Below are 72,089 nucleotides of genomic sequence, written 5' to 3'. Positions count from 1 at the left end.
GGTGGGGAGACAATACTTGTAGATGGTATAGGTGCTGCTGAAAAGTTGAAGCTTGCAAATCCCGATGCTGCGGAGTATTTAGCCAAGACATGGTTTCCGGCCTCATATTATGTATCTTCATTATTTTAATCTATGGTTTTTCTTTTTATAATTAACATTTGTTAAGTTTATTATTTAAATTCAGTTATTCATTTAGGAAAAAGATCGTTGTTCAAAAGCTTTAGGGCCTATTATATAGATAAACACACACCAAAAGAAATTTATCAAGTCAAGTTAATTATATATATATATATATATATATATATATATATATATATATATATATATATATATATATATATATATATATACATATATATATATATATATATATATATGTATATATATATATATATATATATATATATATGTATATATATATATATATATATATATATATATATATATATATATATATATATATATATATATATATATATATATATATATATATAAATGAGTGTATAGCTATACCTGAAATTTCACTGATAAAAATAGCTTTATGAGCATTTCTTATTCTTTACTAGTATTTATGAGGGAAAAAATTCTTACCTGAGGTTTGAATATTTTTGTAGTTGTAGTAATAGTAAAAGTAGTAGTAGTAGTAGTAGTAGTAGTAGTAGTAGTAGTAGTAGTAGTAGTAGTAGTAGTAGTAGTAGTAGTAGTAGTAGTAGTAGTAGTAGTAGTAGTAGTAGTAGTAGTAGTAGTAGTAGTAGTAGAGTTCTGTAGAGCATATAAGTATTAGTGCCTAATATGTTTTTTCATTTCATTTCCACACATGCTCTTAACCAGTTTTTTGATTTGACTCAAGACATTGTCATATATTGTTGGATTCATTACAATTATTATTAATTACAATGATTAGATTTAATATGATGATTAGAATTAGGTTTAATATAACACCGAAATCACACAATTCCTATTACTAAAATAATTACATTTTTAGGGTTAACCCTTAAAAACTAAACATTTTTAGGTTCGGGAGTTTTCGCCCAAAATGGATGAAGACAACTTTTGTTATTTTTTATACAATTTATAAATTAAAAAATTATAAATTGTTCAAAAGTTACACCTTTAAAATCGTTTTATTGCAAAAGCTTCTACCAGAAATGAGACTGTAATAGATTTGGTTATATCATTTGGAAATGACTGTCATGAATAAGGTAAGTGTGGGTATTAAGGCCCGGCGGGTAATAAGGCCCACTAATCCAAACTTAGGGAAAAAATAAATTGTGAAACTTTTTTTCGACATTAAAATATTAGAGTTATCTGGTTTTATCACTGGCAGCAAAAAAAAATCAGCATTTCTTTACATTTTCATTTTTTTAGGTGGGCCTTAATACCCATACTTACCTTATGTCATTTGTAAAATACAAACCTATGTCATAGATAATAATTAATGTATAATATAATTGAGATACTGTTTTATTTATTATTTTTATATATTTTTGTGACAATGATATAAAAATGTTACAATTAAGTAAAGTTAATTCGTAAATATATTTTCTCGATTCATCATAATTTTTTAGAATTTTACTGGAGACATTCCCATTAAAATTAAAATTAAAAACATTGTTCTGAACCTCTTTTGAAATGTTCAGAATTATTGAAACTTTAGTAACTTTATTTTCACTACCACATTTCTCTATATGATTATATAAAAAAAAAAAATACTATAAATATGATTAACAGCTTTCTCCATTAGGTGTAACTGTGGTGAAAAAAGGTAATCTACCAATAAGTGGTCGCTGGACTCTGGGTGTATCAATTGAGGATAAGTACCATTACAAAAATCTTCAGCATTACGTTACATTAAACTTGATTGTGAGAATTTTTTGTAATGCCGCTCTAATAAACCAAAAGTTTTTAACTTCTTTTCTTAAAATGGTTTCATTGTTTTCCATTTGCATATATGGCAAGGTTAGCACTTTGAGATAAACCACACATTATTTGACAAAGTTTAAAACCAGCTAAAAATAATCGTTTTTTCTATCTAAACTATCTTTTTTTTAAATTTTATCTTTTATTTATAATGTTCATTAATAAGAAAACATTGTAGTGACTAATTGTAGTGACTTTCAGAAGCATTTAGAACTAAAGCTAATAAAAAAGAAGTTTTTACAGAACTTTCTTTATACTTTGAATTTTGAAATTCTTTTTAAGTACTCCTGATTGTTTTGTCATTGCGAATATTTTTCTCAACTTCTCAACCTTCTATCTTCTAAACAATCTGACAGTAGATTCAAACTGATCTAAATATGAAAAATTTTATTTTACCAAATGTTGTAACTTATATTTTAGTTTAAGCTGAATCAAGCTGAAGCATATTTGAAATGAAATAGAAAAATAAAAAACATATTCTATTTACCTTCAGAAAGCCTCTTCCTCCATCAATTACGAGTTTGGCTATTTGATTTATTAGGATCTTTTCTTTAATTACTATAAGCGAATTAAGAAACTCCTCAATATCTGCTCACTGGATAACAGAGAAACTTTTAAATTTGCAAATTTCCTTTTTTAACATCAAATTTTTGAAAATCTGTAAGAGGGCTCGAATTAAGCGTATCGCGATCGCGATTACTTTTCGCACCTTCGCGATTATTTTTTTCTAAAAATTTGTTTTTTCGCTATCTTTCTTTTTTTCGTGATTATTCTTTTTTTATTTTAGAAGATTGATACTCGCGAATATTTAGATTGAACACTAAATATTCGCGAATATTTAGTGTTCTTTTACAGTATAAAACTGCGGTGACTTCTATAACTATAATTTTTTTTTTTAAGCGGAGCATAAATTAAAAGAAAGAAAAATAAAAGATTTAGAAAATCAACTAGCAAAAATGTTCAAATGCAGAAAAAGACCGATTGTTTAAGGAAGGAAAATATTTTAAAAAACAAACGATTAAATACCTATTCGAATCAAGAAATAAAAGATTTTGATTGAAAAAAGAAATAAAAGTTAATTGATTGAAAAGTCACTTTCTTAACTTGAATTCTCAAGGGCTTTATCCCATATTAGCTCATTCATTATGAACAAATTTAATGATATTTTTATAAGTTTATTTTGCGAAGAATAGTGGAAGGCAATATAGACTCTAAATAGTTATTAAAAAAACGACTTTAAAGTTTGTTAGTACACTTGCTAATTTTAAATTAATAGCAATAAATGGATGCAAATAAGGACCACAGATGCAGATTATCTACAGTTAAAAAGTGGGAAAAACATTTTAATTGCGAGTTAGAATACAATTTAAATGGAAATGAAGTTATAAGATTAAGATGCAGTTTAAGTAAACAATTTGAAAAACGGATAAGTCAAACAAAATTGTTTTCCATGACCTGGATCAAACCAGGAACAATATCAATAAAAAAAGATTCACTGGCATCGCACTTAAGCAGTGCGCAGCATAAAGAAGCCACGCGAGTTGATCAACAAACAACGTTAGGTTCAGTTTCATTATCTAACCATGTTATTCATAATACTCCAATCAGGCGTGGTTTACGTAAAATAGCCGTAAAAGACGCTGACTCGTTACGGAAAAAGTTTAATATTGCGTATTACTTGGCAAAACTTAAATCAAAAATCAAAAAAAGTATTAGATCGTAAAAGGTTTTACGATAATGTTTTCGTCATTTTTAATAGTTTTTTATAACTCTTTCAAATTTATAGATTGTTTTGTTAGAGTTTTAAATAATTTTTTTTTATTGTAAAAAATTTATAGAAAATTAAATATTCTAGTTTTTTAAACAGTTTAAAATATGTAAATAAAATAGAAAATGAAATAATTAATTAAAAGAAGATTATATCAAGTTCATTGATTTTACAAAAATACAGCCGTTAGATTTAATGCAATATAATAATAGTAATAATGTAAATTATAACTAAAGCTACTTAACAACCGCTGAACGTAAATGTTATGACATCTTATGCAAAAATGAGACTTATTATATATGTTATTATAAATAAGTTAAAATAAATACTGTCCCCTCCCCTCCGGCGGGAGTGGAGGAGGGGTTATGAGCAACAAAAAAATCGCGATTAGATTTTTTTACGTTAATTCGAGCCCTGTGTTATAAATAAGTCTTTAAGTGCACCGTCAATTACTGGAAGAGATTTTTTCAGATTTGGTTGTATGCAATTATTTTCTTTAATTGATGATCTATTCTAATTTTCTAATTTTTATTTTTATTAATTTTGTCTAAACATTAAGATTAGCTATATTAGTTAAAAAGAACATGATTTCCTTCAAAAAACTGTTTTACCTGAGTTCTTTTTTTTTTTTTTTGGTTTACTTTTGTTAATCTTTGTACAGCTTAAAATAAAAAATAGTAAAAATAATAATATAAACTTACAATGATAAAAAAATAACAAATATAAACTCTTTAGCTAGCTGTATGAGTTTCTTGTTAGACAAAGTAAATCTTGATTGAATCCTTTTTAAATTAATAATCTCAAGGTTGATTTTTCATGGATTCTACTGATATTTTTAAAGGCACTTGTAGCAAGTGATATATACTGGTATTTGTAAAGATATTTGTAGCAAGTTTACTTTTTTTTGATCCCTAATCTTATACTTTTCTGAGAACTTAAAATCTGTTCTTTAACTTTAATTGAGGCTTAAAGTTTTATCAATATTTTTATATCTAAAATTTTATTTCCACATTTGTGTTTCTTTCCCTTTCCAATGATTGAAAGGCAAGATTTACACATTTTTTATGAGGGGAATGCGACTTGGAAAACTTACTACTGCTTCTTGTTCAGGTTCTCCCACAATAACTCGTTAGTGTGCAAATTTTGCAGTGACAAGTGACGATGACTGACAAATTGTTGCAATGACAAGTTGCAGGTTAAAGTTGTAACATTGTTTACCCGTCAAAAAAAATACTTGCCAGATTTCAAAATAGAGCCCAGTCTATCATTAAATCTAGCAAGTATCTACCTAGTGGGCATTAGACGTCCTAAGACATCCGAAGAATGTCAAGGGGACGTCCAGACATCCTATGGACGTGTTAGGACGCCCGATGCCCACTGGATAGTTTTTTTAAGTTATATTGTTTCTACATTTATGTATTTATTTACACATATGTCAAATGGATTTTTAGTTTTGAACAATTAATTTTCTCTTTCTCTTTTAAACATTTAATAGTCTTGATGTTTTGTGTGCACAAAAATGGCAAATCTTTTTTCTGTTTGTTTTATGATGATATTTTTTTTTGAAAATTACTTTTATTTATATATCTATTATTAAACTTTTTAAAGTAGAAAATGATTTTTTTTAAATGCCTAAATTACGTGATTTTTTTTTAATTACCTAAATCTACACATTGTAACAAATCGAACAATGTATAACAACACCTGGGGTCAAATCACAAAACTAAGTGGTTGCGTGTTTCATTATTTAAAAAAATTATCATTAGTTGATTTTGATGTTTTCTTTACAAAACTATAAATTGAAAATCTGAGGAAAGTTATGCGTTTTTATAATAAACGATGGAGATCGTGATGTTTTGTGTTTTTAGAATAAATAATAGAGTTCATGATGTTTTTTGTTTTTAGAATAAATGAGGGAGATCGTGATGTTTTAAATTGCTTATCATTTGATAAAATTGAAAAAGTTTATAATCATTACATAGCTTTTTTGGATATCATATATAGCAAGGAACAAGAGTTTCGACTTAAATTAACTCCTGGAAATTTATTAATTGTCAACAACTGGAGGTTTGTTTTTATAAATAAAGCTTATTTGCATATTTTAATTTTTTCAACATTTATATCGTAATGTTCTTAATGATGCATATATATCAATAAACATCCCAACCGGCACTAAAAAGAACTGTTTTTTTAGAATCTAAAATGTTGACACCTTTTAGACGTCTCAATTCAAATAACTATAACACATCTAATTGTATTTATCTTTGATACAACATATAATAGCTGCCTTAAGCCGTCTAAAAGAAGACTACTATTAGATGTCTTATATTTATCTGAATTTTGACCTCTAAAAGGTGTTAACATTTGAGATGCGAAAAAAAACGTCTAAAAGACGTGTTTGTGCTGGCTGGGATTAATCTACTTTTCTTGTGCAATCTTCTATTGCAATATATTATATTGGTCTTTTTCTATTTTTTTCCATAATTTTAGGAGGTCGTGAATTATTTTAGAGTTCTTCATGGACGCACATCATTTACTGGAAAACGCAGTTTGAGTGGTTGCTATATCAACATCGATGACTACTTAAGTACAATTCGTGTCTTACGCGGAATACCTTTTAAGTAAAGAAAATAAAAAGTTTAGATATTGTTACTAATTGAAAATATATTTTTACTTCGCTCATATTTTGAATACTTGAACAATTTAATAAGTTATAAACATTAAATGATGATCCGATAAATTTTTTTATTAAGATATTTTTAAAATCTTTATTAAATTTTTAAGTAATTTTAACATCAAAATATTTGTGCATTGGTTCAAAGAAAACTTCTATTAGAGTTTTTTCTTTAATTCGTTTTTGGTGACCATTTTAATAAGTTTTTGTTGTAATAAAAGAAAAATATAATAGAAAAATAATTTGGCGAGTTCGATGGAATATTAATAACTTGGTGGTGATGGAAAATAACTCGGTTATGATGGAAAATAACTCGGTGTTAAATTGTCTGTTCGTTTTATTAGGTTAATATACAATATTCCATATATTTTAGAGCACGATTTGTAAATTAAAACATTTTTTTTACAAAAAAAATAGTGAAATATTGATGAACGGTCGTTTACAAGCGCTGTTTGGGTGCGCATATGTATGTAAATAATTATAAGTAATCAATCGTTATCGAACCTATCGGATGAATAATTTATTAGTTCGATTACTGCATGGTCCGTTGAGTGATTTTTTTAAACCCAAATTGTTTATTATATAGTATATTATTCTCAGATAAATAATTTTACAGTCCTACATACATAATAATTTCGATAAACATGGTAAAACAAAAAGAGGTCTATAATTATATTTGTGACATCACTAGTCTTGACAATAGGTGTGATTTTAACAATTTTTGAACTCTGGTACAATACCGGATTTTAATGAAAGGTCTAAAAGGTTACAAAGAGGCAACTCGATAATATTGAATCTTGCTGAATAGTTTTAATTCAATATTGAATATTAAATTAAAACTTTAAAATATTGATGCCAGAGTCATATAATAATGTTTACAGATACTTGCCGTGATTATAGCCTGAGAATATCCGCCATCTAAAAATGGGTCTCTGGTCCCATGCATGGGTGTAATAAAATTAAATTTAATTTTTTTCATAATATCTTTAACTACATCGAAATTAATCGTCGGATTTAAAATTTTACATAAATTAAAAAAATAAAAGAAGATTTCGATCTTTTTTTATGGACTTAGTGATATTTTAACTAATGTGAAATTTATAATAAACATTTTATATTTTACTTTTACAAACTAACTTTTCTCAATAGTTTTCATGTTTTTAGTTTACTCAAAAAGTTTTCACAATATAAAAAAATGAAAAGAAGCTCATGGAGACTTTTTGAAAAGAAAATAATGGATATGTATGTAATTCAAGCTTTAAGAAAAAAAATATATTTTTTACTTTTTTTTTTGTGTGTGCATTATTGCTTTTTTAATTATTAGTTTAAAGAAATAAGAGAATTTTTACAAAAAGTTGAGTTTTGCTATTACCATGCATTTAAATTAAAAAATGAATTTAAGAAAATGTAAAACTTTTTTTGCAAGTTACATCTAATAACTTTGCAACTAAGACATTACTTAAAACCCTTTTGATTGATTTCATGCAAAACCAGAAGAGCGTTACTTGTTAATTGAAAAAGTTTCTCATCGTGTTGAAAAAATAAAGTTAAAATATAAAGAGCGCCAAGTAGAGTAATTATCAAAAAAAAATTCAGTGTTAGAAATTTTACTAACTGTTTTGAACTATTTTTTTGAACTGTTTTGAACTATTTTCAACTAGACTTACATTCATCGATAAAATTTAAATTTCATAGTAAAATATTTAAGCGTTCAAAAAATATGACCATATAAAGTTTAAACCCCCTCAATTTGGAGGGTTGCAAATTTTATATAGTCATAATTTTTGAACGTTGAGAAATTATACTATGAAACTTAAAATACAATTAAAAAAAGTTTTATTTTGATCAAAAATATATTTAGAAGCTCCAAATATGTTATTTAAAGCTAATTTAGTATTATTTAATAAAAAAAAATTTAACACAAAAATAAGCAATTTGACCCACTGTGGTATATAAGAATCGATCTGCAAAATCGATTAAACGCATTGAATGATTCTGACGGCGGTAAAGACGTTTTAACAAATGAGAAACAAAGTTAAACATTTTTTTACACTTTTTTTTATTTAAATATATTCTGGTCTTGTATAAGATTCCAATACTTTTAAACACTTTTGCGAAAATGATATTAATGTGTTTCCATGCGATGTTCTCGTCAAGAAAAACACCTAATAAATTTGTTACTAAATCTCTTTTTATTTCAACTTGATCAATAAAATTTTGCGGCATATTTGTCGGCAAAAACGTTTTTTGGAGAGGGAACAAAAGAGAACTTATTTTGTTTTGTTTATGTTTAAGATTAATTTGAAAGAATTTGATACTTTTATATGTAATTTATACTTTCTGCAGGTCACCATTCCTAGTCGAAAAGAACTGCTAAATATTATTATTAGAGAGAAATAAATTGGTATCATCTGCAAACATAATACTTAAAATAATTGAGGCTTTATAAAAATCATTTACGTAAATAAAGAACAAATTGGCCCTAGAATAGAACCTTGGGGAACACCACAGAATATTTCTAAGAAAGTTCTTTTTTAAATAAATTTTGTTATGATAGACAAATTGTTTTGATTTTATGAATAACTTTGAAACCATTGTAAAACTCTGCTGATTATTCCGTAATTTTTAGGTTTATGGAGCTAAATATTGTGATCTTCAGTATCAAATGCTTTAGATAGATCGTTAAAAATGCCCAACGTAAATAGAGAATTTTCAATGGAATAGCAGATTTTGCGTTCAAACTGAATAATTGCATGTTTAGGTGAGTTATTTTTTTAAAACTGAATTAAATTTTGCATAATAGATTATTGTTATTAAAATAATTAAAAATTCCATTGAACAAATTTTTTCTAAATTTTTTGGCAAACAAGTCCTGAGGTTTTACTAATTTTTTAGATATTTCAAAATTCAAATAAAACTGCTTACTCTGACAAATTGAGAAAGCTCTTGTTATTAAAACGAAAGTTAAAATTTTTAAAGTTTTAACGGAACTTTAGTTGTTTTTGGTTTAATTTACCCAAAACTAGGGAAACAAGCCCTGAGATTTTTACATATTTTCAGATATCTATAAATGTAAATCAACTTATTTACTCTGATAATTTGGAAAAGCTTTTTTCCTTTTACTAAGCTTAATTTTCATGGGTTTTACAGGGCTTTAATTGCTTTTGATCCAACTGCCCGAGAAGGAAGAAGCGAGTCCTGGAATCCTTTTTATCATAAAAACAGTTAGTAAAATTAAATGCTTTGAATCTTAACAAAAAATAATTTATCATAATAATTTTAATAAAACTTTTTTCCATAGATGGCATTTGAAAATTAAATATTATATCAAGATTTGGTGCAATAAATCCTTTAAGAAAATTAAGTAAATCTTCACGAGTTATTACGAAAAATATAAATTGTCATAACTCGGAAACCATTTATCAAAATTTAAAAAAAAGTTACTTATTCTCATTATTCACATAGTTTTGCATAAATTATAGCCGGAAATAACGATGACAAAAAAAGCTGCTCCGTAACTCGTCAATACCAATCAAGTATTTTCAATAATTTTTAAGTACATTTTTTTAGTATTTTAATAAAACTTTTCCTCATGAGGTCATAAAAATGAGAAAAAAAAAAAGATGATTGTTAATGGATTATATTATTTGCTGTTAATTATTCGCTTTAAAAATGCAAAAAAAAAAGCGAAAACTAGATTACTAAATTTAGAATAAAACAGGTCTGTAGGAACATAAATTATATTGGAGGGGGGAGGAGGAACGAAGGGGAAGGCAGTGCCGGATTAAAACTTACTCAATAGTTTTAAGGACCTTTTTTTTTTTTTAAAGTCATTTTTTCAGTCAATTTTTATCGAAATTATTTATTTGAAAAATATTAGGGAAAGGGGGCAAATGCCCCAACTGACTCCCGGTTGCTACAGGCCTGTAAAAAAAGTTACTTAAAATAAAATGCTAAATAAGAATACTACGGTAATCAAATTATTAAATGCAAATTTGATAGCTAAGAAACGTGGTTCGTCATTAATGGCATAACAGGAAGAGAAAAGAAAAATTCACCATCTCAATAAAAACTATTAACAACAACACCATCTAGATGGACAGAGATGCATCTTTATCAAAAAAAACTATTATCAACAACACTGGCATATTCTGTAAAATATTCTCGGAAGAACGCAATATTTTTCAAATAATGATACAGATGACTACTGCAACCTCTTAGTGGACTTATAGATAAATAAAGTACTTTGGAATAATTGCTTGATTAAAACCATACCAATAAAAGGCAATATGCGCTTACTGTCCAATCTTGAGTATTAAATATCTTATTTAGAATTCCCCAAGGATTTTTTCTTAGTCCACTTCTATTATTAGTTTATATAAATGATTTTTGTAAAGCATTCTTAAAACTGAATTCAGTAAAGCATTCTTAAAACTAAATTCTTAAAACTAAATTGCTGATAATAGATGCCTATTTTATACAAGCAAATAATAGATCGAGGGACTACACTTAGATATGTATATGATAAATTATGTATGACAAACTATGATAGACAATGTCTGAAATAAATAAAGTAAATACATGTTTTAGGCTAACACTCTCACTTAACGTTGAAAAAACTAACCATAAACTGTTTCATAAAAAAAATATCAAGAAAATCTTGAAAAGTTGTCTGACATTATTGTAAATGGTTAGTCTTATAATGGCTTGTTTTTTAGGTAATAAAAAACAAGCCGCTATAAAATTATAAAGTATTCTTGCTAATAAACATTTATTCTGGCTTGGTCAAATAAATTCTAATATAACACACCGAAATTGTTGGCATAATCGAATGTGTTCACGCATCAAACAGACATCTGTCAGCATTTAACTTTTATGTATCGGTTCAACAATAATCTCTTTCCTACAAACTTTCAAAAAACTTTGAATTAAATATAACACACCCTCGTGGAAATATTGCTAGTGAGAAAAAAAGTAAACCAGAAACCAAGGGTGTGGAGTCGTAAAAAAAAGTACCAACTCCGATTCCGACTCCAATTATTGAAATTTTCAGAATACAACTCCGACTCCAACTCCAACTCCAGATCAAAATTTATAAAAAAATTCTTTGAATTCTTTAAAAAATATTACGCGTTAAGTTAAATAAAAGTTTTTTTGCTAAATACATGAAAAATTCTTTGAAGGTTAATATATTGTTATTTTTTGGACGTGCAAAACCGAGAAGTTTTATTATTGGAGTCGGAGTCGCGATTATGTTGAGCGATTCCGACTCCGAATCCACTTCAAATGTCGCGACTCCAACTCCAAGACTCCGACTCCAACTTCGACTCCACAGCCTTGCCAGAAACTGATTATACCTGTACAAACATTGTACAGTTATAATCTAAATTTTGAAAATATTCTTTCGATATAATATAAAATAAAAGGAGGTTAAAGGAGCGGATCCTGAGTGGATTTGAATCTGAATGATGCAAATTTAAAACTGTTTAATATTGATACTGGAGTCATATAAAAATGTTTTAAAAAAAAATACGGAGATTAGAGTCTGAGAACTTGCTCAAACTAAAAAATTGGGTCCCTGATTCTATGTATGGGTGTAATGAAATAAAATTAATTTCTTTAATAATATCTTAAACTAAATAGAAGTTGTTTTTATTTTGACCTTTAGTTAACTGCTCTATTTCTTCAATACTTGTTATTGTCATTTGAATTGTTATATTTTTTTCGAATGTTAAAATATTTTTTGATATTGCCAGTATATCATCATAATCAGTAGATTTGATTGGGAGAGTACTAAAGTCCTTTGCAACTTCTAAATTTAAATCAATCTCTGGTTAAGGTATAGCATTATAGAGGATGAATTTAGATACTATGTCTTTTAATGCTTCATCGATATACTGGAGATTAAGCTTTGTCAGAGAATCAGAAATTAGATTAAATCTTTTGCGCAAACTTTCTACAAGGATTTAAAGTTTCATCTATAAATAATTTGTTGTTAAAAACTATAGATATTTTAGGTCTATTAATTGCCGATCTCAACAAATAACTTTAAATGTTTATAATTTTTGAACGAACATTTTTTTTCGGATGAAATTTGAAATCTGGCAAAGAATTTTAGTTTTTCTTTTACACAAAATTGAAAAAAAGGAGTCTTACTCTTGGGAAAGGTTCTTAAGTTTAAAGTCGGGTACTTCGGGTATAACTCTTGTACCCTAAAAAAAAAGTATTTTGGTATTTTTGATAATGTTTTTGATTTTGAGTAGGGTTGGCTTCCATAATTTGGATTAAAAAAAAAGTTTTTGATCTTTTTTTTATGGATTTTAGTTTTATTTCACATAGAATAAATAATAAAGACAATTAAAAATCTTGTCAGTGTTTCCACTGAGAAGATGTACCGGTTTATTCATCCATTTAAAACAAACATGTCATCCATTTAAAACATCGTGACAATCAATTAAAACAATAATGATTTTCAACTAAAACATTTAACGCATGCGCAATCTTAACATTCTATATTTTTCAAAAATAAAGATTTTATTTATATATTTGTTTATTTAAATTTTTTTTTTTATTAATATTATTAATTTATTGATTTTCACGAAGTTTTAAATGTATGTCATGGTTAATTTAACTGGATATCATGTTTGTTTTAAATGAATGCAAAAACCGGTAACTGCATGGTAACTGCATGGGAGCAAGTACTTTTACAACTTTTGTTTCATCTAGTAGATCTGAAAATTCTCGGTTCACACAGTTAATAATAAATGCAGAAAATAATTTTTTTTACGAATTCTTTTTCTACGAGCATTTTTGTAAATTACTAGTTAATAATCTAATCATTCCAAACATTCTATGTTCACATTGAAATTGAAAGCTTTGAACTTCATCTTTGCTAGATATGCACCAAGAGCGAAGATGAGTTGATTTGAATCAGTAAAAAAAAGCAGTTGAAGAGATTTTTGGTGTTTTTACAATAATTGAAGATCTGAAGGTCGCAACTTTGATTAAATTGCCTTATTTTTCAAACACTCCTTTAAGTCTATTGGGACATTGCATTTCGTCACGCCTGTCATCGAAAATAAAAAAGTACAACGTTTAGCATTTCGTCACGTCTGTCATTGAAATCAAAATGTACAACGTCATGTATAAGGTTGTTTAACTCTTTGTTGTTTTATAATTTTACTCGAAGTTAAATTTTAATAGAAATTCAACAATCTAAATAATATTTTTTCATCTTTATTAAGTTGCTCCTTTAGGTTCTCAAACAACAGATGTGTGCTAATCCTCGTCCAATAACATTTAGACAGCTTTTACAGACTTTATTCTTCCTTTTTTTTATATACTTGATCCACATGTTAAGATGCTCTCAGATATAAGGTATATAGCACATTGGCAAAAATTTTGGTTTCAGGTAAGAACAGTTTCTTTACCCCTAAAACCTGTAATTAGGGTTCTTCAATCTAGAAGACTTTTTCACTTAAATTTGACTCAAAAAATAAGCTCCTTAAATTTGCTAAATGGCCCCTAAAATTGCAAATGAGCTCCTTATTTTCGCTGGGCTGCATCTAATTGGGGTGTTTATCGTATTGTGGTTTATTCTCCTCAGGCTTTTGCCCTGCAGAAGTATTAATAATGTTATAGTAGTAGAGAATTAAAAATACAAGGTGGTCTACTGTTCCACTATTAAAATACATAAAGACAGACTCCCAGGTGCTCACGTTTAAGAAAATAAAAAAAATCACTAAATAAAAAATTGAAAACGAAAAAAAAATTAAAAGTCAAAGAAATTTAAACGAAAAAACGAAAAAGAAAAGTTCAAAAAAAAAATTTTCATAAAAATATATCTTGGCATTTTAATTTGTAAGAACTGTTATTAATTTCTAGATTAATATTATTTTCTCCGCTCCAGTTATTTTTGCATTCTTGTAGAAAAGAGATCTTTTTATTATTAATTATAGAAATTAGGAATTCTTCTGACAAAATTCTTTTAATTTTACCTTGGAATTCAAGCATGAGCGTCCGTCTGGGATAAATTTTGTTGTTGTGGAACGACCTCATTCTATTGCAATTTATTATGTATAATAGTTCGTTAGTTATTAGTTTTCCAATATAAAATTTATTTACAAAAGTTGATGAAAAGAAAAGTAGTGATTTGTAAGTGATTATGGTAGTCAAGCCAAGGCATTTATTGTATACATTCTAACAATATTTTTTTTCTAATTATCTCGGTAAATCAATTTGCATATCTATTTATTTTGCTTGTGGTGTTTATATAATAAACTTATATGTTATGAAAAGTTTGTTTGTAAAAGTAAAATATAAAATTCTTGACATAAATTTGTTATATAAAGTATCACTAAACTTCTCAAAAAAAAAGATCGAGATTTTTATTTGTTTTTTAATCCATGTGATCGGAGCCAACCGTGCTCAAACTCGAAAATGTTAATAAAAACTTTATCAAAAATACCGTATTTTTTATAGATTTAAAATATCTATAATTTTTTAACAACAAATGATTGTTTAATGAAATTATAAATTTTAAATTAATTTCTATTTAGTTTAAGACACTATAAAAAAAATTGATTTATTTCATTACACCCATAATGGTTTCAAAAATAGTAAATAAACAAAAATAGTAAAATAAAATCGATGGTTTTTATATTAGAGAAAAATGTTTGGATAAACGAACTGGTGACAAAAAAACAGCAAAATAAAATTATATTTTATAATTTTTTTGATGAAACCAAAATTACCTTTATTGTGAAAACATGAAGTATTACTGTTATTTGAATATATGATAATTTGTTATTTACATTTGTATAATGATACTTAAAATACATTTTTAAGTATCATTATACAAATGTAATTTCCACAATTTGCAGCTATGAGACCATAAATGATCTCATAGCTGCAAATTGTGGAAATTGCACTTCTTCTTTGCCAAGATTTCCAATATTGACAACTTTTACTTTAGCTTCTTGCAGAATAACGGCAACTAGAGTTATAACAGTGATATGCAGACGTCTTCTCATTCCGTCTAGAACTAGTCGACCAACGGGCAAGTATCTTTCAGATAAATTTTTTACATCTTGTTTAATAGCAAAATAAACAGTTTCTAGTCTTTCTGAGTAGAATCCGTTTTCACTGGCTTCATTTTTGTCGAAGCACCCCGAGGCGACTTGCTTTTGATTCCGGCTCTTATTGCAGAGTCCAAAAATCATATTAGCAATATCTTTTCTTGCTTTATCGCAACATTCTGGGTCGAAGTAGAGGTTGCAGAGTATAGCTGGACCTGTTTGTTTCAACTAGTTTGCTTGGTGTGGCAACTCCAAGTATGCTGAGATAAATACTACAGCTTCTTGCGTAACTTACATTTACAAATACAGAAACAAATCAACTTAACCTTTGTCAAGTTTAATTCATCCTGGTTTGCTTCTTGACCCCCATAGAATTTTTAACAATTTTTCAACAGAACTGTTTGTCGCATCGCTGCTCACATCTGGTTCAACGCTAAGTAAATCTTCAAGCATGGATACAAATTTTGGCGGTACACCTGTGGGTTTGGGCGGGGGTTTTCAACAACTTGATAGTAACTCGGAAATTTAATTATCATTAGGATACGTTATTATGTTATCAATTATAATGCTATTTTGTGCTTTTTTGCATTTGGATGTCTTTAATAATGACTTTGTCAAACTCCTTAGTTTCACGCTCAAAGAGCCACACGCGCTTATCATGAACTAAAACCCTCCTGAATTTTTTGAGAAAGGCTCGGAGGATCATATTTCCGGACAAGGTCACCGCGGATACTAACAGCTCGTCCAGCAAGACGCCATAGTGCAAGGCATTTATTGCATTCGCATTAAGTGACTCCTGCTGCTTGACTTTTAACAAGTTCAAGGCTTTTCGCAATACGGTAAAAATTTGCTGTAGTTAGTTTCTCTTTATGTGTTTTTAATCGGTCATACCAGGTTTCCAGAATTAAACTTAACATACAGCTGTCTTCTCGGTTTATTAAATCTCGGTTTATTAAATTATTAAATCAGCGCCTTTTATTCAACTCAAGATCCATTTATTCGGGCTCAAAACTCGAGTATTCAAGCTCAACCCACTTTTAAACCAACAAAAAACGCTAGTAAAAGATTGCTGGAGTGTTTGTTAAACTAAGCTCGTCTCATGGTAAGATATTTTTAGATATCTTTAAGTGTTTCTGGCTAATTGTCTACATTGTCAGCTTCCGTTTATTGCACCTCCTGGTAAACATATCTTAGAAATGTTTGAAATTTTTCTTCAAGAGAAGCAAATTCTTCAGCAGGTAACACACTATCGCTAAGAGCGCGCAATATTCTTTCTTGTAAAGAAGATATAGCCTCTTCGGCTGATGTTTACATGTGGAATGTGATGTATACATGTGAAAGCGTTTGCTATTGCTGTTATACTTTTTTGCATCAAACTGAGCATTGCAGCAACGAAAGTAACTGTAATTGAGCCTGCAAGTACTTTTGTTAAAAGTCCAGCTTTATCAAAACCAGCAGCCGCGATAGATGAACTTTTTGAAGCTTTTTTACGGCGTACCCTTTTTTTTCAAAATTCGCACCGAGCTCATAAGCCCTCTGAACATGTGACAAAGCTGTTTGAAATTACCAGGTTGACGGAGCATCTAGCGGAATATTTTCCAATGTAAGACCTCAAGTTTGAAACCCTTTGTTAGTAAGAAATGGGTATCGTTCACTTTTTTCTATTATTACCATTACATTACTTGTTTTTATTGTTTAATTCGCAACAACATCTATCCTAAACATCAAAAACTAAAACAGCTTGAGAAAATCTAATTGCTGTTCCATCATAAGCAATAAATTTAAAAGTTAGTCAATTACTTAAAAAGGCTGTAAAGAAAACTAATTCAACGGTTTAGGCTCACAATATTAAAACTGACTCACTTGCAGATGCGATAAATGTTGTGTCTATTACTCTTTGAGGATTTCCTTTAATAGTTTCCGCGTTTGAAGATATATTATCACATTCTATTATATATTTAGCACCAGGTAAAGTATCAACACCGGCATAGTGTATAATTCTTCGTAAAGCTATTTTAATATGCGCTGCTGTTGTAATCGGTACTGTTAAAGTAACCATCATAGTACCTGTAATACTTACTTGGTGAGCTATATGAGTTTGCTTTGTTTTTTTTATTATAAACTATTTACATTTTCTGTCTAATACTTCAGAGCATACACAATGGTAACTATTTCAGCTCCCGCTATTACAATACTTGTCAGCTCCTTGCTCTAGTCACTCCCGCTTTCTTCAACAGTGTTTGTTGTTTCAATTGTTGAGTTGACGAGCTGCCCGTTGATTTTGTAGATAGTTGCTATGCCTAGAGGAACACTAACAGGGGCAATGACTAATTGATTGTTATAATCAACTGAACTACCCATTTTTAATGTTAAATTGCTTGCGATCATGTAAGCACATGGGACTACATAGTAATCAATTGGTCTGGAAGCATTTTGCATTATTGTTTAATAATTAGATATACCAGCTGTTCATTTTCTTGGCGATGAATACGCAACTCCAACGCGTAAATAAACTTCGAGTGCTTAGTTGTGGCAACAAAAGACAAATACCGTATTCGTGAATGCTTTCTGAAATAGCCATAAAACCAGTTTTAGTTAACCCATCCGTTTCATCAGGAGTCTAACCTATACTTATGTTAATAATGTAATAATCACCGGTGTTTCTATCTTGAGCTAACCTTTTTGGATCATAATCATACTCCCACGCTTAGTATTTTTACAGCTGGTAGTTTGTTAACTAATCTTGGGAGTTTAACTTGATTACTATCTGGAATGCGATACTTTTGTGGCCATTCTAGTAGAACTTCTTGATCCGTTTAAATAGCATAATATTTTGCAACTTTTCTTGATTTTTCAATATTTATTGTGTTATCGATAACTAAAACATACTTTAAATCAAAAAATCAAATAGCGTCATCTGGTATTAAGTATAACCTTGTTCCTGGTCTATAGTAACTCATTTTTTTATATTTTTATTGATGTTTTTTCTTTCTTGCTCTTTTTCTTTTTTCTAGATAACTACTAGCAACTTTAAAAATTAAAACGCCAATAGCTATAAGAAGAAGCCTTATAAACATGTTGCGAACCATCCGACAACGTTAGCTGCAACGCGGAATATCAATGACAGAGTTCCTCATATGATACCTGGAAGGGCAATTTTTCCAGCAACCCATCTTAAACCGTAAGCCAAGTGATCTAAAATATTTTTTTGGTTCAGGCTTAGGGTTAGATTTTATTGAATTTGTGGCATCGCCTAGCTTTGAAAAACTTTCAACTAAAGCTGCAATAATCGCTTCTATAGCTGTAAAATAACTGCTACTGTCACTCCTAGTTCTCGAAAATTTGTTCGTATTTTATCACCTAAAGCTGATCCTCTATCATTAAGTCATCGATTAATGATTGCAAATCTTAGCAAATTGAATATTAACTTAAATTGAATTTACATTGAAGTATTTCGTTAAGAATATTAAATATAACAACAATTTTGAAAAAATATTAAAAAACTTGCATATATGAGCTAAATTTAAAAAACAACCTCATTCTTGAAGTTTAGAATTTGAAGACTCCGAATCACTTTATCTGTTTAGTTCTTTAATCAAGATTTAGGTTTTTTTTAAAAGTAATTGTAAATAGTGCACGCTTACATTTTTATTTTAAAAGTAATATAAAAAAAACTGCACCAATCCTGAGTTTTTATTTTTATTTTTTTTAATGAAAATACAAATAAAAAATGCGTTATTTCCATAATACATTAGAAAAACAATTTCATGCTGTAACTACTTAAAAAGAATTTCGTTGTAACTAACGGAACGTTAGTTTAGTAACTAACCCAAGGTTAGTTTGGTTACTAACAAAACATTAGTTTGGATTCTCAACCAATCTAAAATTCCAATTAAACTCAAATCAAAATTATTTTTTTATACATCAAATCATTCGTAAAACGTGTATTACGGATTTTAATAGATCTAAAAAATAAATTCTCAAGTTTCAATAGTTTTCTTTTAGAGTAAATAAAAAATGTTCCCTTATGTATTTCGAGAAATTTGTGCATATAATGTGTAAAAATTCATGTTATTTCAAAACATCGTTGTTCATAAATTATTATGTAATGTATATATATCCCCAAAAATGCCTTTTACTAAATACTGTTTCAGAGCTTCTGAAATAAAACTGAAATGCCGAACTTTCCTTTTGCTGCAATCTATGTAAAAATGGTATGCCCAAGTAAACTCAAGGTTTGTCACTTACAGAAAATAGGAAATGACCATAAAATTTTTATAAAAACCATAAATATAATTATTATAAAAATAAAAAAAGAATAAATTACAAAGCATAAGATATTACTAAAAAAAGTTATTACTAAGTAATAATCGTGCCGTAGTGGTTAAAGTAAGTGGTTAAAAAAATATTTAGCATCTAAAGCATATTTTTGCGATATTGTTAAGAGAAGGAGATGTGAACGCCCTAATTAAATGCTCCTCCGTGCTCTGTGGCAAGACCGTTAGGTCTTTTTGGGGCACTAAAACAAAAATTCAAAATTTGAAGAATAAAACAAAATAAAAAATACCCTATAGAGGATATATCCGTTTAGAGATGGAAAAATGCAATATTAACAAAAATTAAAAAAATCATATTTATTGTGAGCGGAGTCAAAGATTTTCAAAACACCAGTGCTCTGGGTAATAAATTATAATTCTGAACAATGGATATAAGCTCGGAATCCTTAACATATCCCATATATCAAAAAATTTTAGGGTTTAGCTCAAAACATGGTAATAAAAAATGTTTAACAAAAATAGAATATTTTAAAAACATACAAAAAAAAAACTAGGTTTTGCTTTCAATTAAAACTAAAAAAAGCGAAAAAAAACAACTTAACTCTTTGGATTTTGAAAATATAATGGAAATTAAAGATTTATCAAACGCAACATGCAGTTTATTGAAATTTCTTCTAATGAAGGAATTTCAAAAACTATACACCAGTATTTTATAAAGAGAGGAATAAAAAATTTGTAGAGGTAGAGACTCAAAGATAGAGACTGGAATCAGAGAATGAACGTTAATAGAATCAAAAGGTGGCGAACGGACGGTAAATAAAAAAATCTTAACCTAAATTTATCACACATTTATTCACAGTCATATAAATTATGCAAACATAGCAGTGGTAAAACACTGAAAAAACTAAAGTACTAAATGCCTCTACAGCCGTTAAAGGCATGCAATTTGCTTGAATTATTTTGCGGATCGTTTTACTCTTTCCAAACCATTCTTAATGGAGATGAAAATACTTAGTATTTACGAACTCAATATTTATAACGTTTTATGCTTTACATACATGAGTAAAAACAAGTTAACTTTACCAATCTTTAAATATCTTTTTTCTCTAAACCCAGTTAATAAATGTACACTTAGAAATAACAGTTTTTTTATGAAAAGTTTGCAGATCAAAGTTCAACAGATTTTACATCATATTTCATGCACCACATCTCAGAAATAAAATTGTTAAATCTAATTTTTATATATCTAGTACTCTTTTGACATTTTAATTGTAAATCTTTTACTGCATTTTTCTCATTCTTATTATAAATAGATGTCTGTGTTAACTGTATTTACTTTCTGGGCTGTTCCAAGGAGGGGGCGTAGGGGGGGGGGGCTAGCCCCCCTACAAATTTCTTTAGTCGGCAAATTGGACACTGGAGTCTGCAAAATTGTCGGTCAACGAGAACAAAAATGTTGGCCAACGAGGACCCTTTTTTTTTTTCAGATAAGTTAGTTTAAAATTTATTTTTGGGCTTTAGTCGGCAAAAACAGATACGTCACCTCACCCAGCACACTCCCTAAAACCCACCTCTCTCTTCGGGATGGCCCTGTTTACTGTATTTATTTTTTGAATATATTTATATATTTAATTTATATGATATTTGCGCGTTTATAGGTTCTAAGAATAAGATCCTACTTTTTAACTACATATAACATTTGTTATCCTCTTAAGATTTATATTTTTAATTCGAAAAATGATTTATTGCAATTTTTATTTTTGTTTATGTTCTCATGTAAAAAAGTTTTAAACTGGTAAAAGATTCCGATGATAAGACTATTATGATCTTATTTCAGAAGCCTTGTTTATTTGTTTTTGTAAATGATGACAAATGTAAACAAGCTAAAAGATAAAAATAAAAAATAAAACTCATTTATTCTTAAAGCATCGTAAAGCATCGTAAAGCATCGTAAAGCTCAACTTTCTTTGGTTAGGACTAAGAGATCGATAATTTAGGAAAAAAAAATTTACTAAATTTTGTTTACTAAATTTATGTTATAAAAAATTTACCTTGGTTAAAAAAATGGCGAAGACCGGGTGCTGTGTTCAATATATTTGATGAACATTAGGTGTTAGATCCAAAAAATTAATAACACCGGGAAGTTATATATATTTACCTTACATATATAAAACTTTATTAAAAATTTTCTCTAATTAATCATAAATACGAAACAAGACATTCAACAAGTAATTACTACATTCCATTTTGAATTGAATATGTATACGTATAAATCGATTTGTAAAATGCAGATCAACGGCGTTATCTGCTGTTTTAATATCAATTTGCGATGATGTTAAATACTATTTATTTCATAAACAGTTTGGTGGGATTAAACCTTTTTTAATTTAAGTTTTTTTTTTACCTAAGTTTTCACAAATGTTGTCATGATATATAAACTTATAGGTTACGTTTTTGTAAAAGATGTTTTAAGTAGTGAACGATAATAAAACTAAATTTGCACTTTTCTTGCTCTAACGATTGATTTTTTTATATGTAAATAAAATATGTATACTCTAAAACTATATTTTATAACCATAAATATTTTCTTTAAATACTTACTCAATGAATACAAATGTTTTTTATCAACAAAAAAAGAATAAAAACATCATAAAATTAACAAGTATTTAACTTACTAAAAAAACGTTTAAAATTTTATTAAAGAATTAAAGTAAAGTTACTCAAAGTGGAAAGCGTACTAAATAATAACAATAAAGTCTCTAGTCCAGGTTTATGATAAATCACAAACGCAGCAGCCAGTTAAGTTTTTTTTTTTTTCTTGGTCAAAACTCTTATTTAGGGTATTTAAACCACAAAGGATTTTGCAGAAGTTTTTTCTCACTCTCTTATTCTCTATTTTTGACTTCACGCGATTTAAAGCATATATTGTAGTCTAACCTGTATTGTAATCCTAACCCTGACTGAAAGCATATATTGTAATCACTAGTTGGGTAATTAAAAAAAAACAATATGTATAAACAATTTGTATTATATTCTTTTATTTAAGTCAATAAGTAACTCAAAGCCCTAATATAGTAAACCATTTTCACGTGAGTAGGTGAAATGACTTACATAACTTTTAATTGAAGTATCATATTTCATATGATGAGTTTTTTACCTTTAATTGTAAAAATGTTCATTATTATTTAATGAAAAATCAAACATTCTTTGTATTTTTGACAAATAAAAACGTCTAAATAAACAAAGGTTTGTTTTCAGGTATTAAATACTTCATATAGTTTCATTTTTCAAAGTTGAAAACGTTTCTTTCAAATAATTTCGAATGTTAAAAATTTTATATATATGTAGAAATTTTATATAAAGATATAAAGTTTTTTTTACTCATTATTGTTTGTGAAGATTAAAAACGGGGGATCTTTCATTTTGTTTAATACTATGTAATATTCAGATTTGATATATAAATACAATTTTAATTATTTATAAATTTTTTTAATCTCATTTTAAAATACTCATTAATACTTTATTATAACCTTTTAGAATAACGACTGTACAAATTTAAATGGAACCAAATCAAGGAGATAAAATTAGCGTTTTTAAAGGTAAGTTTTATATAAATGCCCATTTTTTAATTCTTTCTTTCAATGATACTTAGTAATAGTAATAGTAGTAGTAGTAGTAGTAGTAGTAGTAGTAGTAGTAGTAGTAGTAGTAGTAGTAGTAGTAGTAGTAGTAGTAGTAGTAGTAGTAGTAGTAGTAGTAGTAGTAGTAGTAGTAGTAGTAGTAGTATTTTGGAAATTCATTTTTAATCAAAATTAGATTTTTAAAAGCTCTAAAAAGCATGCTACTGTCTATCTACTTTATTTTAGGGATCAATTTTGTTGGGAGATGTTAATTATATAAACTTTTATAAATGTAAACTCTTAGCATTAATAAAACCAAATGGATCTATATCCATTCGGTCTCTTAAATACGCTATTTACCCCAAAATTCAGCCAAGTTTTTTATTGATGAAATTGAAATAAAAAAAGATGCTGTTACGAAGCATTTAGGAGTGGTTTCTCAAAAAGAGCAATAAATGGAAACCCCACATTGACAATATTTGCTCAAAAAAATTTAATTGTAACGAAGTTTTATACAAATCCATATCATATCTTAATAAAAAATCCTAAACTCAACTATATTTCTTATTTATTTGCAGCTATATAAACTGTCAAAGTATAATTTTGGAAAGCACTGAAAAAAGTAGCAAAAACTTGACGTAAATTTACTTTTACTGCCGTCAGAAACATGTAAATCGCTTGATTAACTTTACAGATTGATTTACTCCAAACCATTATTTATGGAGATAGTACAAAAACATAAGAAAAACAATAAAATGTTTTTATAAACATTTATTAAATTTAAATTTAAAAATAATAAACTTTTTTTCAGTGTTGTTTTAGTTAACGGAAACGGAAATGGCTGTTAACTGAAATAGATCAAATCCGTTAACGATAACGGTAATTAAAACGGAAATACATGCTAAAACGGTAATATATGCTCAAACAGAAACGGAAATAGTGGTAACGGAAACGGATCGTTAACGGAAATACTTCAGAACATTAATAGAATTGTAAATAACGGAAATATATTCATTTAATATCAAGTTAAATCTTAACCTTCTAAAAAGCACCTACACTTGAAATATTCATATTCAACTAAATTTTGTCACTTGGCGCTTTTTTTTTTTAGTCCATTGAAAAACTATTATTCAATAATATTCACTATTTTGTGGTTTCGTTGTCTTGTAGCCTACGTCATCATTTTCTATGCGTATAATTATTGTGTAATTTTGTAAAAGTTTATATTCGTACCTCAAGTAAACGTTTAATTCTATAATAACCACAAATGATTTATATTGGTTTGACTTCAATCAGAAGCAAACATATTCTACAAACAAAAATTAGACGGTTTTCAAATTTCGAGCAGAAAACCAATAAATGACAATAATTATTAATAACATTATAATTAATAAACTACAATATGGCATCATCTCAGAGAATATATGCAGCTGGTCGAAAGCAGGAACCTGCTGTATGGGATTATTTTAAGCAAGATATTGTTTCTAACACTTTCGAATGCAAAGTTGTTTCAGAAGGTGGAAATGTATGCGGTCGTATTTTTTCTGGTAGAAATTCAACGAATGCGAAAGTTCATTTGAAATCTTACCACAAATCGGAGTATGCCGAGTTTCTAAAGAAAGAAGCTTCGTTGTCTACTCACACTGAGTCAAAAAACAAGAGGCCAATTGCAAGTACGTCAGGAGGGAATGCTTCCCATGAAGCCAGTACTACATCAAATTTGAAAAATTATTTGCGTGAACTTGGAGTGCTAATTCGACTGAGACTAAAAATAGGGATGATGCCCTGGTCAGAATGGTGATTGATTGTGGATTACCTATGAGCATTGTTGAAAAAGAATCATTCAAGCAATTCTGTAAAGCACTGGATGACAAATATACGGATCCTTCCAGAAAAAAACTTAACATGCTGTTCCAAACAAAATTCAATAACTGTGTAGAAAATGCGAAAGAAGCTGTGACAAGTCGTCGTCGGGTGACAATTGGAATGGATATTTGGACCAAAAAGGGCTACACTGCTTCCTATCTTGGCATAACGGTATGTTTATATCATCCAAAATTGCACAAATCGATGCACGTCCTATTGAATTTATTCACAGTCGATCATCCTCATAATGGTGAAATGATTTCAAATAAACTTAAAGAATGTCTTCGCACTTGGAATATTGAAAGAAAAAAATAATGTTTATTGTTACTGATAATGGTAGTAACATAAAAAAAGCAATCAAAACACTCAATGAAGATATTTTGTTGGAACGAGTAGGTGATGAAGACGATGGGCCAGATTCAGATGTTGGAGATGGCGAACTAAGAGATGGTTTTGAAAACATGGACATTAATTTTGAAAGAAATATTTCGTTGAAACGACTAACATGTGCTTTTTATACTCTACAACTCGTTGTGAGGTCACTCGACAAATGCACGGAATATAAAGAAATGGTCGACAAAGCAAGAATTGTTATGCGAACACTCAGGAAATCTTCAGTTGCTACACAGAAACTCATTCAACGTTGTTGACTAACGATCATCTTAGATTGTCCCACGCGGTGGAGCTCAACATTCACTATGCTTGAGCGATTTTTGGACCTGCAAGCATCAATTAAAGAAGTGACTGAAGAAATGAAATACGATTGCATGTATCATAGAGAGTGGATACAATTACAAAGCATCAAACAGATTTTGGAACCTTTCAAAATTCACACGGACACTCTTCAAACAGACGCATCTTCTCTTTGCAATGTATTACCATGCATTTTTGATTTGATGTGTCACCTCGAAAATCCGGAATTGAAAACAAAAATTTTGTATTCAGAAATAAAAAGTTGTTTTGACATGTTTATTATGCCGTCGAACCAATTATTTGATCCAATACCTGCTGCATTTTGTCTCATGCCACCAGACGTCACAAAGCTAACACTGTTGACTCAATAAACTGAAGAACTGCTAGAAGCTGCCAAAATATTCATCTTGCCATCAATTCATTCTTCCATTGAAGCACAAGAGGTGATTTATTTTTGTTTGCTATCAACATTACTAATACTTGACATCTAATGATTTTTCTTCTTTTAGTACGAAAAATGTCTTAGCAAATCGGGGATGTTGTTAATGATTACCTATTTTGTAAATACGGTCCTCACTAAGGCTCACTGTTCATGGTTAATGAGCTTATCAAAGTCAAAGTTTCAACTGAGCTTAACTTGAGCCACTGACATATTTACAATCTATGTTATTAGCCCCTTACATCATTTAGGCCATATCCAACTCCACGCTGGACCAAAATTATATGAGGTGATAATAAATATAAAATGATAAATAATTTGAACGGAGCAACGTTTATCTGGTTTATTTTTGCTATGTACCTACATATTTTCATTTAAATTATTTCAAAAGATTTCATTGAGGCTTTTCAATCCGAATTGCGTTCCCTAATTCAAACTTATCCTTATGAACCTTCTCTTGTTTTTCGTTTATTAGATTTTACTTGGTATGTTTCAATGAAGTAGTCATAATTATGATTATTATTATTATTATGATTATGTTTCAATGAAGTAGTCATTATTATAATTATTATTATTGTTATTATTATGATTATGTTTCAATGAAGTAGTCATTATTAGGATTATTATTTTTATTATGATTATGTTTCAATGAAGTAGTCATTATTAGGATTATTATTATTATGATTATGTTTCAATGAAGTAGTCATTATTAGTATTATTATTATTATTATGTTTTAATGAGGTAGTCATTATTATGACAATTATTTTAAATCAAATAACATCGAATTGTTATTATTTCTGTCCTGGGAATGACGCTAAACTCATCCAATTTGTCTTGGGTATGACGTTAAACTCCGACGTTGTTCAGGGCCTGCTTGGTTCACTGCGACCATGCTTGCATTTTCGGGCATGTTGGTGAGGCTGTGTCAGGTGGAAAGCCCCCTGCAGGAACGGGTGAGGTTGGTTTGTTGAGCTGACATGGTCACATGGCTCGCACTTTTGAGTTTGTATTACATTTTGTAAGGTACGTCACGGTGACAGTCTCACAAAACCAGATTAATATTATTATAATTATTATTTTATACATTATACTTAGTATTTTATCTTGTATTAGTGAAACTCGTCTGGGTTAGTGTGTAATGTGTCGTTACATTTAATGTAGTGTTCAAGGCTGTGCCAGGTGGAGAGATGTTTGCATGAATATGGGATGTCAACAATCGCACAGCAAAAAATTTGGAACGACGAGTGTTCCTTAAAGCGAACATGGATATGATGTTTGGTCATTCTCGTTTGTAACATGTCAATGATGTCATCTTAATCGATAAAACTTTTTGATACTTAAATTTTGTTTGGTGTCATAAGGAATTGTTATCGTTGCCAACAATTGCCCATTATACTCTTCTCGTAACACAGTAGTGACATTACATGTACCATAGTACTATATTATAAAGTATTTTTGTTTGATGCGTGACGTTTCAGTCGTTTTAGTCTTTTAGATATTTTACTCTTGATTGATAATTAGTTAAACAATGAGGATTTGAGAAACACAATTACAATTTTGAAATCTTTTCAGTTTTCAATCTGTTGCATTAACTTTGAGATTTGTTCCTAAAATAAATACAAAGAATTCAATAACTGATATAAAACGGAAATACTTGTAAAACAAAATTGAAACTGAAATACTTGCTTAATTGAAATTGAAACGTAAATACATTGCAAAACGATAATAGAAACAGAGTTGAAATACATCGCCAGTAACGGAGTTGAAATTGAAACGAAAATATATCTATTAACGGAAACAACACTGCTTTTATTGTAAAAAACTTTATGGCTGTATTTACGTAATTTGAGGTTTAGAAAATAAAACAGCTGGGTTTAATTCAAAAAAGAAATCTGATCCAAGCCCCAGATATGATTTACTTTTTAATCACAAACAAGCACAGATAAGCATAATTGTTTATCTGTGTTTGCTCGTGGACATCCTTATCATTGTAAACAAGGAAATCGTCATGTAAACCTCAGAAAACTTGTATTGGCAGACCCAATAGTTGCAGAGCAGATTTCGTCAACTGTGGTTTCAGGCAAAGATGTATCACCAAGAGAAACAGTTCGGATTAAAATGTAAATAAGATAATTTTAGTTTATAATGTTATTTTTAAGATCATCAGCTTTCCAGTAACTTTTTTTTGATCCTTTGAGTGTTCAAAATATGATTTCAATCCAAGAGAACATGGGGCTTTCAAATACCGGAATGAGGAAACTTGGATTTGTTCTCAACTAGATTAGCCTAGTAAGGCTAGTTGAAACCAACTTTCACCAAAAGGCATTAAGAGACTACTTCACCATAAGAACTTGCTGCCAGCTCAGAAGATAGCCAGTTGGTGAGGAAAAATCTTACTTTTTCCACATCAATTGCTCTCTCAGCGCCTTGGTAATTGCTATCTAAGCTCGTTGTTTTTCATTCTCTTTTATTTGATTATGTTTTAAAAATCAAAGATTTCAAATCCAGTTTTCTGAAGCTTCAATTTTCTTTGACTCCAAAGGATTATGCTGTTTTTCATCATGTTCAACAATTTATCAAGGTGAAAAAAATTAGCCTGGGACTGTATAGTAAAAAGCCACAAAAGCTTTACATTCTTGTTTCAAAAGTAATTGGGAAGATACAAAAGAGATGCTTCTCATCCCAATTACTCTCATCAGTTTCTAAACTGTATTGTTGATTACAACAACAGAAAAGTATGAACCAACTGCGCGGAACTGGAGCAAGATGCAAAAAAGTCAAATAAGAATATTCTTACAAACGTTGGGTTGTTAGAATGCTTTATATATATCTATATTATGCTATATATATATATATATATATATATATATATATATATATATATATATATATATATATATATATATATATATATATATATATATATAACAAAAGAGAATGAAAATAATAATACAATGTTTATACCCTTTATTAATCCAGCCCTGAGCTATACATACAATAAAAATGAGCTATACATACAATAAAAAAATAGATTTAAATTAGTTTTTTTTAGTTTTATATATATATATATATATATATATATATATATATATATATATATATATATATATATATATATACATATATATATACATATATATATATATATCGCGAGGTTAGAATTATTTTGTTCTAACTCCATGTTTTTCCGAACTGAGAAAATCAAATTCAAAGTTTTAAAAGGACCTGCAGACCACTTAAACATAAAAGACGTAAACAAATTAGATTCATATTAATTTTCCATACTTGCTACCACAGTTTAAAAGTAAATACTTCAAAAGATATAATGTGCAGGTATCTGAATTACCACACCCTGATTTGGAGATAGAAAAATAAAATAGACACTTATTTTATAAAATATAATATTATTTTGTTCTATCTCCATTTTTTATATAAAAATATAATACAAATTAGTATTTTGCATATATATTGTATATATTGTAGCAAGGTAAAGAACTGTTTGGCATATCTATGTTTTATTGGAATAAAATCTTACTTTAACTAGTAAAAAAACTTTATAAATGCAATATTTATAAAGTTTAATTATCTAAAGTATGTACCAAGATTTTTACAAAAAAATAAAACTTTGGTTGAAATAAGCTCCAAGAACATATTATCCAAAATACATTTCACAGTGAAATGAAATTCAAAGATTAAATTCAGCAAGGTAAGCACATCTGGTTAATTCATTAAAAACAACAATTTCAATAAGAAACCCATTTAACACCATAACATAAACGTAAAACATAAATATTTTGACATTAAAATAAATTATTTTAAAATACTATTATAAAATGTTATGTCTACAGCAGGCATATACTTGAACATACTTTGAAGGTCCTTAGCTCTATCATTAGAAATTTGAGCACACTGGTTTAAGACAGAAGCCATTGGTACAACTGCAAGAGGTCTTGCCACAGCTAATGAAGATCGTGGATTGTTAGGAAGACGCTTAATTTGTACTTCTGAACAAACATCAGTAAATGACTTTCTGTAGTTTATATGATCTGTAAACTCTGCCCTGTAAACCAGATGCTTTATTTGGGTATAAGGAACAAGGTTATAATTAAAATAGCCTGCAATAGCTGAAAAATGTCTAAAATCCAATTTTCATTTGGTAGACAGAAAAAGGATTTCTCTTTTGAATATTAGCAATTGCTCTGATTAAACCAAGTGGAATAAATATTTCAAGCGGAGTTAGTGCTCTATTAATTTGACTTTGTATATTGTCAACCTCTTGTATACTAGAATGCCCTGATTCACAGAACTTTTGCTCTATTACCCTGATTTTTGGGTAACGTATTAAAAACTCACGTAAGGCAATGGACATGTGACTATTTCTATTTTGAGGCACGCAGGAATCAAACCATAGTATGAGTTTATTAACATCTGGGTGGTCAGCAATTATCTTCTCTAGCAAGCATGTTACACTACTTGCAAGGTCATTTCCGGCACAACCTGAAATGCTTTCATGCTAAAGCATACAATAACCTTTTTTATTTAGGGAGCAATGCCCAGTTAAATTATAAGCTGAGAGTTTACGTTTGTAAAAAAATGCTCCTATGTTTGATTTTGGTAAGCTTATTACATTTTCAAGGTCAATGCATACTACAGCTACATTTTTATACTTAAGTTTGCGGTCTTTTTCACGTTCTGCTAAATTTTCATTCTTCAACATTACATGTTTGGAAAATTTTCGGGTTTGCTCCTCAGTTGGATTTACTACATTATGGTATTCATAACATGTATCACATAAATCAGTTTTTGGCTTTTGAAATTCGATGTTAAAGTCATGCTCAAATATGAATCTATACATATGCTTCTTAACAGGGGCAATATTCTTTTCTTTGCAATAGGTAGAGTAAAGTTCATACATTTTATTAAGATTTAAAAAAGCTTCAAAATATTCTTTTTTTGTTCTTTTACGACAGTAGTGTGATGGTACATGTGGAAATTCATTGATATGATCTTTAACACTTGAAGAGCTCAGTGGAAAAAGTACTTAAGTGTATTTTGGGAGTTTTAAGAAAAAGTGGGTCAAAGTTATTAAATTGAAGCAGAAGTACCTTTTATTCATTTTACTCAACTGTAACATTTTTTTTATATCCAGCACACACTGCTACATATCTAAACCAAGTTTTATACTTGTTTTGTAAAAAAATAATGATTTTGTGATAAATAAGATGTTTTGCACTAAGGTACTTTTTGCCCTAAATTTTTATTTTCAACTTAATTTTTAAATTTACCAGCAATGTTTTGCACCAATAAATGTTTTTGTCAATCTATAATAGTCCCCTTCTCACACTATGTTTATTTATAACTCAAGCAGCTGTTAGTATGATGTTTAATTAATAGGTAGATAACATTTCTGTTGCCAGTGTTAAGTTCATCAGTGATCATCTGCCTATTAGTGTAGGTTACATAAGATGGAACAATCTACTGATACTTGTTATAGTTGCTATTTGAATAATACCTACTGGAAAATCATTTTATTAAAAGACTGCCTTTAAGGTAAACATCTAATGGCAAATAGTAATATTCTTTAACAGTAAAAACAATTTTTTGACAAGATTCTGTTTATGATTATGTCAAAATGTTTATTTCCATTCAAATTTTAAACAAAAAAGTATAAACACAAAGTGAATTTACACTATTGGTCAACAAAAATAGTAAAACAAATGTGATGTGATAATTATTTACAATCTTGATGGTAACACTATTTGCCATAATAATTATCTATACAAATTTAAATTAAATTAATGCCCTATTCAAAATCATCAGCTTGCTTATCCTCTGTTGGAGACATTTCTATAGGTTTGAGGGAAGTGTAAAAAGTTACACTCTCTATCTACGTGATTTTCCCCTTTTTAATAAATTTAAAGTGGAAGTGAGGGGGCCAGTTATAGAGCTTCTGCCTACAGGGTTCTTCAGCATTTCAAATAAAATCCCTCTGAGACTGGAAATACCCTCTGGCGCTTTAATTACTTTATCCAGGCTAGATTTAAAATCTTTACCCTTTACAACAGGTCTACTGTCCATTTCCAAATTGTCAGTAAATGGATGTTCGACATACACAATTTTCCATAAACTATTAAAGCTTGATTTGGCAATAAGATTTAACAGGTCAGAAGGCTTATGAAACTTATCTGTTTTTAATTTTTTTTTTCAATCCTGCCAAAGTCTCTGTCACATGGCATTCTGCTGTGACCAGGAATAGGGTACTTAATAACAACTTCACTGAGTTTAGTATTACATAAATTTTGCAAAAAAGCAACAATGTATCGGTTCTTGTTTTGTGAAAAACAATTATCTGTGAAAATGACCAGTTTCCTTATCGACTCTGGCAATTCATCTATATAGTGTTCCAGACATGAAAGAACCTCATTGGGTCCTTTGTGAGCAAAGTTTTCGGCATAAATGTACATCGAAGCATTTCCAGAGCAAACATCATGAATGCCAAGGTTATGCACAGTCTTTTGTAGTATTCCTGACCAATCCCAGTAACAGGTAGAAGCAGGTTCTTTTGAAAATCCATAGCTATGACTTGAGTATCATCAGTAGAAAGAGCAAGATGCTTGTTCTCTCTTATCTGCTCGTAGAAGGCATCCCCTTTTCTTTTGTGAACTTCATGTTCAGTTCTCAGTTTTAACACCAAATCATTATTTCTGTTGACAGTGGCAGATTTAATATCAGCATTAAATTTTTCACATGTGTCACATACATCTGTGCGTGGAAACCCAAAACTAATATTAAATTCATAATTGAAAATATCTCTGTAGATCCATTCTTTGGCGAAAGTTTTCATGTCTGGGTGTTGCTCCAAAAACAACCTAAACATCTCAGAAATGTTAAGGTCAGAGGTTAGGTAGATCCTTTTTTTATTGTCTGCTCGAGAATAGTGGCTTTCTCTTGCAGGAAATGAAGAAATATGTTGACGGATTGCTTGACGAATCTCATCATTAAGTTTTTTGTGATGGCCATGCTTTCCTCTTAAGTCTTGTAGGGGTTCTTCAAAGTCAAGGACTTTTTTTTTCAGGCGTGACTCCTTAATACTGTGCAGAGCACAAAAAGTATTTTTGCACACAGGTATATGAGAGCCAGTTTCTTTTATTGTGTAGTTGTAGCTGCTACGGAATGTTTTGGGACTGCCTGACTCTGTTTTAGCCTAATAGTGTTTTCTTCTTTTACAGAAATGCAACCCCTTAAATGAATACTTTGTTTCTCATGTTCGGCAAGCTCATTAAATTCTTTTAAAATATTACTCTTTTCTCCATCGTTAAACTTCTCTAGACATTTGCACCTGCAGTCCACATAGTTCAGGCTCCTTTCATCAACATCCTTTCCCACGTGGTTTTTGTGCGCATCGCCTGCAAATATGAAGTTTACATTTTACATTATGCTACAACATAAAATGAGTGAGGCGAAGAAGGCGTAATACTAATAGTATAGATAGGCTAATACTAAATCTAGTAACTAGATCTATAAACTATAAATTAAAAAAAAATCAAATTAAGATAGGGCCTACTATTTAAAAATAGAACTGAGAACTGTTTAATTCAATAGAAATAAATAAATAAGGCTAATATACGTATAATTTAAAACAGACTAGATCTAGATTTTACATAATATTAATAATAAAGTCCTCAAATCGCCGAAATTCTGCACTGATAACAGTACTGTGTACAGTCTGTACAGCATGGAAGCCGAAATTATAGCATCATGCCTCATGGCATGATTTAAAGTAAAGTGATTTTTTTTTTAAATATAAGTTAGTATACATAGCTATCTTTAATTTCATTATTTTGATTACTCAATAAACAACATACCTGAACCTTTGGCACGCTTTATTGCAGTCTTTGACCATTTATTTGGTGTAGATTTTCTTTTTTTCCCAGTTTTGTTTTCACTTTTCTCAACTACGGTGTCAGCCATTGTTGTTGAAAGTAACAGGAAGGGTGTGACTCTTTGGTGCATTCTTATTGGCTGGCAGTAATTTTGTGATTGGTTGGTAACAGTTAAGAAATTTTTTCCCTAAAGATCAGCACTTAAGAACTTTTTCTTCAAAATTTTACCAAAACAGCTGATGTATAGTATTCGATTTAAACTACTTCGGTACTTTTTCCATGGCCCAAATTTACAGGGATGGCTAAGGTGAGGTAATCAAATAATATACCGGTCTTAACTCATTTTTGAAAAAATGTAACTTGAGTACTTTTTCCACTGAGCCCTTCACTTTGTTTTGATTTTTGATCAACAACCTTTTTGGTGTGTTTCCCCCATTTTGAAAAAGCTTGGCTTCCAGTAGCATTATTCTTGTTTTCATAATGATAATAAACTCTTCTACTACTTATATTTAAAGTAGTGAGGTAAAATTCTTTACAAACTCGAGTTTGCAAATCACCAACAAAAAAGCTGTAATAAAATGAATATGTTTTTCGCGAATTCATTGATGGTTTGATGACGTTTCTTCTGGAGTCGTTCAGTAGTTCTACTGTAGAAATGCTTTTTTTGGGTATCATTCATATACCAAAAATCAGAAAATATATGTGCTCGTTCTTCATCACTGATATGTTGTCTACATTTAAATTTACAAGAATTTAAACAGTCTTTTCTTGTGGTTACAGACTTGCATGGAACATTTTCTCCTTTTCTATTTTTATAAGCTTGACCAGATTGTCTCAACTGCCTTCTCACATTCTGTATCCAAGTTTTAGGTGCTGACTTTCGTTTCCTAGTTTGGTCTCCATGTGGGGGCAGACGACTAGCTGATGCTATTACAAGTGCACCATAATGAACTACAAGAACAGTCAGATCAGTTTCTAAAAAAAAATATATATACATAAAAATAAACAAATAACAATAATACCCAAACCATTAACAATATATATATAAGAAAGTTCAAATGTAATAACTATGATGTATGAAAAAAAACATTATATATATATATAAATATATATATATATATATATATATATATATATATATATATATATATATATATATATATATATACATATATATATACATATTTTACCTTCAACGTTTTGTTGTAATTTTTCAACAAAAAAATCTACCGCGGCTGCCATTTTGATTTTAACGACTTTCAAATACAAAACAGATAAAACGGAGAGAGCACATTATAATTTTAATTTATAAACTGCATTAAGGAGGTGGAACAAAATGACATGTCAGGTATATTAAGAAATAATTTATTTTTTACTGATTTGCTAGTAAAAAATAAATATTTTAACTATAAAAAGAAAAAAAATTTATCTAACTCAAATTTTTTGATTTGTGGAGATAGAACAAAATAATTCTAACCTCGCGATATATATATATATATATATATATATATATATATATATATATATATATATATATATATATATATATATATATATATATATATATATATATATATATATATATATATATATATGTATATATATATATATATATATATATATATATATAAACATATATATATATATACATATATATATATATATATATATATATATATATATATATATATATATATATATAAACATATATATATATATAGACTAATTTAAAACATCAGATAATACGAATTCTCTGTTGTTTTTTAACGGTCACAAAAATTGTGACCGTTAAATAACAACAAAAATTTTTTAAACTTTGACGTCACCTTTATAATGGCTTCTTTTACGTAAGTATGAAAAAAATGAAGTCCAAAAATTCGTTTTGACACATTGTCCATTGTCCAAATTCATACCACCGTACATTGGAGAACGTTGATGTTTTTGTATCTCCAAGGCTTAACGGACTTTTCTTTCAAATTTTTTATCCTCAACTTTAAGTGTTTCTGCCCTATCTCATTCAATATCCTCATCGCAATTTACTTTATGAAAAGCTAATACAGACTGGTTTAACTTGCCTTCAGTCAAAAATTTTTGGTGTTGTTGAACCCTTGTTCTTATTTGAAGTTTCGATTCACCGACATACACTTTGGAGCATTTGCACGTAATTAAATAGGTTCCAGGTTGGCTGTTGCGTGGTAATTTCGATTTATTTCTAGACGTTTATAGCGTTTTTAGGTTAGCATTTGACTTAAAAACAGTTCTGTAACCAGCTTTCCTAAATATTCTTCTAAGTCTGGGAGATATTATTGGTATCCATGGTAAAGAAATTGTAGGAAGGTTATTAGAGTTTGAAAGAGTTTCATTTTTATTTGCTAAACGTTTTTTTCAAACGTCATAAGAAATATCTGTAAGCATTTTTTCATCGTACCCATTTTCAGTAAACACTTGAACTAAAAAATTTATCTCATCTTTTAAATGGTTTTCGCTGCACATTGAGTATGCTCTGTGTATATATCCGTTGAATATTGCCTTTAAAATTTTGGGATCATGATTAGAATGAGGTTTGATTTGGATATTGGTTATAGCATCTTTCCTGTAAACCTTGAACTCATATTTTCCATGTGTATTATTAATAACAGTTATATCCAAAAAGTTAAGTATCTTATTTTTGTTTTCAATTTCAATAGTATATTTTAAAGAAGGATGTTGTCTATTAAGGATTGTTTGGAACTGTTCCGCTTGCTTTAAGTTAGGAAACCTAGCGTGGCTATCATCTACACACCCATAAAAGGATTTAATATCAATTGAAGGAATCGCCATTTGCTATTTTTATTGCCTTTTCCTCGTGGTATTGTAAAAAAGATTCAGCCAAAACAACCATAAAAGACAATCCAATTGGGCCTGAATTCTCCAACTCATGAATCTCACCATTCCACAAGAAATAACAACGAAACAAACAAAGTTCAATTGGTTGTTTTGTTTCAGTTAAAGAAAGCTTAGTTGAGTTTTTGTAAGAAACGCTTTTATTTAATTGATCCAAAGGTAATAAAGTTGTTTCTTTAATGGTATTGATGGGTATAAGTTTACAATATCAAAGGATACCTGTATTTCATCTTTGTCAATTAACCACGACTTAGTTTTGTTAATAAAGTCTTTTGATTTTTTTAACCTAATAGGATTTTCATTTAAGACCGGTTATTTAGAAGTTGTTTGAAATTCCATAACAAGGTGTGCCAATAGTTGATACAAAGACTCTCATCGGATAAGATTTGTCTTATTTTTGAGCTTTTATTAGCCCATACAAACGTGGTGGAACAGGATCACTCGGATATATGCTTTCATATTCATCTTTAGAAAAACATTGCTTTTTGTTAAGCTTTGAAAGGAAAGACTTTATTTTAATTGCATAACTTAGAGTGGATCAATACTAATAATTTTTGTTGGGCCAATCTGTACTCTAATTTTTTCAATTGCTTTATCATGTTCTATTCTCACGAATCCTATTCCTTTATCAAATGGATAAATATCAATTTTCTTGTCTTGATGAATTTCTTTAAATGCTTTTCTTTTATCTCTCGTTAGATTATGATTAATTTTTTTGCCCATTTTAAGTTCTATCAGTACATTTTTCCTTAAGGCTTGCGCTTTTTCAACTTCTTTGTTATATTCGAGTTTTAAGGCAGACGATTCAGTTGTTGTAATAATGTCCATGTAAAGTATAGATTTCAAGGAGTGTACAAAGTGTGGAACAAGATTCAGAAGATCGATTTGATTTTCAGGTATATTGGTATCACAAAGATTTGAAATCGCGTTTTTAGTGTATTTCGTTGATTTTTTATTACTTTTGTCGTAATTGAATTCACATTAAAGTATTTTAAACTTTTTACTTAGCTGTTCTTTAGATTTTATAAACATAATTTCACGAGCTTTTTCAGTGATAAATATCACTTGATTATAGTCTTTGTCTTCAATTTTATTTTTAAGATCTATCTCGAGGTTTTTAGTAATACTAATAAGATTAAAGTATTGTATTTTAGAATCATTTTTTATACAAACTAAAAGTTCAAATCTAAAACGAAAAATACTACTTCTTGCTTTCCTTGAATTTACACGACAATTGATTCGTAAAGATTTCGGAATTAATTTATGTTTTTCGTATTTTTGTAAAAATAAAAATTGATTTTTTGATTTAGCTATCGACTTCTTTAAATCTTGTATTTCTTTGGTTATTGTATAAATTTCAGCTCCGTATTTAGCTGTTCTAATCATGATCCCAAAATTTTAAAGGCAATATTCAACGGATATATACACAGAGCATACTCAATGTGCAGTGAAAACCATTTAAAAGATGAGATAAATTTTTTAGTTCAAGTGTTTACTGAAAATAGGTACGATGAAAAAATGCTTACAGATATTTCTTATGACGTTCGAAAAAAACGTTTAGCAAATAAAAATGAAACTCTTTCAAACTCTAATAACCTTCCTACAATTTCTTTACCATGGATACCAATAATATCTCCCAGACTTAGAAGAATATTTAGGAAAGCTGGTTACAGAACTGTTTTTAAGTCAAATGCTAACCTAAAAACGCTATAAACGTCTAGAAATAAATCGAAATTACCACGCAACAGCCAACCTGGAACCTATTTAATTACGTGCAAATGCTCCAAAGTGTATGTCGGTGAATCGAAACTTCAAATAAGAACAAGGGTTCAACAACACCAAAAATATTTGACTGAAGGCAAGTTAAACCAGTCTGTATTAGCTTTTCATAAAGTAAATTGCGATGAGGATATTGAATGAGATAGGGCAGAAACACTTAAAGTTGAGGATAAAAAATTTGAAAGAAAAGTCCGTTAAGCCTTGGAGATACAAAAACATCAACGTTCTCCAATGTACGGTGGTATGAATTTGGACAATGGACAATGTGTCAAAACGAATTTTTGGACTTCATTTTTTTCATACTTACGTAAAAGAAGCCATTATAAAGGTGACGTCAAAGTTTAAAAAATTTTTGTTGTTATTTAACGGTCACAATTTTTGTAAATATATTATATTGTATGCTGATGATTTCGGTGCCTATAATCCGGCGAAAATTTCAAATAAATTATTTAGTATTGAGAGAATTCGTATTATCTGATGTTTTAAATTAGTTTATATATATATGTATATATATATATACATATATATATATATATATATATATATATATATATATATATATATATATATATATATATATATATATATATATATATATATATATATATATATGTATATATATATATATATATATATATATATATATTTGAAAGATGACATCTTGTATGAAAGTATATTATATATTATTTTAAAACATCAAGAAATACGGTTTCTCTCAATACAAATAATATTATTATATAAGAAATTTTCGCTGGGTTATGGATACCAGCATCATCAGCTTGTAAAATATTTATATCGTTTTAGTTTATATAAAATTGTTACTATTGACGTCAGCGGTTGAATGGCTTCTTTTGATTTTTAAATTTTAAAAATGGCGTCCAAAACATAGTTTTGACATATTGGCCTTCATCAAGTTTAATTCCGCCGTTTCGCGCAGAGCACATGTTGTTTTGTATTTCTAGTGCCTCTCTAATTTTTCTTTCAAACTTTTTATTTTCTACCTTTAACGTTCTTGTTTTTTCCCAAATAATATTTTCTTTGCAAAAGGTTTTATGAAATGCTAATGCAGATTGATTAGGTTTGTTTTCATTAATGCTCTTCTGATATTGATGCACCCGCGTACTTACCTGCATTTTTGTTTCACCTATGTAAACTTTGGAGCAGTTGCATTTTATTATATAGGTTCGAGGTTGGCTGTTACTTGGTAGTTTTGTTTTGTTTTTTGATGTTAATAAAGATTTTAAATTTGGTTTTGATTTAAATACTGCTCTGTACCCTGCTTTCCGGAATATTTTACGAAGTTTTGGTGAAAGGCCTGGTACCCAAGGTAAAGACACTACAGGAAGATTGTTGCATTCTGATGGAATTTTGTTTTCATTTTGTCTTTTTTGATGAAATTGGTGTGTAACATTCCTTAATAGCTTTTCGTCGTACCCATTTTCAATAAACATGTAAATTAAAAAATTTATTTCGTTTTGCAAATGATGTTTACTACAGATGGAGTAAGCTCTGTGGAGAAAACCTTTAAATATAGCTGTTAAAAAATTCGGATCGTGATTTGAATGCGGTTTAATTTGAATGTTAGTGATTGCCTCTATTCGATATACTTTGTACTCATATTTTCCAAGTGTGTTATATAGTGTGTTATATGCTTCGGGAAAGGAAAATAATATATATATATATATATATATATATATATATATATATATATATATATATATATATATATATATATATATATATATATATATATATATATATATATGTTTTGTAATTTGGTTTTGTTGTTTTGAGCCAACTCTGGTGACTAAAATGGTTTTCTTGTTTTAAACACACAAGTTAGACAACTTGTGTTTTCAAAACAACAAAGCCAGAGCTTAATGTCGTGTGAAAAGCTTCCTGCATCTAGCCAAAGACAAAATATTTATAAGCATTCAATGCTATCTTAATTATCTAAAATAATTATAATAGTTTATAATTATTTAATATCTATTATATATTAAATAACTATAAACATCATGGTTTTGAACTCATGACCATTCAGTTTGATCATCTTTCCAAGTATTTGCAAGGAACTTGTACAGACACCGGTTTATTCCAAGTATTGAAAGTTTATTTATATACCTTTCTGCGGCGTTAAAATCTAATCTTTCAAAGTATTTACAAACCGATATTTCTTTTTTTAAACTCTTTAAATCACTTTTTCGTACAAATTCTCCTGCTTTATTATCTCAAGTAATCATTTGTTTTTCCCCATCCAAGATAATAACAACATGCGCTATTGTTATTTTGCTTAACCAGGTGACTTTCCGACTGCGAGAATACAAATATAAACAAGTAATATATAAACTTATTTGTAACTAACATAAAAAAATTGCAAATAAAAAAAAAATAGTAAAAACTAATTAAAAAAATTGCAAATAAAAACTAAATAAAAAAATTACAAATAAAAAAAAAAATCGTTAAAACTAATTTAAACTTAAAGAGTAAAATAGCAAATTATAAAACTTAAATATACAAATTATAACAATCAATATATAAACTTTGCTCTAACTAGCCGAAATAAATAGCCAGAAAAAAAAGAAAGTAAACATTTTACAACTGATTTATTTTACAACTGATGAAACTTACAATGTGATATTGCATGCCATATGTCTAAAATTAATATCTAAATCTAGTTCTATGTAAACATAAAATTTATATCAAAAATTTAAAATAAGTTTAACAACCTTCGAAATAACGGAGTGTAATTCAAACTGTGGTTATTTATTTGCTTTCTCTACTAAATTTTAGTAAAAAAAAAGCAAGTGGATAAACACAATTTAAATTACGCTTTATTTAAATAGCTTCACATTTAGTCGAAATGTGAAGCTATTTAAAAAATGGCAAATTAAACTTACTTTCAACAAACGTTTTATATACGACTTAAATGTGGTTTGAAAAAACGCCTTTCAAAACTTTATCATTTATAAATAAAGAACTATAATATATTGACAAATCTAAAACAAACAAACAAGGTTTAAAAATATAATGTACAGTAGCACCACTTCATAATTTTTTATGGAAACCCTTTTTAATAAAAAGTTTAGTTGTTTTTCAACGGGTTTGAATACTTAATCCGATGAATAAACGAAATTTTGAAGAATCCGTTCATAGTTAATTTTACCCCATTGCTTTTGTGATTTTTGGTTTTTTATAAAAAAGCAATCCGTTGTTCTAACGGATTCTTTTAAGAGTGTAAAACTATTGATAAAATTAACGACAATTTTTTATATCAAAGTTTACAAATTGTTTGGTGCCCCGGCCCCGAGCAATTTACTCGAGCACCAGTTATTATGAGGTTATAAATAAATGGGCTCCTTTAAATGTTCTACAAAAAGTAAAGCGCAAAATTTTTGCTGGGGAGCTAATTGAATTGATAAACTTGTTACGGATTCAACAGAGACAGAATGAGGAGAGGAGGCAACATTTCGAGGATTAGTTTTATATCACATTTTTGATTTTGTGATTGGTGGATTCACTGCTCGTACTCATTCAAAAAATTTTTGCTATTTTTTTTTTTTTTGTGGGAATATTAAAAACTGTTTGAACCATAAATCAAGAGTGCCTGCTCCCGTTTATTGGCAGAAATATTCGAGTGACGAGACTGAAAATGAATTGACTTAAGAATTGCTTCATATGAAACAAATTCATTCGGAAAACTTTGGAGAGAAACCTCTTGTCTCATTCGGCTTATTAAACAAAATTTCTGAGATAAAGCTGGGGGAACTTTTCAAAAAATGTAGTGATTGCACTGCGTATCTTTCATTCAATAAATTGAAGGTCTTCAAGAACTTTTTTCGCAAGAACGAACCAATGATCTTGCTATTTTAAGTAATAGGTCTCAATTAGTTCAAAATATTGACTTGATGATGTGATTAAAGAGTTTGTTAAAAATAAGGCAAGAAAAATAACATTTTAAGACTGTACTTCTGTACTTCATTTTCCAAATGATTATAAGCAATGATCAGAAAGTGAATCGAGAAACCATTTTTGAGTATTCTAGCTGCAGTTTTATAGAAATATTGAATATAGTTTTTAGATTATTTATCATAACCTGCGCAAGCAATCTTTCAACCTGATAATTAAATATATCACTACTTTGGTTAGTTTTCCTTAATTTAATTCAAAAATAGATATTACTTTTATTAATTAACTAATTTGTACAAATTTTAGAATTCGTAATGAAATAAACAAGCAAACATAAAATAAAAATAGAAATTTTTTGAAAGTCCAAACATTTGCATTACAGGTTGGTAGAGCACAAGCTTTTAAAAAATGCTGTTTTTTTTTTATGAAGTTTAAACTCTTAAACTCAGTTAAAATTTCAATTTAGTAAAATTTGAATTAAAAAAAAACATCGTTCTTTTGGTTGTATTCTCTAGAGTAATTACTTGATGTTTTTCAAATTGTCAAGTTTACAAAGTATATTAAGTTTTGTTTACAAAAACGTTCTCTTAGTATATAAATAGTATATAAATATTGTAACATGAGACTTTATTCAAAAATATTTTTAAAAGTAGTATAATTTTATAATTTTTTTATATTAAAATTTTTTAAAACTGGACTTAATACGCTAATATTAACGCGTCGCGTTTGAAAAAAATGGAAAAAATTTTGTAAAAAATTAAAACTCTTTACTAAAATAAATGATATTAAATTTATTTTAATTGAGAGAATAACATTTTATAAACTAACCATGCGTTCATTTTTAGAAGTTCAACCGTTTTCAGAAAATTTATTTTCACGCGAAAAACTACTTTGTCAAATTCGACGTTTTTTACATGAAGCAAACAAGTCAACTTTAATATTATATGGAATGTCCGGTGTTGGGAAGACACAAATTGCAAGAAAGTATTGCGAAATTTATTATAACTTCTATAAAAACTTTGTTTGGATAGACGCAGCATTTGGAAAGTTACAAACCTCAATGAGAAACCAATGTCAAATATTAGGCTTCGATGTTTATGACTCGAAAGGTGATTATTTGGATATCGAAGTGGTTGTTGAAAAAATTCACAACCATTATAAAAATGAAAAAACTTTGTATATTTTTGACAATGTCGACGATGAAAGTGTTAAAAACCTGACCATGTATATTTCAAGAAAACCGAATTCATTTACGTTGATTACCTCCCAATGGAGAGCGTGGTCAAACAACGTAAACAAAATGCTAGTTGATGTTTTTACTTCAGAAGAAGCATTCGCTTATGTAAAAAATAATATTAAAGAAAACGCCGATAAAAATATAAAAAACCTCATTAAAGAACTTGGTTATCATCCGTTCGCTATTACTCAGGCAATAAAATATATAAATATTCATAGCATTTCGATAGAAAAATACGTAGATCGATATAGATCGAAACCAGAAATATTAGACAATAACTTTCCAACCGAAGAAGAACCAAAGTCTGCAATAAAAGCAATTAACTTAGTTTTAATAAAATTAGAAAAAAGTAAATCTTTTCCATTTAAAATATTAAACTGTTTATCTCATTGCGACTATCAAAACATAAGTAAACAGTTTATAATCCAAATTTCAAAACAAATGGAAATAAACGAAGAATATGTAATAGATGAAGCCATTGGGTTACTAATGAGTTATTCTTTACTAAACTGTTTTGATGATGAAAAATATTCAATGCACGAACTGGCACAGCTGACGTGTAGATGTTTTCAAAATAGAAATTCAACTACAAATACGTATCTTAGTTTAATTGAAAATTTATTTAGATTTGAATTGAATAAAGTAAAAGATCACATTGATTACGGAAACTATTTTGTTTTCCATTTTATCTGTATGTTTCGCACTAACGGAATAAAAATTTCAAAAACATTTCATAATATGACGACATCTATTACAAAGTTATTATTATGTAAAGGTTTATTTGAAGAAGCAATCGAAATATTAAAAAGTATTCAAAGTTTTAATACGGAAACTTATGGTGAAAATAATAAATTTACGCTTGATACAAAACTTAATATCGCAAGCTGTTTGTACGCTATGGGAAAATATAACGAAGCTTTAGAAATTTATTATTCTGTTGATAAAATACAAACTGAAATTTTAGGTATCAACCATCCAGATACAATGTCAACAAAAAATAATATCGCAAACTGTTTGAACGCTATGGGAAAATATAACGAAGCTTTAGAAATTTATTATTCTGTTGATAAAATACAAACTGAAATTTTAGGTATCAACCATCCAGATACAATGTCAACAAAAAATAATATCGCAAGCTGTTTGAAAGCTATGGGAAAATATAACGAAGCTTTAGAAATTCATTATTCTGTTGATAAAATACGAACTGAAATTTTAGGTATCAACCATCCAGATACAATGTCAACAAAAAATAATATCGCAAACTGTTTGAACGCTATGGGAAAATATAACGAAGCTTTAGAAATTTATTATTCTGTCGATAAAATAAAAACTGAAATTTTAGGTATCAACCATCCAAATACAATGTCAACAAAATATAATATCGCAAACTGTTTGGACGATATGGGAAAATATAACGAAGCTTTAGAAATTTATTATTCTGTTGATAAAATACAAACTGAAATTTTAGGTATCAACCATCCAAATACAATGTCAACAAAAAATAATATCGCAAGCTGTTTGAAAGCTATGGGAAAATATAACGAAGCTTTAGAAATTCATTATTCTGTTTATAAAATACAAACTGAAATTTTAGGTATCAACCATCCAGATACAATGTCAACAAAAAATAATATCGCAAACTGTTTGAACGCTATGGGAAAATATAACGAAGCTTTAGAAATTTATTATTCTGTCGATAAAATAAAAACTGAAATTTTAGGTATCAACCATCCAGATACAATGTCAACAAAAAATAATATCGCAAACTGTTTGGACGATATGGGAAAATATAACGAAGCTTTAGAAATTCATTATTCTGTTGATAAAATACGAACTGAAATTTTAGGTATCAACCATCCGCATACAATGAGAACAAAACTTAATATCGCAAGCTGTTTGTACGCTATGGGAAAATATAACGAAGCTTTAGAAATTTATTATTCTGTTGATAAAATACAAACTGAAATTTTAGGTATCAACCATCCAAATACAATGTCAACAAAAAATAATATCGCAAGCTGTTTGAAAGCTATGGGAAAATATAACGAAGCTTTAGAAATTCATTATTCTGTTGATAAAATACGAACTGAAATTTTAGGTATCAACCATCCAAATACAATGTCAACAAAATATAATATCGCAAACTGTTTGGACGATATGGGAAAATATAACGAAGCTTTAGAAATTTATTATTCTGTTGATAAAATACAAACTGAAATTTTAGGTATCAACCATCCAAATACAATGTCAACAAAAAATAATATCGCAAGCTGTTTGAAAGCTATGGGAAAATATAACGAAGCTTTAGAAATTTATTATTCTGTTTATAAAATACAAACTGAAATTTTAGGTATCAACCATCCAGATACAATGTCAACAAAAAATAATATCGCAAACTGTTTGAACGCTATGGGAAAATATAACGAAGCTTTAGAAATTTATTATTCTGTCGATAAAATAAAAACTGAAATTTTAGGTATCAACCATCCAGATACAATGTCAACAAAAAATAATATCGCAAACTGTTTGGACGATATGGGAAAATATAACGAAGCTTTAGAAATTCATTATTCTGTTGATAAAATACGAACTGAAATTTTAGGTATCAACCATCCGCATACAATGAGAACAAAACTTAATATCGCAAGCTGTTTGTACGCTATGGGAAAATATAACGAAGCTTTAGAAATTTATTATTCTGTTGATAAAATACAAACTGAAATTTTAGGTATCAACCATCCAAATACAATGTCAACAAAAAATAATATCGCAAGCTGTTTGAAAGCTATGGGAAAATATAACGAAGCTTTAGAAATTCATTATTCTGTTGATAAAATACGAACTGAAATTTTAGGTATCAACCATCCAGATACAATGTCAACAAAAAATAATATCGCAAACTGTTTGAACGCTATGGGAAAATATAACGAAGCTTTAGAAATTTATTATTCTGTCGATAAAATAAAAACTGAAATTTTAGGTATCAACCATCCAGATACAATGTCAACAAAAAATAATATCGCAAACTGTTTGGACGATATGGGAAAATATAACGAAGCTTTAGAAATTCATTATTCTGTTGATAAAATACGAACTGAAATTTTAGGTATCAACCATCCGCATACAATGAGAACAAAACTTAATATCGCAAGCTGTTTGTACGCTATGGGAAAATATAACGAAGCTTTAGAAATTTATTATTCTGTTGATAAAATACAAACTGAAATTTTAGGTATCAACCATCCAAATACAATGTCAACAAAAAATAATATCGCAAGCTGTTTGTACGCTATGGGAAAATATAACGAAGCTTTAGAAATTTATTATTCTGTTGATAAAATACAAACTGAAATTTTAGGTATCAACCATCCAGATACAATGTCAACAAAAAATAATATCGCAAGCTGTTTGAAAGCTATGGGAAAATATAACGAAGCTTTAGAAATTTATTATTCTGTTTATAAAATACAAACTGAAATTTTAGGTATCAACCATCCAAATACAATGAGAACAAAAAATAATATCGCAATCTGTTTGAAAAATAAACAAAAACAGCAAACAAGTTGTTTAATTATTTAATTATTATTTTAGTTTTAATATATGAAAAGTGTTATACTTAACTTATAATTGACAAACATTTTTCTTTAAAACTTGTTGAACTCAGTTCTTAATTCTTATAAAAATTTTTTTAATTTTTGTTATCATTCGTTTAGCGCATTTTTTTAAAATAAAACGAAAGCTCATTTGCTTTATCATATATATACATGTTATAAATTGTATTTATTATTGATTATAAATTAAAAAATGAAACTAATTTATGGTTTTTACTAATTTTAGTTATTTACTCAAATAATTAAAGTATTTAAATTGGTTTAGTTAATTTATAAAAGTGTGTTATTGCGATATATATATATATATATATATATATATATATATATATATATATATATATATATATATATATATATATTTATATATCTCTCTCTCTTTCCTCTCTCTCTCTATATATATACATATATATATATATATATATATATATATATATATATATATATATATATATATATATATATATATATATATATATATATATATATATATATATATATATATTTATTTGTTTAAAGTATATTCAAAACGTGAACAAAGGAATTTGATTCCCATAGGAATTATAGCATAGAATGTTTAAAACGGTATATGTTACATTAGTAAACTCTCACGATAATAATTTTCTTTACGTAAGTGATGATGATTAAATTCTTCTATTCTTATTAGTTTAAATTAGATAGATGTTAAATAAAATTTATCATCGTTTAAAAAAATAACACTAAGAATATTGTGATCTTAATAGATTGGTAACACGAATAAGAATAGTCCCAACAAAGCGGGAAGAGTCTTTATTAAACATGTTATGTTTTGAGATTGATTTCGTTTAAAAAATAATATTATTTTATGGACATATTTTGCTGACATATATTTATTCTGAATAAGTGTTGCAGTATGTTAATTTCATGTATGTGTATATATATATATATATATATATATATATATATATATATATATATATATATATATATATATATATATATATATATATATATATGTATATATATATGTAATTCCATTTTTAACGGGTGATGCAGAAGTTATCGGACAAATCCTAATTTCATTATTTGAGAATAATAATTAGTTTTTGTGGTTTTATGCGTAGGAATAAACGTTCTATAAAACATAAACTTTATTATTTGAAACACAATTATTTAAAATGAGCTTAAATACAGCTGAACGAGAACCTTTTCAAAAGCGACTAAAAATGTTTTTTGTAAATAAACCTAATATAAAAAAAAAAAAAATCGTAAATCGTTTTGAAGAGGAAGGATTTGCTCGAAATACAATATATGATAACCTACAAAGACTTGAAACTGATCAATCGTTTTCTGATAGAAAGCACCCTGGTCGTCCGACATCCTGGACTAGAGAAAAGAAAGCCGAATTAACGAGACTTGTCAACAATCGAAAAAGGGTCAGTCAGAGAAAAATAGGTTTTAAATTCGGTTTAAATCAATTGGTCGTCAGTTAAAAAAAATGAATATTAAATATAGAAAACGTGAAGACTCCAAAATACACTATAGAACAACAAATAAAGGCAAAGAAAAGAAGCAGGAAACTAGTTAACCAACTCTATAACACAAAATCGCTTCTAGTCATCGATGACGAAAAATACTTTTGTTTTGCAGGGGACAAAATGCCTGGAAACTCTGGATTCTACACAAACAGCAAAAAGACATGCCCAGAAAGTGTTAGTTTTATAGGAAAAGAGAAATTTCCAAAAAAATTTTTAATGTGGATAGCCATATCTGACCGTGGTATGTCCGAGCCATTGTTTCGCACTTCCAAGGCTGTAGCGATCAATTCATCAATCTATATTAATGAATGTTTATAAAAACGACTTCTTCCATTTATTCACAAGTATGATGGAGACTTTAACTATTTATTTTGGACAGATTTAGCAAGTTCTCATTATTCTAAAGATTCTCTAAATTGGATTGACCAATATGTCTATTACGTTGATAAAGAATCAAATCCCCCAAATGTGACTCAAGCACGACCAATTGAAATTTTTTCGGAACATTTGGCACAGAAGGTTTACGAGGGAGATTGGCAAGCTTCAACAGAGCAAGTTTTGATTGATCGCATTAAACTAAAACTACAAGAAATTGATTTAAACTTTTTACAGTCGCATATGAAAGGCGTCAGAGCAAAATTGAGATCAATTGCAGATGGTAGTGTTTTTTCATATAAAAAATAATATATTTTTAATAAAAGATAAATGCTTTATTTAAAAAAAATATAATTGTAGTTTGTTTTTTTATTTATAAATAAGTTATTGATGTTTTTATTTTGTCCGATAACTTCCGCATCACCCGTTAGCTTAGGGAAAATAGGTCAATATGAGCACCTTGGTAATATAAGCATACTTAAAGATTTTCTTATATGTAAGCGGTGAAATTAAAGCTGCTTTGTATCTATTGAGTCAACTTTATGTGGTGATAACAGGAATCAGTACATTTTGCGAAAATTTATATGCAGTAATTAGCGGCCAGTGGCGTCCCGAAGAGAAAGGATAATTAGGAAATTAGCGTCTATAAACAATAAAATAGCTTTATGTACCAAAATTTTTCCACTTTATCCTGTTACATTAGCTAAAATATGTAACATGAATTGGGTAGTTGTAATTTTCACATTACATTTATTTTTGTTTCCTTATTTTTATATTTGTAGTTATTGCTATTATGTTTATATACTAAGTTTTATATTTAGTTATATTATATACTACAAATATAAAAGTTAATAATAATATAGTATAAGTTAAAAAAGTTTCATTAAAAAAAAAATAAAAAATGTCTATATATTTTCATTCAGTAAATAACGCACTACAATCAGCGGTTGGAAGTGAAATGTTAAAACTCAAACATTACACACGCTCTATATAAGAAAGTTACACACGCTCTAAATAAGATTTTATTATAAACTAGAGGAAATATATATTGCTACGTTTTGCTGTTGATCTAAAATGAGATTTATAACAAAAAAACAAACACTTAGTATATTTTGGGAAAAAACATTCTTTAAGTCAAGAATATTTATTATATTTCAAATTTTAAAATTCTATAATGAAAAATTAATATCTTTAGGGCAACCAAACATAAGGGGCCCCATAATAAAATTGCGCACCCGGTGCTAGGTGTGCCGATAATACGGAACAGATGGTATATTTGATTGCTTTTTTACCACAGTAGTTGTTTTATTACGGTAGTTAACACCTTTATCACGTTTACTGAAATATAACACAGAACAGAAACATGACAAAAATAGTTATTTTTAAATAAGAAATAAATTAATACGAGTGTTATGATAACTTTATATATATATATATATATATATATATATATATATATATATATATATATATATATATATATATATATATATATATATATATATATATATATATATATATATATATAGGGTAGATTAGGGTTGGATGAGCACCTTAAGCAAAAATTGGAATAATTTTAAAAATAATTAAGCTGGATCCAAAATTTTTGCGACTAAACAATATTTAGGGATCCCTTCTCATGATCCACTTAGATATTTGGGCACCCGAAATTTTTCTTAAAAACACAGAGGTTTTAAAAAAGTCACAAAAATGCTCATATTACCCAGACCACTAGGCAATATGAGCACTTTAAATTAGCTCACAAAAAAACATCAATTTTGTAAAAAAAATACCATCCTGACAATTAGAACTAATTTTTGGAATATAATGATTCGTTATTAACAAAACTTATCATTAAAAGATCAAATTTAAGCCACTTTTTGTTGAAACAATACTACTATGTTTTCCGCAAGAAAAAAAAAAAATTAGTTCGTTATTTTTTCAATTTTATCAACTCAAACCTCTGAACGATAAAAATTCCATTTTGTTGAATTTAAATTACAGAAAAATATTTAGTATTGTTAAAATATTAAAAAAGTTTTACTTTATTTTATTTTTATTCAAAAAACCAATTAAACCAATGCTTTTGTAGGAATTAAAACTAGGTAATTTCAATAAAAATCACTGGGTAATTTGAGCATGCTCATATTACACAAAAATGGCATCTTTAAATAAAGTCAAAACTAAATGTTTCTATGCATTGTTTTTCAAGCCAAAAAGTATTGGATTTTTAGCTAACATATTTTTCTTTATGAAAAAATTAATTTCATTATTTTAGCACCAAAATTTCGCGCCACAGATTTATTCATGCGCGATGATATTATTTAAAAACGCAAAAAATTTAACAGCGTTTTAATTAGATGATGCCCGCTAATTACTGCATATAGATTTACGCTAATTGTACTGGTTCCTGTAATCACCACATAAAGTCGATTCAAAAAATACATAGCAACTTTAACTTCACTGCTTACATCTAAGAAATCTTTAAGTATGCTCATATTACCAAGGTGCTCATATTACCCTAACCTACCCTATATATATATATATATATATATATATATATATATATATATATATATATATATATATATATATATATATATATATATATATATATATATATATATATATATATATATATATATATATGTATATATATATATATGTGTATATATATATATATTTGAACAGCTTTAAAATGTATTTTACACAACAGAGTGCTCAATGTTCTTCAAACAACAGAGCAATTATATATTAGTAGAAAATCACTTAACAAAAATTTTTTACGTTTTACACATGAAACACAGTGTAAAATGAAAAAAATTTTGTTAAGTTATCTTCTACTAATATATATATATATATATATATATATATATATATATATATATATATATATATATATATATATATATATATATATATATATATATATATATATATATATATATATATATATATATATATATATATATTAAGTAATACAATCGTAAAAAATATTTTGGTTTTATCTAAAGTGTTAAGCTATATTTTTCGGAAAGAAATTGAACATTCTGAGAAACAGAAATTATTTTCTGACATATCATCAAATGAAAAGCATAAAAATAAAATATCTTGAACAGATACAAGAATTTCTCAGCGGAAAGAACAACAATGTTCTTAATAACTTAAAGTAAAAACTTGATATTGAGAGTCTTTTTCTAGCAATATATTACATTATTAGTTACAAAATAATAAAAGAGGAAACCAAATTAAAAAAAAAAATTAAAGAGCAGCATTGAGTAATTCATTTTTTTTTTGTTAGCGAAACTGTTAAAAAAGCTCAAAAAATTGGAGTTCCACTTCTACTAAGTACTGTTAAATATCAAAAATCAGATAGCCGCGACTTTTTCATACATTTTCGTAGTAAACTTTAATATTTTGCCTATTTCCATATTATTCTAGTGAAAATATGTGGTATATATATTTCTTTTTTCTATTTTCATTTCATTATGGAATTTCTATAAATAATATAAACAAGATCCAAGCACCAGTACCGCTTAATTTTTATTTTGACAGATATGGCTGGAAAAAAAGATAAAGACAGAAGATTATCTAAAAGATCTTTATTTGGAACGCAAGCCTTTATCAACATACATTGTCAAAAACGTTTGTCTTTATCTCAAAGAAACATAGAAACTGAAGAATCTAGAGGTCAACCTGGCGGCAGTATTTCATATTCAGGTATATTCGTAAACAAATTTGTTATAATAAAATATGAACATGTCTAGCTAATGAAAACAGATTGTAGTAATAATAATATTAAAAAATTATAACCGGTAAAAATACTCTTGTACAGTTATGTGTTTGAAATTGGTCTTAAGATTCCGTCAGTTCGTGAAATATATTCTGAAAAGCTTTTTTTATATTATAGGTTCGAACTCTGATACCGGCGAAGATGAAATTATAAAACCAGTCTGTAAAATGAAGGTATTTCCCATTAAGTCACTATTTTCATTTGTTTCCGAAGCTAATAAGTATATTTGTTTGATGTGTCCAGAAAATGGAAGGCTTGTATCCACATACATGAGCCTGAGCCAAATCTGCGGAAACATATTTTTCATGTTCATAAAAAACCGGAGTACCTTTACGATTCTCAAAAAGAAAAAAAAATTTCTCAAGATCAATTCCTCGGAACCAAGAACAGAGATGAAATAGATGAAGCCATAATAAATTGCATTATTCAAGATAACCGCCCTTTCAATGAATTTTATAAATCTGCCATGCAACTTTTAAACACTTTTGCTCCGCATTACAAGCCACCTCATTGAAAGACAATTGATTGAGAAAGCGGTGCTATCAATACAAGAATGATCTTAATGCTAAGCTTAAATCAGTTACCTGCATAGCACTAGCTACAGATATGCGTAAAAATTGAGTTGGATTGTATTGGCTTTGCATAACAGCGCATTATCGAACAAAAAAGTTTAAATATAAATCAAAAGTAGTTTGCTTTCGTAGGTATTACGGAAGGCAATAAAGTAATAGTACATTTGTACAAAAAGAAATTAATAAACTTGAAATTGAATCTAAAATTATTTCAATTACAACTGACAACGCTGAAGATATTAAAAAGGCGATGGGATCTATTGCTTTACGACTTCCATGCATTTGTCATAACTTAATTCTTGTTTTGAACCATGGAATCAAGTTGTGGACTAAACTATAACATAAATTATTAGATAGCACAGCAGATGTAAATGAAGATCTTATATATTACAATATTTATAATAAAAGCGATATTGAATCTAATGAAAATATTTCATCTGACGATCAACAAGAAATTGCATGCACTTATGGCAAAGAAGACGTTAGTTCAGATGATGAAGAAAGTAGCAAGGAGGAGGAGGCGGCAACCGATGAAACTGTTGATCAGTTATTTATTTTTTCATCCAGCATATTATTAAGAAAAACGATTGCTCTTGTTAAACGAACTTCTGTTTTACAATCATTTGTTTTTAGTGAGATTAAAAAGCAGGGACTGGAGTAAAAAATTTTATCGTCAGATTTCGTCAGATATCGTCAGATGATTCGTAAGATAATAAAAGCGAAATATGTTCATAATAAAATTACCATAGATCCTGGCACTATCGATGAGTTAACAGAAAAATAGATTAATAAACTCAAGAAACTAACTTTGTTATCAGACGACTGGAAGTTCCAAGACATTTTACATTATAATCTTGCTCCATTTTTAAAAGCAACTAAACTTCTCTCTACTAAAAATTTTCCAACACTTTCTTCGGCAAAATTTCTCCAAAATACGTTAATGAACTTTCTTAAAAATAAATCTTAAGCTAAATGTTTTCTTTTACAACCATCTCCTACGGTGGTAAGAGAGAACATTTTAGGAACTAGTCTTCTCAAATTCATGAAGGTATACTTTGTTGAAAAGATGTCTACGAAACAAAATCTGCAAAGTTTGCTTGCATGTTTCTTTGATCCAACAACAAACGAGTGTCTTAAAAAGAATATCAAAAAGCAGAAAGCAAACTTATAAAAAATTTTTCAAAGTCCGACAATAACCTTAAAGATCAACGCATACAAACATTTGTTTTTCAAAATGAACAAAATTATTCGAGTAGTGGTTAGTTATAAACCTAAAATTTATGTTTGTTAAAAAACATTTTTTCTTTTTAAATTTATACATAAATTTTACTTTTTTTAAATTTTCAGCGTTGTTAAAAAATAGATTTCATTTTGACAATATATAAATACTTGTTTTCATTTTTAGATGTGATTGATTCAAGTATTGATTTACAATTTCATGTTTCACTTGAAGTTCTTGTTAAACGCACAAATAGGTTTGCTAAGCTTGCAACATTGTGTGGTTTTAATCTGTGCGAAAAAAAAACACACTCAAAGCAAAATATAAAAGAAGAGTTATCTTTTTTTAATTACACTATAAAAGCAAAAGTTTGGAAAATCGATGAATTTTGGTACGAAAACGATATCCAATGTTAGCCTCTAAAGTAAGAGAGATATGTACTTCACCTGCTAGTTCGGAAGGGCCGGAATCCTTAAAAAGTGTTCCTAACTTTATTCATCGCAAAAAAAAGAAGTAACTTAAGCTCGAGAAACTTACGGTACTCGATGCTACTTTAGAAGTAGAATTGAAATTTTACTTTAAAGCTTTGCATTTAACTGAAAATGAGGAAAAGTATATAAACCAGAGGCCATTCGACGTCAATCCAACGCCACCTTTGATGTTTATCTGACGTTGTTTAGCCGTCGTTTTGCCCACCTTGTACTTAAACTTATTACAAAGTTGCAAATGAAAAAAAAAAAAGATTATTTTATATATGGAACCGTTAAAAATAAAAGTTATTAATACTTATAAACTACTAAATCCTTATTTTCTGGCGCGTAGCCAAGGTAGGTGATTAGAGTTTTATAACACAATAAGAATTGTTTTATTAACTTTGTTTCTTCTCAAAAACAAAACACTTTTAAGAAAAAAATATTTAATTATTTGGCCTTAATATTTGTTATAGAATGACTTTATTTCTATAGTATTTATTTTCTTGAGATAAACTTAAAATCTGCGAAAACCTTACATTTTCTCAATATTGTATTTTATTGCAAAAAATGAAGTATTTATTGTAACTAGCAGAAAGCAACCCGTAATACGGGTTGTGATCGGTCTGTTACTTAATTTATAGTGACTGTTTTCCACAATCTAAAGTTTTAGTTTATTTGTTAATATGTGCAGTGAACATATCTGGACATAAGAGCCAATTTATCTGAACTGCGTTTTTGTGAATGAGTAAAATACAAATTTGATATTTATGTCGCATATTTCGTCTTGGCCATATAACCTTCTAACCGTTTTTTATTGCAGTTTAACCGCAATCAATAAAGTCTTAAATCCATTTTATGAGCCAAAAAATCTTAAAATAGTTTTTTTTACAATACTATCACATTTATTCTTACAATATACTATCACATTTAGCAACCAAAAATGTTTTAAATTGGCTTTTAAAGGTTACGTTACGTTCATAGTTTTTAACGTGACTTAATTTCATGTTTGTAAACCAAGCTGACCGCACCCGGGTCTTGTTAAGCCTGTTCAACACAGACCATTTTTATATTATTTGCACGGCCCCTTTGTTTCAATAGCTTTTAGTAAACGGTAATTTGCTACCATTTACTAAAAATTCTTTGTGTTACTCGGAATTTAATTCTCTTAAATATTTTGACACTAATAAAGGACCTCCCTTCCTCGTTTTTGTCTTAATTGTGGCCAGAAAATGCGGCCGTGGCGCAGTGGTTAGAGCGCTTGCTTTATAAGCAAGAGATCCAGGTTCGAAACGAGCCTTGGACATATTTTCGCGTCACGGTAAGGAAGGAGGCGTGAACTTTCTGGTTAAATACACTTCCGCGGTGCTCTGTGACAAGACCGTTAGGTCTTCTTGGGGCCCCTAAATAACAGTATAAAAAAAAAAAAAAAAAAGAATAGAATTATTTTAATTAATAGAGTTATTATTTTTTTAGTTGCGAACCCCCGTTTAAAAACATCCCTTATGTTACGTACAACAAATTATTAGGCATAAAAAAGAGAAATTTAAAAAAAAATTGAACTAATTGCATATATTTATATCATTTTAACTGACAAAAATTTACAATAAAAGAAAAACAGTTTTTTTTCATAAATCGTACAAATGCGTCAATCGTAAATCTTAAAGAAAAAAAAATTGGAAATATAATACCTTAATTACAAAAAAAAAGTATAAAAAAAATAATAATAATAAAAAAACAAAAACAAAAAAAAAAACACCACATAATAACTCAAAATCACTTTATCTATTTATAGTAACCTATGTTGATATGGCAACATAAACATGTTTCGAAGTACAAAAGGATTAGAAATACTCAAAAAAAAAAAAAAAAAATCAAAATAAGATATAAATTGCATTTTTAGCAAAATGTTGTCTAGGCTTTTAGTAAATAAATAAAAGCAATAAGTTCCAATAATGAATTTTTTACCAATAGACACCAACGTGAAGGTAAGCCAAGCAGTCTATCAACACAAAACATCACAACAATAACACATAACAATAGAATATTTACACCTTTGATCCTAAAATCCAGCGAAAATAACAAACCAAATTAAAATATGAAAGACAAAATTAGAAAACCAATTTTAAGTTAACTATATTTATCTTTTTACAAAACATATAAATACATAAAAGTATATTTGCTTTTATATTCAATATTATTTATTCAATTACTTCAAATTTAAGTCATTAAAACGCCCTAGATTTAAAGATCAAGATTGCATACTCTCTCATACACATTACGCTAAACATTAACAAACATTATGTGTTTCCAGAATAATTAAAAAGGAATAGACAACACAACCTAGCTCTAAAGCAGTAACACCGCATGGCACTAAATGTGGCCACACCTCTGCTATAAGTACACCGCTTGGCAAGGTTATTAATCTTGCTCAACATAATGCCAAGTCAAACCACTTTGAAAACATGAAAACAACATAATTTTAACATATATACAACTATAAACAAATATGGTTTTATATAACACATATAAACACATTTTATAACAATATTAAATGACAGATATATTTATCAAAAACTATGAAAAAAAAAATTAAAATAATAAATAAAGTTATACATACAAAATGTGCTCACAATCTACAAACAGTAAGTTTTCAAATTGAAAATCTAAAGAATATAAATTAAGAACATTAGAATATATAACATTGTTTGTGTAACACTTTCAACCTACCATACCTTGAATGAGATGTTTATCAATTTTGAAAAACAAACTATTAAATGCTCTAGTTCTTGAACATGCAACATATAGTTGACCATGAGAGAAACACGGTTTTTTGAGATATAATAATTTTAATAATTGTCATTGAATAAGCCAATCTGACAGGAAACTGACGATCTTTTAGAAAAAATGGTAAATTAGAATCTGATGGAGCCAACTGAATTCGAGGGACGAAAACCCGTTTACCACCAGAAAAACCTGTCAAAACCTCTGCATCAATATAATTATTTTGGAGAGCACAAACTTTCATTCGAGTACCATTGCACAACCCAGCTTTGAGATCTAAATTTATGAGTAGCATAATTACAAACCCAATTTTCAATTTTAAACAATGAGGTGACATACCTGAAGGAGTCAAGCTGTTCAAAAACTCAACAGGAAAGTTATTTCTTTCATTAATGTCCTCAGTATCAATTTGATCAGCACTTAAACAAATTTTGATCTCACCCGGCAGACATTCAGCTTCCCCATTTTGCACTCTCATATTTTCAGTTATTGCAAAATTCTGCACCCATTGCAAATGCAAAGAACATTTTATACAGAATTCTACTATTTCAGCTGGTTGTCCTCTTTTCACAACAGGCAGAATTTGCTTAAAGTCACCACCAAAAAGAATGACTTTTCCTCTGAACGGAAAGTTGTTGTTGCAAATATCGTTTAACAACCTATCAATTGCATTTAAGGCATGTTTAGGTATCATGGATGTTTCATCAAGCAAAAATAAACTAACTTTTCTTAAAAAATGCCTGTGTATAGAGTTAGGAGTTAAATTACATGTGCTAATATCCAATATTGGAACAGGTAGTTTGAATAAGCCATGCAATGTAGATCTATTTGTATGAAGAGTTGCTGCTATGCCAGTTCATGCAGCTGTAGCAGATTTAAAGCCCCAAGTTATGGTTTCAGCAATCAAATAATTATAAGTAAAGGTTTTTCCACTACCAGCATTTCATACATTTGATTGATTGACATTAAGCAACAGTCTCATTTGGTTGGCATTGTCAATAGATTGTTGATCATTTTCATCAAAATTTTCTAGATTTAGGCGCATAAACTCATCAATAACAGGCAGATTGTAATCAGCCAGCGTTTTACCACTTTTATTTATAATCTTTTTAATTTGATGAGGGTAGCTTGTTCAGCTATTAGAAGTGATACTGAGCGGTGAATAAAATCTTCCATCATAAAAGCTTTGTATGTATTCCAGAGATGCAAAGGATTGTCAGGTTCACAAAAGGTCAAAATAATTGAAAACAACTGTCTAATTTGCTTTGGCATACGTGTTAATACCGCCTCAGAAAGAGTATTTTGCCATTCAGTGTCATCTTGAAACATACCTTTTAAAACACATGCTTCACGAAATGTTTCAAGGACAATACCATTAACAGTACGCACATCCTCCCAAGATGTTGCACCTTTTGCTTGCAAAAGCAACAGTCTAAGAAAAAACAATTCTCTAGTTGGATTAACTTAATACATTCTTACTATCACCTTTTTTACCACCGCTTTGTCTAACCTTCCATTTACAATGTTTATCATCAAATATGAAGTGATAAGCAATGTCTACATACAAATAGCAATGTGCTCTTTCATTTTCAGTATTTAACTTAAACCATGCCGTTAGGTACGCATCACGTTGAGCTGCACAATCTAAAGCCATTTGTTTTGCTCCTTCTCTAAACTACATTAATTGATTTTAAGGTAGATGAACTTTAAGGCGTATAATAGTGTGTGACGTATGACTTATTGGATACTCGAAAATTCGTCACAATGCCTTAGGTCCACTGACATAACGACAATCTAAAAAAGTGTTTACTTAATCATGATTAATTTGTTCATTTATTAAAATATTGGCACAGTCGTGACCCTTGTATATATATTTGTACAAATATTTAACAGCCTTGACAGACATGCAAGCTTCAACATTAATGTGAGCTTGATTTTTTTTTGATAACCATGGATTGTAAGGTACTACCCAGCGGTTATCTACATTGTTACCTTTAATATTGATAACCAAACCATTGTCATGACGTCTATAGCGTGAATAACCATTATGAACATATAGGATAGTTTTTGCTGTACACCACGTCTTTTATGCAGGGAGAATTTGGATTCAGTATGCCACGTGGACCGTGAATCATGCAAGTTTTAACGACGTCATAAAGGTCTCGATTAACAGTCGGATCTGGAATTTCTGCAGATATTAAATTATTCATATCATGAGCTGTTTTTAGCTTATCATCATTTGCAAAGTGAAGTAAAATATGAACATGTGGCAAAACACGCTTTTGAAACTCAATAACTTAAACATGTGTTACAACTTTCCCAAATACACCGTGCTTAAAAATGTCATTGAGAAGATGATTTAATTTGAGTTTGAATACTCAAATAATCAAGTCAGGTCTATCATTTGCTGTCTGACCTGGATATAAATTTTCAGTTATCTTGCGCCATTTTGCGTTGCAAGTGAAAGTAATAAAAAGATCTGGTTTACCATAATTTTAAATTCTAGTCATAGCATCTTTAAAGTTTTATTTTAAAGCTCTAGGACCTCCTTCATAAGTCGATGGCAAAACTACAACACGCCCTGGTCTAACAACATGATCATTTCCAAGGTTGTTTATATGTTTGTTTAAGACATCATTCTGCTAGCTTCTCAGTTTGTTTTGGCTATTTCTGATGAAACCAAGGCGCTGGCCTTCAATTTTAACATACGCACCAACAGCATATTGCTGAAACAGTTTTTTTGCCAAAAAAGAGTAAAGAAAAAAAATTGAATAACTGAAAGTTTATCTTGTAATACTAAAATGATGTAACATAATTTATAACCAATGTAGCACGTTCAGGGTTGTGAACCAATTGATTATTCCAACAAGCATCACCCCTCTCGGTGATGCTGGTTGGCATAATCATATTTATAGACGTACTTAATATAGTTTTAAGAGGATGACCTCTTGGGTAAATAACAAATTTCCTGGAAGCAGGTGGAGCACCATCTTCACCAACAAATACAGCACTATAACTTCTAATATACTTTAAAAAATTCAGATTGGCATTTATATCGGCATAGTTTCCTTTAAATAAATCTTCTAAATCTTGTGGAAATGATGAAGGTTGCGACAAAACTACCTTTCCATTATGGCAACATAAAAAATGTGTTTCGTCAGGAAATTTCTTAGCACCACAATGCTGGCAAATATAATTCATTTCTCCTAAATAATTATAATCTGAAAAAGAATTACTTCTTGCTATACAATGCATTCTTTCGTATCTAGCAGCAACACTCGCACTTTGTTGATTGTCAACTCGCCTAACCAAACCCTCATCATTTGGATTCAAATTATTTGCTGCTCGCCGACCAGCATTTATAGCATTTTGTCGTTTATTAATTTCATCTCGCCTAAGCCTATCTCTTTCATTTCTGCGACAATTATTTTCAACTCGCCTAACCAAGCCCTCCTCATTCTGGTTCGAATTATTTGCCGAGCAGCATTTTGTCCATTATTAATTTCATCTTGCCTAAGTCTCTTTCATTTGTGCCACAAACAACTTGCCTATTAACATTTCCATTTTCTAAACTAATATCTGCGTCTAGTCTAATATCATCCATTTAAACTTCACTTTTTATTGAAAGTAGTAACAAAAAATCTTAAACGAATCCTGAAGATTGCAATCTTTCCTATATAATTTTTTTCTATTCTAAATAGCACACAAAAATAATTTTTATGTATAACAGACTGTCATTTAAAATAAATTATACAATAATGTTAAGACTTTAAAAAAATGTATATATCAGCTAGGAAATGTTTGAAAAAATATTAGCTAAGCAAATAATAATAAAAAAAATTATTAAATACATGCAATTCTAATAATAAATATACTGCTAACAAAGAAAAATTAAAAAAAGAAAACGTTGTAAACCCTTTGTTGCAAACTTAAAAATTATTTCTTCAAAAAAAATTATTAGTTAACGTTTTTTTTTAAAATTAACAAAACTTTACAGTATTTTGTTCTTCTATACCACATTAATACATCATCTGATAAATCTAAAATAAAAAATGTAACGAATAAGTAAATAAATAATAAAAAGATTACATACAAAAATTGAAAATCAATGCACCTTATAGAGAAAAGCTGTAGTAATTTACCAGAGTAGTAGTTGTAAAATATTATTATTTCATGTTAGCTTTTACAAAATAATTTATGCTGGAACATCATGATTCCGAAATATTTATAGTAAAATCATGTAGTAAACAGTGCTAAAGACAAAAAATCAAATTGACATAAAACAAATTGTATATATGGTTTAATTTGTATAAGCTTTTAGTGAATGATTTAAAGCAGTGATTTTTTAATAAAATTACCTATTTACCATTTTTAACAATAGACGCCAACAAGAAGATAAGCCGAATGTCCATCAACTCAAAAGATAAAAAAACAACAACACATCAACAACACACAATAGCACACACCATAAGTTAATATAATATGTATATAATATAACTTAAGCAAGATAACATTCATATATAAAAAAACATAAACAACAACATTACGCAAAATGTTATTAAAATACATTATTATGCATCACTTGGCTGGCAAAGTTGGGAAATCTTACTCTACACGTTTACCAAGTCACAGCACTTTGAAAACATGGAAACAACATAATATAAACATATGTACCAACTTTAAACACAATAAATGTGTTCAAGTATGTATATAAGGTAAAATATATACCTTAAATCAAATCAAGTCAAATTTATTCTGAATAAAGGATCTTACATCAAGGATATTTACAAATAGTAATGATACTAACCTCAAGTAAACACCTATCAATTTTAATTATAATAAATAGTGATAATAAAAAGAAAAGTAAAGTCAGATAAAAGGTGATAATTTTAATAAAAGGAAGAAATAATAGTAACTGTAAAAGTTATATAACGATGTTAACCCAAAAAATAATACCAACAACAATAATATAAATAATAACTATAAATTAAAATAATTTCAGTAATAATAACAGGTTGATAGTAATATTAAAAATAATATAAAAATAATATTAGTAATAACTGATATTATAATAATACAAATTAAATCGATATTAATAATAATAAAATATGAATGATAGTAGTAATTATTAGGAATATATTTATATAATGATATAAAACAATAATAATAAGGAACAACACTAGTATTTATCAAAATTTAACAATAACAATAGTAATAATAATAATAAAAGTCAAAAGTGTTACAAAAAATGTATAACATATAAGTATATATATATGTATACACACACATGAACACATACATACATATATAAATATATACACATACACATATATACATAAACACTTACACATATACACACATACACTCGCACATTTATATATATATATATATATATATATATATATATATATATATATATATATATATATATATATATATATATATATATATATATATATATATATATATATATATATATATATATATATATATATATATATATATATATATATATATATATATATATATATATTAGTGTGATTCTATTTTTTAGTTTGTCATGCAAACCTTTTCTAAAACATGAGTAATTGTATTCTAAGAGCAACTAAATAAAAAATAATTAAAAATTTGAAAATTTTACTAGGTCAAAAAAAAAAGTTACTTTATGGAAGTAAGACAAATTACTTAGGCAAAAAAATGGATAATTTGTATGATATTTTTTTAATTAGCAGAAGTTAATAGTGAATATAATATAAAACTAGCTTAACAATTATTGGTGGATTAGAAATAAAATAACTGTATTCCATTTTCTATTTTAGTTATAATTATATTTACCTAAATATGTCCCACATAAGTGCTAAAGGAGCATTAAAGAGAAAAGCAAACAACTTAATACCACCGTGTTCAAAGGAATCTCGGGAACTGCTTGCTTCAGCAGCGCCTTATGGATTACGGACTAAATCCTTAGCCAATTTCAAGACTATTCCAGAAGTCCGCCACATTCTTGGCTACTATCACCATCTAGCTGACACACGCCTAGCACCACCATCAAGAGCTGTTATGCAAATAATAGCAAAAGATTTGGAGCAGCTCTGGAATGTGAAATTTAGCATGCCCTCAGTATCCAGAGCTGGCATCACAAAAAAATTAAATGAAGTTGTGAATGCTAATAAATTAAGTTTGAAGAGAAAATCGAATATGGATTTTTTTATGCCATTTGATATCCTTAATAAAAATATAAAGCTAAAGAGGGAAGAGCAGATCTTCTACAATCATCAAATGGATGATAGAAAGAGCTGTGTATTAACCAGCCAAACAGTTGTTGAGCATCCTGCTAACAGGCAGTTGATACCAAAAAACATGGATCTTGATTATGTAGAGCAACTGTACACAGAGTCAAGCTCTGAAAATGATGATAACGTTGATGATTTTCAGCCTTTGTTTGAACGACCCAAACGGAAGTTTAAATCAAAGGTGAGTAATATTAATTTTTGGAAATAAAAAAAGTTTTTTTATTAAATTTATATTAATTTTACTTTTGGTTTAAGGCGATGCCAATTGCCATTATGTTCGCAGAAGCTGGTATCTCAACCCACAAAGGAGTTAGTGTAACTCGCTCATTAAGTTATTTCCATAGTGACATTCCAACTCCAAATCAATCGGCTATTTTTAAAGCTGGTAAAAGGTTGCAAGTCACAACTCTACTTAAACTTAAAGAAGCTTTGTCTGTTCAATTATCCTTTATATTACACTTTGATGGAAAAGGTGTGGCACCATATGATTATGGGATTAAAAAGTGTAACGCATGGTCATCGCCCTTCAGTCTGATGGACCAATATTTTGGTACATTGGCCTCAAAACATTACATACTATCAGAACTTCTAAAATTCTAGCCGCTATGATAACAGAAACATTGTTAGAGTATAATGTTGTGCATAAAATATCCCTTATAATTTGTGACACCTGCTCTGTCAATACAGGTTAGTAAAATTAAAATTATTTATTTTTAAATAATAAAATATTACAATTAAATAAGTTATTCCATTTTACTTCAGGTGGATCTTATGATGGTTCTGGCGGAGTAGTAGGGATTTTAAGATCTAAGCTATTTAACAGGCCTGTTCCTTATTATGGATGCAATGCTCACATTTTGGACCTTGTTTTGAAAAAAATGGTAATTTTCCACTTGCCAACACCATCAAAATCGCCTACTCTAACTGATTTTAAGTTCATTCAAAAACTAAAAAATAAGTATCCGCAATTGAAAGAATCATACAATATCCTGCATAAAACACCTCATCCTCCTCCTACTGTAAAAACCTGGAGAGATGATTATAAGCTATTGGCTAGATTTGTTTTATTAAAAATTATTATTTTCAATATCAATGATTTGTATATGTGATGAATGCGTTGATCCATTTTATTGTTTATTTTTCCAGGTTATGTATTGCATTAGGCACTATTTGGACACCAATATTTTACCCAAACTGCAGCTACAAATGAAATTACCAAGTTCTCACTCAGCAAGGTGGAACAGCAGAGCAATATATGTCTTGTTAGGCTACTTTCTACTTCCTGAAGAACGACCATTATTGAAAGAAATAGCTAAGTTTATTAGCTGTTCTTGGTCACTTGCATGGTTTAAAATGAGAGAGGAACCCAACTGGGAAAACTTAAAAGAAACTACATCAAGTTGCATTAAAGCCCAAGAAGCTCTGACAAGACATATTCTTGGTGTTAAAATCTCCTTCAAGAATGTGCATCGAACAAATGAGGTAGCTGAGAGAGGACTCAGAGCTATGGACATCCGATGTTCCCGGGCTAAGTCTGATGATGCTCTTGAGAGACTTTTTTTAACAGAAATGTTTATGCAAATGTTGAATAAAAAATAACTTCACTTTATAAACTTTGTCGTATTTCTTTTGCTTATGTATAAAATAAAAAAAGACTAAAAATAAGAAATAATTTTGTCTTATTTCCATAAAGTAACTTTTTTTTTTGACCTAGTAAAATTTTCAAATTTTTAATTATTTTTTATTTAGTTGCTCTTAGAATACAATTATTCATGTTTTAGAAAAGGTTTGCATGACTAACTAAAAAATAGAATCACACTAATATATATATATATGTATATATTGAGAAACAGTCATTATTATAATTATTAAAACAATCATTGTTAGCATGGAGATGTTTGTATATGTGTGAATTGTCTCTCCTGTAATGTTTAATTATTCGTGTTTTAAGGAAGCAAGAAGTTTCGTCTTATATAACAGGAATTACATCCTGCGTATACAAATTTATATATATATATATATATATATATATATATATATATATATATATATATATATATATATATATATATATATATATATATATATATATTATGGTATTATGGGTATTTTAATATTGTTTACATATTATTAAAATACCCATAATCCAGTTTTAAAAAATCTGTTGTTACATTCACTAGTAGTAAATTTATTTTGAAGTTTGATACTCTGACTTTGTGTTAAGCTATGAGATTACATGTTGTGCATGTCAATGAGTTCAAATAAAACTTGTGAATGTTTTCTACTAACAGTAAAACCTTAACCATTAGTTTGACAACTGATTGATATGGCATGTAATTCTTTTAAATTTGATTGCCAATTCTCCATCCCATTTAACAAACATGTTTGTTAAATTGGCGGACAACTGTTAGCAGTAAGCTGTATAAAGGGTGACAGGAATGTTGTTGAAAAATCAATTTTGGAATAGTGTCGAATTTATTAAAAAGGCCTAATGTTGCAAAAAAAAAGGAATAGTGTTGCAAATGAATTTTATGAATAGCGTCAAAAACAAAAAAAAGTAACAGTATTGCAAATAGTAAAATGAATAATGTCGCAAACAGTAAAATAGTGTCGAAAGCAAAAAAAAAGAATAGTGTCGTAAATAATAAAAAAAATAGTGTCGCAAATAGTGAAAACAAAATAGTGTCGCAAATAGTAATTACTATTCCTTAGATTCATTTTGAATTCTTAAAAACGGAATAGTGTCGCTAATAGTAAAAACGGAATAGTGTCACAAATAGTAAAAACTGAATAGTGTCATAAATATTAAAATTGGAATAGTGATGCAAATAGTAAAAACAGAATAGTGTCGCAAATAGTAAAAACAAAATAGTGTCACAAATAGTAAAAACAGAATAGTGTCGCAAATAGTAATTACTATTCCTTAGATTCATTTGTGACACTACTCTGTTTTTACTATTTGCTTCACTATTCCGGTTTTACTATTTGCGACACTATTCCGTTTTTACTATTTGCAACACTATTCCGTTTTCACTATTTGCCACACTATTCCTTTTTTATGTTTTCGACACTATTCCTAAGATTCATTTGCGACGCTATTCCGTTTTTTTGTTTTCGACACTATTCATAAAATTCATTTGCAACACCATTCCCTTTTTTTTGTTTTTGACACTATTCATTAAACTCCTTTGCGATATTATTCCTTTTTCTATTTTCAACACTTCATTAAATTCATTTGCGACATTATTCCTTATTCTGTTATTTGACAATCCATCTTGCAACAATTTGCGACACTATTCCTTTTTCACATTTTTGACAATCAAATTTGCGACAATAAAAATTTGCAACAACAAAATTTATTTATATATATATATATATATATATATATATATATATATATATATATATATATATATATATATATATATATATATATATATATATATATATATATATATATATATATATATATATATATATATATATATATATATATATATATATATATATATATATATATATATATATATATATATATATATATATATATATCTGTGTGTATATTTGTGTGTTTTTAATTTTTTTGTTTTAACTATTTTTTTTAAATATATAGGCGAGTTATAAAATGTGGAGATACAATACGTTTGCAACATTTAGCAACAAAGAGAAATTTGCACAGCCACTTATTTCAGAGTCCAATATTGCATAATCAAGAAGTAAGTGCATTTGGAGAAGATGGCAATGGAGATACTGGTAAGTTTTAGGAATGATTTTTATTCTAAAAAATTAATTTAGTTAACATGTATTTTATATTTTATGATTTAAATTCACAATTTAACAATCTAAAACTTTTATGAAAATGATTATAAATATAATGTACCTGGATAAAATGTCTAAAATATATTATTAAACATTTTTGAAATATAATATAATGTAATTACTGTGACTTAAAAAAAGTTAAGTTTTTTATTGTTAGTGAGTAAATATTTGCTTTATTTTTAAAGCATGTAATTATTTGCTTTATTTTTAAAGCAAGCAAACATTTACTTTAATTTTAAAGCATGCTGTAAAATTAAATTATGTATTTATCAAGAAAATATTACAAGTAAGAATGTCAAACATAATATATCAAAAATCTAAAAGTTTAATACATTTCTTTTTGAATTATTTATATGAGAATTATTTATGCACTAATAGCCATGATGTAAGTTTGTGATTAGTGTTGTTTTACAGATTATGTTATACAGCAAAAAATAATTACCACTAAACTGAGTCAGCATTTTTATAACTAAATTTTTATCTTTAAAGTGGACATCAATATATTAAAATCAATAAATATCAAATAAAAAAGTAAGATGGGCATTAAACTTACCACAATTTGATTGTATGAACAATTAGTGTAGATATTAAATGAAGACTTAACTAGATTGTCTTAATTCTCTTGTTTTATTTTTTTCTTTCAATATGGTTTTAAACTATAAACTTAATAACATTATTGTCAACTGTTATTTAATCATTAATTTTTTATTTGTTTGTATATATGGTTTCCATGAGAGGTCGGTAGTAAATGATGATCCGAGAAGAGGCAAAGTAGAGGATTCAGTGAGATGAAGCGAGATTCAGCTACCATTCATCAATATAAAAATATCAACAATATTGCAATAATATTTTGGCGTAAATAAATGAGTTTTGTTGAAGTTTACATGTTACTACAACTCCCAAGCAGAAGAAAGATCAGATGTTGCAGAAGAGTGATCAGCTGCCTGTTTTGAGCATTTGAAAAGCAATGACTTTTTGTTAAGACAGGAGTATGTAGTTGTGTCCTCAGTAAATTGGGACGTAAGGTTATTAGATAAATCATAAATTTAGACAAGCAAAAGATACAACGGTAGAACCTTGTGGTACCCCAGAAGTTACTTGAAATAAAAATTCTTGGCATTTGAGGTTGATTAAATCTTGACGAAATAAAAGTTTATGTTTTCTAAATATTCTTGTATTTCTTGATTTTCTTGATTTTTTAATTTTTAGTTAAAAAGTTGATTTTTCTTTAAAATGACTTAAATATTTAATGTCATGTTTTTTCTTTGTTTAAAAATTTAATAGAAACATTTGATTATTATATTATAAGAGTTTATTCAACTATTTCTAAAAAAAGTATTTATTATAAGTTAGTTATATGACTATGGAAAACATGATGGCAGGAGATAGTTATAAAACATAAATATTCTAAAACTAATTAATGAAAGTTTTTTGTGCATGAAGGAACAGTCACAGTAAAAGATATGACTTCAGATTTATTGGTTGGTTTTAACAACTTCAGCTTCAAATAGCCTTGTTTACTTTTCATTAACCTTGATTTTATCCCAAGCATGTTCTAGTTATTTTGTAACAACCTTGTTCATTTGTTTGGCTTTTGTATAACTGGATTGGTATAATTCTTTTTTGCATTAGTTTCTCAGAGTTTACTATCTCAACTTCACTAATTTCTAAATCAAGATATTTTTATTTTCATTACTTGAAATTTAAGTCTGAAATCCTTTCTTATTAAATGTTTCTGATTATATAAAAAATTTTCTGATAAATAAAAAAAAGTAGAGAAAACATAAAGAAACAATTACAGAATATTTTCAGTTCCCCAGAAGTTACTGGAAATAAAGAAAAGTGTTGGCCTTTGAGAACAACTTTAATATTGTGATTAGAAAGTAATGATATAATATTTTGAAACACTTTCCCAGATATACCATATGAATTGAGTTTATGGAGAAGACCAGCATACTAGACATTATTGAAAGCCCATGATATGTCAAGAGTAACAACTCTTTCCTTGCCTCCTCCATCTATATATATATATATATGTATATATATATATATATATATATATATATATATATATATATATATATATATATATATATATGTATATATATATACATATATATATATATATATATATATATATATATATATATATATATATATATATATATATATATATATATATATATATATATATATATATATATATATATATATAAAGTACAGATTTAGATTTTTATATTTAAGTTCATTTTTTTAAACATACCAAGATTCTAGTAGGTGTATATTTCAATAAAAATCTCAATGAAGTATTTTTAACATTTAAATATACATAAATTTTACTAAATAGAAATGTAAATACATTGTAAACACAGGTTGATTCTTGCAGCATAACTGAAAAATTAAAATCTTATGAGCAAGGATGTTGAATAAAGGAACCTTTTACACCTTGTTTTAATCACACCACATTTTTATATAGGATTTTTTTTCACACAGTTTAAGCATATAAGTGACAATTAGAAATAAATAGAAAAGCCAACAAATTGTTATTTTTTTTCAAATTTTTTTAAGTTTGTAATTTGAATTACAGCGATGTGAGGTGCATATAGGCACATTTTATTATTTGCATAAATGTAGGCTTACATTAATTAAACATTTTGTTATCAATTGAGAAAAGTAAATAAAATCTTGTTTAAAAATAATGATTATAAAAAATAGTGATTAATTACTGGTGTTTAAAATTTTATAACAGGTGACTTTTTTGTGAATTCAAAGATAGTAGCCATTGAGATCTGAAGATGAGAAATGAATTTTAAGTTAATCACACAAAGAAGAAATATTCTACATATAAAAAGTTATTTTCAATATCATGAATATTTGTAAAATGTAAGCTAAAGGAATTTAGTGGCAATGATATTTTTGTGTGTTTTGTATACTTTTTAGGTACTGTAATCTGTAGTAACTTGACTTGTAGAGAGAATTTGACTCATAGAGAGAATTTAACTTGTAGAGAGAACTTGACCGTAGAGAGAACTGGACTTGTAGAGTGAATTTAACTCGCTGATACTAATTTTTATATAAGCAACTAAAGTTTTAAGAGATTGCTCCTCATTTGGTCTTGACAATGCACACCAAAGCACTAATAGCATCTACGTCCATGCACATAATGGCTCTGACACTATTCTGATATATTACAGCTGTTGATAGAATCAGATGAAAAAGTGATGCGAGGCTTCAAATAAATTAATAAACAGAAATTTTCTGCTTATTCTTAAAGTCCAAATGTTAAGAAAGCCTTTTACAAAACAACATGTCAAGATGAGTGTTTCGGTATGTGGAACTATTTAAAATGAAACATCCGGAACTATATAAAATATCCTAAAATTTTAGAACCTAAGAAAAACCTAGAACTATATAAAAACTCCTAAAATTTTAGAACCTAAATATTATGAACCATATAAAACATTGAAAGATATAAAAATAGCCAGGAGATGCATAAAATATCATAAACTATATAAAATACTAAAAATCAAGTAAAACACCAATAACTACACAAAATGTCAGGTTCTTCACAAAATATCAGGAATTATACCAATTATCAAGAATATGTGAAATA

The 72,089-nt window shown here is 28.1% G+C and overlaps 1 protein-coding gene across 1 annotated transcript; it reads left to right on the top strand.

The window, feature by feature from the left end:
* The first annotated feature begins 23,250 nt into the window (after nucleotides 1-23,250).
* Nucleotides 23,251-47,772, top strand: LOC136082892 (uncharacterized). The gene is made up of 2 exons (XM_065802248.1): nucleotides 23,251-23,315; nucleotides 43,635-47,772. The coding sequence occupies exons 1-2, from the start codon at nucleotides 23,276-23,278 to the stop codon at nucleotides 47,603-47,605; spliced, it is 4,011 nt and encodes a 1,336-aa protein (XP_065658320.1). The 5' UTR covers nucleotides 23,251-23,275; the 3' UTR covers nucleotides 47,606-47,772.
* The last annotated feature ends 24,317 nt before the right edge of the window (nucleotides 47,773-72,089 follow it).

This window comes from Hydra vulgaris, chromosome 08 (genome assembly GCF_038396675.1).
Source record: "Hydra vulgaris chromosome 08, alternate assembly HydraT2T_AEP".
NCBI classification, from domain to species: Eukaryota; Metazoa; Cnidaria; class Hydrozoa; order Anthoathecata; family Hydridae; genus Hydra; species Hydra vulgaris.
The sequence above is the reverse complement of the archived record's forward strand: the minus strand, read 5'-3'. Positions and strand labels throughout refer to the sequence as shown.

Excerpts from the sequence above, each read along its gene's own strand:
- LOC136082892 (XM_065802248.1), top strand. The coding sequence starts at position 23,276 with ATGGAACCAAATCAAGGAGATAAAATTAGCGTTTTTAAAG. Across the intron at positions 23,316-43,634 it reads TAAAATTAGCGTTTTTAAAG|AAGTTCAACCGTTTTCAGAA; the intron begins GTAAGTTTTATA and ends GTTCATTTTTAG.